The sequence below is a fragment of the Camellia sinensis genome, chromosome 5 (assembly GCF_055761805.1).
Source record: "Camellia sinensis isolate YWXY chromosome 5, ASM5576180v1, whole genome shotgun sequence".
NCBI lineage: Eukaryota > Viridiplantae > Streptophyta > Magnoliopsida > Ericales > Theaceae > Camellia > Camellia sinensis.
The window spans coordinates 204,476,851-204,548,939 of NC_138965.1; the positions used below are offsets into that span (position 1 = coordinate 204,476,851).

Here is a 72,089-nt window from a genome sequence, read left to right on the forward strand (position 1 = left end):
ACAATCAGCGTTCTATCACCCTCTCCCACACTTTCATTATATGACACATTAGCTTGATTCTTCTATAGTTGTTGCAATTCTGGACATCTCCTTTATTCTTATAGATTGGCACTAAAATACTCTTCCTCCACTCATCTGACATGTTCCTAGTCAATAAAATTTTGCTAAACAACCTAGTCAACCAAGCAACCCATTTTTTACCCAAACACTTCCAAGCTTCAATAAGGATATCATCTAGTCCTAAAGCCTTATTTGATTTCATCTTCTTAAGTGCAATCTCCACTTCAAAGTTCTTAATGCTGCGATAGAACCTATAGTCTTGGTTTATCGTATTATTGGGTATTTCTTCCCCTATTGCCATACCTCCATATTCCTCATTTAATAATTTCTCAAAATAATTATTCCATCTTTCCTTAATCTCTTCATCATTCACCAATACCTTAGAATCCTCACTCTTGATGCACTTAATTTGATTAAAATCTCTTGTTTTCCTCTCTCATATCTTAGCTAGTTTGTATACCCTCTTCTCTCCATCCTTACTATCTAGTCTAGTGTATAGGTCATTATAAGCTTTCAACTTAGCCTTTCACTACTTTCTTCACCTCTTTATTAGCCAATCTATAGCTCTTAAGATTTTTCTCAGTTCTATCATTTTGTCACTTTTTAAAGCACTCTTTTTTTGTCTTAACTACCGCTTGAACCTCTTCCCTCCACCACCAAGTTTTCTTAGAGTTGGGTCCTGTTCCTTTCGACTCTCCTAACACTTCCCTTGAGATTATAATATCATTAAAAATTGTTAATTGATTTGATAATTTATTAATAAAATGGGCGATTTATTATAAAATTAGAAGCCTCAAGGGTGAAATGTAATTTCCAGAATCATAGAAAGCAATTCATATTTTAATTAAATCTCAAAGGATATATTTATAATTTACCCTCATTATTATATATAAAGTACGAGTTTTGATACATACCTTCAAAAAATTCAACCTCCATGACTCCAACACAATTATGCGAGAGAGAGAAAAAAAAATATATATATATATATACCTTGTCCACGTCAATTAGAAGTTATGGAGTCATCCATTTTCAAAGTTTTAAGCATTAATCTATAAAGTAACCATATTATTGCCTATTTTGGCCAAGTTTGGCTACAAAGAAAAAAGTGCACTTATTTCATCTTTTTATCTTTTTTGAGTCACATCAATCAACATCTTCTCTCTACTTTTTCTACACATAATACAAAAAAAGTCAAAAAGTACACTTATTTAGTCTTCCCAAACTAGGCCTTTTTGTGGGCGAGGTTTGATTCACCATCCGGTCTACATAAGGTTCAAATGTGTGGGCAAACATGGATATTAATGATGTCCATTCTTTTCTATGCTTTTGTCTTTCCTAATTACAAATGAGAAAAAAAAGTATGGTTCAAACGTTTAAAAAGGATAAAATAAAATAAAATTATGATGCTTATTGCTTCCTTATTTGATTATAAAAAAGAAAAAGGAAAAAAAAAAAAAAGGGATTGGCAACTACCCTCTTTTAAGGGTTTTCTTGTGGCACGTTTTAGGGCTGAATAAGGAATTCGTAAAATTCGTAATTTGATTCGATTTAGTCCAATTCGTTAAGTTTGGATTAGTTTTGTGAATCCGTAATTTGGTTTCGAATTGAAAAATAAAACATTCGTAATCCACGAATCAGTTTCGAATTGAACTCTACGGTTTTAGATTAGAACTGATCCAGACCGTATATAAATAGTTTATATTTATATTATACACCCTCCCGTATAGTATCTTTTTTTATTGTTTTTATTTGTTAGTTTTTAGTTTTAATTTATAATGGTCTAAATACTTATGCTGGAACCAGTTTTCTTATAGTTGTTTAAATTTTAAAATAGTATATCGCGATTATGGAAAGATATTTTGCTATTGTGGAATTAATATGATACTATGTTTATGTTTTTATAAAACTAAAATATTCCATATTTTTTTTATTTAATTATGTGGATCCGTGATCATAAACCGATCCAATCCGTATTTAATTAGATTGGTTTGGATTGATTTTACGATTTAAAATGATTGAATTAGTCCTAATTTTACCCTAATCTAGACCAATCCAGGTCATGTTCATCCCTAACAAGTTTGGCTGTCATTTTATTATGTTAGGCGTTGTTACATACCCAATATCCCTAATCACTCCACCCCAAACACACTAAAAACTGAGAATCAAAAAAATTTAATGAACGTGAACATTTGATTGTAATTATTCCGCTAATATATCTTACAGATTGCAAATAAAAAAATAAAAAATAAATTGAAAATAAAATTTATTTTGTATAACATGTAACTCTTGTAATATAATAGTACCGTAATAACACTAATGTTTAATACTCTAAGGCCCCGTTTGTTTGGGGTTTAAATAGATGGGAGGGGATTAGGATGGAGGTGTGGTTATTTAGCGTTGTGTTTGTTTGTAGAGTTTGAGAGGGGATTAGGATGGAGGAGATGATATAGATGGAGGTTGGAAGGGGGATTGCGATGGAGGAGGTGGAGATGGTATTAGAAAATAGTGAGGAGATTAGAAATTTTTTTATTTTTTATATATTGGGAATTTTTTTAAAAAAATTAATGTTTAACTTTTTATATTTTTTTATTTGTTTTATTATTTTATATAAAAATAATTTAACAATTCCTACACTAACAACTATCATCAAAACAAACATAATTTTATTTAATCCTCTCACTAACAATCCCCTCACTATTAATCCCTTCACTAAAAATCTCCTTCATTCTACATCTAAAAACAAACGGGGATTCAAACATGAGATGTATCACATTTTTATTGGTGTGAGACAATACCCCAAGAGTAAATAATAATTTTAAAATGCAAAAACATGATTCTATATGTTAGGTTGAATTTTTTTTTTTTTTTGAATGATCGAGAACTGTAACCAGTCCAACTTGTCATCTGCACTAAATCTAATTTTTTCTTGTTTGCACATCGGCATAATGAGTTTGTTAGCAAGGAAACTAGTTTTTGTCATTTTTATTACTTGTACATAGAAGCATGCTTCAATGTCGACTAGTTTATCATCCTCTTTTAAAGGTTTTCTAATGGTAAGTCTGGCCACTTCTTTTTTTTTGTGGCTTTGTTAGATAGATACCCCAAAATTTCAAAATTCCCATTTGATTACTTCACTTAACAAATATAGAATAATAAAGAGAGAGAGAGGGGGGGGGGGGGAATGAGAGAAGGAATTACCATTTCATGTTGTCATTGTGAGGAAAATAAATAAATGATTGAACAAATAAAGTCAAAAAGAGAAATTTTTCCCGTCACTAGCACAAAAAGGAACCTTTTGATGTGCTGTTCTGTTTTGTAGCTCAAATTTCTTTGGGCCTGAGTAGCTCGATTGCTCAAAGTGACGTCATTTTGGGTAGTTTTTTTTCTTTTTTTTCCTCTACAGATGAAAAAGAAGAAGAAGAAGAAGAAGAAGAAGAAAGAGAAGAAGAAGAAGGAAGAGGAGGAGAGAAGAAGGAGTTGTGTGAGAGAGAGAGCATATCAACGTCATCATCAACAACAACAACAACAAACAACACCACAACATCATCAACACGTTTTGGCATCAACAACACATCATCATCAACAACAAACAACACCACATCCTCTGTTTTTTTTTTTTCCAGATAATTCAGAACAGAGAGAGAGAGAGAGAGAGAGATGGATCTATACACACACACAAAGAGAAAGACAGATACACAAATCTGTATATACACACACAGATCTATCTGTGTATACATAGATATGTTGATGTTGGCGCCGGTGATGGCGGTGATGCCTCTCTCTCCTCTCTGTTCCCTCTTCCTCTCTCTTCTCTCTCTTTCTCTTCTTCTTTCTTCTCACTTTTCCTCCCTCTGTTTCAAAATATAAGAGAGAAAAAAAAATGTCCAAAACAACGTCGTTTTGGGCAGTCGAGCCACTCGGGCCAAAGAACTTTCGAACTATGAAGGATTATTCTTTGATGTGTGATGGAAAAATGAAAATTAAGGATGTCATGAGATTGTTGGCTATATAATTTGTAAAAGCCAATCACAATTCAACATGTGGCATGAAAAGGGCAATTTAGGGAGTTAATACAAATTACCGACCAAAGTCAGATACGTGTCAGCCCGTATTGATAATAATGGATCTGCGTAGCACTGAAACAATCGAGGAATAGAAGGTGATGTGGCTTAACGGTTACTCACAAAGTTCAAATTCAAAATCAGGAGGGAAGCCTAACTGCAACAGTGGTGTAGTGGGACTGATTGTAAAAGAGCATGTTCAGCAATCATGGAAGGACGTTTCGATGGTTAGAAGTCCACTTCGACGATTATCTTTGAAAAGTATAAATAGTAGAGAAGGCCCCAGAATGAGGGATCTAGACTCAGATCAAAAATCAGTTTATTTACTTCGTTTTTCCTTTTAGTTTTTATAGTTCTTTATATTTCAGCACTTCAATTCCTGTACTGCACTTTATTCCTATGAGTAGTTTCAAATAGTTTGTTGTTGTAAACCTCTACGAGACTAGGTCAAATCATTGTAAGTTTTTCATTTTACTTAATGAAATTCAGATTCTGAAATTATTCTTCACTTGTTGTTATTTACTAAATTCTCCTAAAACAAGCCACCAGTAAAAATCTTCTTCATTGAGGCTGAGAGAACTAAAATACAATCGTCTGATAATTAGTTGGCAATTAATATTCTGTAAGGACTGATTGATCCTTTCTGACATGCTTAAAGTTACATTATTAACCTTCGAAAGCCGAAAAAGCCAACATATATTTTTGGTACGCCCAGTGGGACTCGTTAAAATGGCCAGACGTAGGAGACAAGGAGAAAATGAACGCCTGAAAGAAGGTATGGAGGGAGAGGTAGAAGTACTTGATCCAGAGAAAAATGTGATAACACATCCTATAGAAGCACCTATCTCATTAGAACCTATGGTCGAACAGACCAACAATTCAGAACATGTACCACATGTTCAAAATATTAGACGAGGTCATGGAATTGGACCATCTACTGTCCCATTTACTCAGCCAATGAATCCTTGGGGAGGCTTGGTAGATGCCATGGGACAGCAATTAATGAACACAATAGAAAGATGGGCAATATCCTTTATGGATTGAATGAATTCCCATCAACCAACTAGTACAAGCCATATGGAGGAAAATTCGAATATTCCTCAACAAAGATTGGCTAGAGACAAACAGCCTATGCAAAGTAATGGACATACTAATGGTCAGACTAGTAATCAAAATTATGAAAGACCATCACCTATACCCCAGTCATGGTATGAGCCTCTTTCAAGGCTTATAGTAAATCAAAATGCCTCATTACCTAACAGTGAAACCATACAAATTGGTGGATTTGGGCCAACACAAGAAAATGGCATGAAAGTGTTTCCAAATCCCATGTTCGAAGCCATACCTGGCACAAGGAGGTTCACTAATCCCCTATTCAAATTCACACCCGGGGGGTTGGAAGGGTTTTCTGCAGCTGGGAGAGAAACAACACATGCTCCTCCTATTGCAACACCATTTGCAGGTCCTTTCGCAGGACAAACTCAAAGAGGTCAACCATACCCTCAACAGCAGCCAATACCACAGGACAACGAGTCCCAAATATACCTCCCTATGGACCAATAGACCATAGGGATATTACAATAGACCAGCAGTTTAATTCATAAGGATATTAATTCATAAGGATATTACAATAGACCAGTAGTTTACAATAGACCAGCAGTTTAAAAAGACCAGCAGTTTAAAAAGGTACATATCTCGAGTCGAACTTCATAGGAAATATTCTTTTGATTTAATAAAGACATATGATATTTTTGATCATTTACTTGCAACAAATTTCCTAAAGTTACCAAAGGGAGTTAAAATTCCTTTCCCATAAGAACTTAAAGGGAAAATGTATTGTAAATATCACAATTCTTGGTCTCATTCAACTAAAAACTGTATTGTTTTTTGGAGACAGGATCTAAGAATAGATTCGAAAGGGGAGTTTAAAGTTCCCAACCAAAGCAGAGAAAGCTATGGGGATAGACAACCAAACTACTTTCAAGAAAGATATCAGAAGTTCACCAACAGATGGACAGAGCTTTCCAGACCAAAAGAAGGACTCTAGTGAGGAGGCACTGGAGAGAGTCATCTGACTGCATGGTAGATTTGGAATACCCGAGATTATGTACCTTATTTGAATACCCGAGATATGTACCTTATTTGAATACCCAAGATAGTAAACTTATGCTTTACTGACTGCATGGTAGCTTTAGAACTTCTGCATAACAACTCACTATTATGTGCCACCGAGGAACCTTATATAATACATTACTGTGTACCGTATGCCTACATGATAGACTTATTTGGGAAACTACTATATTGACCATGATGCTTACTGCTTGATATGAACAATTACGTACCTGTGCACCTACATGTAAACTTATTTGGAGAATGCCACATTGCATATGACCTGTAGCACTTTGATATGAACAATTATGATGCATGACTCTGATGTGACTTTGAGAATTGATGAACTTAGACTAATTGTGAAACTACTGACTATGCACCTAAGCGAATGGAGTATGAACTATAGAACCAAATGTGCTTCGTTTGAAAATGATGAGGATAGAACTTTTACCTGATCTAATCTGATAGAAATATGGTTTTGATGAGACCTTTGTTTAGCTAAGAGAACTTCTGTTTGATGACTCACGCTTTGAACTTTTGTTTGATATGACTGGGTGGAACTTTCATCAGATGTGATCCGATAGGACTTTTATTTGATGTGATCTGAGGAGACCTTTACCTAAATGGAGAACTATTATCTGATTTGATTGCATTATGGTGGATTATGAATTACTTATGACCGAATGATCGGATTGTGTTATTACGGGAACTAATCGACTGAGAACTTGAATCAATCTTGAACACTTAGGAAGAATGTGAACCATCAACAGCAGACTATGTGATTATAAATAGCTTTTAACCATGTGCCTGTAACCGATTGGGAACACACGTGAATGAGATTATGGAATTTGGTAATTTGTGCCCTGGGAATATGAGAATATTGTATGTATGACATGTGATTAATTGTTCTAGTATTACTGTTACGACCATGAACTTGCTTGAATAAGGGAATGATTGCTTTTGTGTGACGGTACTTCGAAATTGATGATGTGGGACTTGTTGACAGCGGACTAGCTTAATTGTAAACCTTGACTACATAGAATTATATGAAAACAGTATGTTCTATGAATGACTACTTCTGTAATAACGTATAGTACAATGGAATTGTGGGAATTGAGGCTGATAAACAGTATGCGAATGACTACATCAGAATTTTATTTGCTGTTGTGGGACTGATATATGAATTTGCCTGGTATACTTGACAACTTTCGAATGACTTCGAATAATGATGGTGAATTACTAAATCGAAAACCGAATTGAACGATGACCGTTTGAATGACACAAAATTGAATAAATCAAGTCTCTGTAACAAGTTGCATGACGGGGGAAATTACTTGTGAAAATGGAAATAGTGTGAATCTACCACATCTGATCAGTATTTGATATGAGTAATGTGAGTAGTAACCTTATAAAGATATGTTCAAATTATTTTTACTTTCAAAAATGTTATTGCTATCAAAATAGATATGTGATTGATTGAATGAATGTCCATTTTTCTGAAATATATTTGTGGCACCCTTTGTTCATGTGGCCCTTGTCCGGGGCTAATAATTCCGAGACCTATGTTCACGTGGCCCTTGCCTGGGAGTAATAATACCATGGCTACTTGTGCAAGTTATTGACCTTTATGGTCGTCGGTACCAACTAAACATGTGGGTCTTAGGACCAAGTTGTTATGATAGCTAATGGGTGTACCACGTATGATCTTGTACAAAATTCGAATATGAGAATGATAGTGAAATGAACATGTACATAAATCTATTTTTGATCTGAAATCGGTATGTGCATAAGACTCTGTTTTGATATGAACTCTAACCTCTGTATATGATTTATGATTCTGTTTCTAGTACGGAGATAATGTCGAGATTGGATTTTAAACATATTTACAAATATGGTTATGCTTCTGTTCTATAAAGAGTTGAAGTTACATTACGATAAACATCATTCCTTTTTATCTAAGATAACTCAAGTTTGAAGGACCAAACTTCTTAAGGTGGGGAGACTGTAATAACCCCGATCCGTAATTAGTTACTAAACTGTGATCAAAGACGTTAATCAAGTGATTAAAAATAATTATATGTTAATTGTGTAATTTTGCATGCAATTTGATTTTCTATCTGTTGTGAATTATGTATTAATCTGAAAATAGAAAGCCTTACCGATGTCCGAAACCTGAATTGATTACATGGATGTGTCATTTGGAATTTATAGAATCATTTGGCAGTTTTTATTAAAAATTGATTCAGTTCAGTAAAAATCGCATGTGATTAAATTGAGCCTTGATGGGAACTATTTTGGATTAATTGAATTTTGAGCTAACCTAGATAAATTAAGGTTACTTGTGTTTGATTTAAATGATGCATGATTGGTACCTAATCTAATCCTATTAATGATCCAAGATGTGATTAAGAGTATGGTGTGCTAAGGCCTTGGTGATGTTAAGTGTAGGGGATCACAACCTTTATGTATGTTGGAGCCTTGTATGCATAACCACGTAGGCATTTTGAGGAGAAGTGTGTATATTCAGCTGAGTGGGGAAGTGTTGTATCATCTCTTTTTGCTCATTTGGTCCCTTGTGTTGAGAGAGTTTGGCTAGAGAGAGAGAGAGAACTCAAGAGTTTGATGAGAATGAAGGAAACTAGGAAGATTCATCTCACATCTCTGAAATCAAAGCTCTAGGTAAGAGTCTTGAGCATATTTTCTGCAGCCAACTTCCATGCATTATTACTTCAACACATCTTTGAACCAATTTCATGAATTAGCAAGAGAAGTGGGACTTTGGGCTTGTAGATGACTTGTATGTGCAAACTTGGAGATTAACTTGGAGATTAACCTTTAGTTCCAATTGGTTCCATCATTTTGAAGTCATTGTAAGCATGTGAGTTCATATCTTGCATCATGTTTTGGAAATTCATGGATTCTTATCAACCATTTGCATGTTTTGAAGAAATCAAGAAAATAGTTTGAAAATCTTTCGTGCATGAGCTTTTGAGTTCAAATTTGCTAAATCCATGAGTCTTGAGCTAAAAGTTTGTAAATGATCATATATTTGTGTTTTAGAAAAGTTTTCCAAGTGTTTTGGTCAAGCTACGTATGAGTGTAGCCATTGAAATTGCATTTGAAGCTCAAAACTCTGTTTTTGGAAACCCAGAATTTCACAGTCCGCTCGAGCGAGAAAACATGCGCTCGAGCGGAGAATGCGAGCCCTCAGTATTTTTGCAGGCATGAGCGTTCCGCTCGAGCGACCACTTGGACGCTCGAGCGAACCCTTTACATATTGCTGATCCGCTCGAGCGTGGAAGTTGTAGCTCGAGCGTAGATTGAGACCAACCAGTACTTTTTCCAAGTTTGTAGACCGCTCGAGCGAAGGAAGTCTCGCTCGAGCGACCCCTCGTATGTTTGCATGTCCGCTCGAGCGAGGAAAGCTACGCTCGAGCAGAGACCTTGTTTTCAGAAATTTTACCAAGTGTTTCAACTCATATTTTGGCATTCTCATTGCATCTTTAGCATAAAAGAGTTAAGCATTATAAAAGGAAGGGAAAGGAAAAACAAGGGGTGCATGCCTTTCTTCGAAGCAGCCCTAGTAACTTTAGGAGGAGAAGAAGAGACAGAAGGAGCATTCTCTGTGGTAGCAGGAGCTGTGGTAACAGGAGCAGTAGAATGAGTGATGAGCCCACTCCCTTTAGGCTGGGCCTGAGAAGGCAAACTTAGACCCACTAATAGATCTTCAGAGGGAATGGCTAAGTATACCTCCATATTTGCTGACCACCAGTTCTGGTACTTCTTTAGTGCAGTGCCTTGTGGGATAAAGGGAATGAACTGAAATTCGATTAAGTCTTGAATTAATTTGGAGGTTGCCTCCTCTAACGTTGATCTTTGCACCTTCAGCTCTCTAGTGACAAGATTGGAGTTAGTTTGACTACAAAGAGTAATAGGGATCCCTTGGGTAAGCCCAAATTGCTTGGCAAATTGAGCAGGGAGCAGGGTAGTAGGATTCTGCTATGAATTTGTAGGCTCTAGGGTTTAAAGTGCCAATGAAAAGCTTTCTTGGAGTTAAAATAGAAGCTCATACATCCCCGTGCTGGGGCTGGGAACAGTTTCTACCAGCCAAGAAAGTCCTCAACTAGACTGGGCCAATATTGGTTTCGAAGGGACAGAAGAAGGTGTGAGAAGGAGGGGAAGTTGGGAGTTGATGAAAGAAAGTAAAATAATTGGCGAAAGTAAAATAATTGGCAAAAGTAGAGAGATAAAGTGAAACTCTGGCATATTTTATTTCATAAGAAGTAGGGTTTGACAGTAAAAATCCAGAGCTGTAATATCCAGAGTGGCCCCCTTTGATTGGCATATAAAGGTTTTTCACAAAATTGAGAGCATGCTCTATATACATCGCCCAGAGTATATGGAGCTAAAACTATTTTCTTCCCCAAAGCCAGAGCCTTAGAAGGGGGGGCAAACTCAGGTATAATCCTCTGAGAAGAAGTACAAAACAGGAATTTACAAAGCCAATGCAAAAGAAAAGAGAAGAACTCTCTATCTGACACAAGCCTTCCATTGGGTTTTTAGAGTGTGCACAATCGCTGAAAGATGAGTTCAAAGGAGGGATGAAAAAAGACACATTAAGATTGGGATAGTCAGGACCAAAAGGAGTGCCAATGGGAGATAACCCTAAAAGATGACATATATCCAGAATGGTAGGGGCCATCATATTGCATCGAAATTGAAAAAAATTAAAAGAAGAATTCCAAAAACATAATGCAGCAGGTATGAGGAAAGGGTCTTCAGGAATAGAAAACCTGGCTAATCGAAGGGCATCAAGAAGGCAGAGCTCCTAAAGGACAAATGTCCTAGCAGGGACAACTCGATCATACCATTCTTTCCATTCAGGTCTTATTGTGGGCCAACAACGGTGGGGTCAGTTCAACCTCCAGCTTCCCCAGTCAAGGCCCTCCTCGTAGAGTAAGCAATGACCCTCCAGACGAGGGTATAAGGCAGGGAGCTGAGCAGGGGCCTCTCTGAAAATAAGTCCAAGTACATACTCTCCTTGAACATAAAAGCGAGGAATAAGAATGAGTCCATCAATAGTACACCATTCACCATCTTTGTATTTTTCACATTTTTCATTGATGAGTCTCCTTAAAGCTACAGAAGGACTCGCACGCTCAATGGCTTGCACTTTCAGAGAAGCCATTACTGAAGCAGTGAAAAAGGAAGGTGGATGAGAAGCGAAAAGTTGCAGACAAGATCAAAAGAAAGAGAAAGGAAATTTTGGGCAAGTGGGCAAGTAGATAAGTGAAATACGAAGGAAAGGGGTTTTTAAAACTTTTCTGTCCAAAAGTTACCCGAACAAGTTGAGTAAGTCAAGTGGATCCGAAATGATTATTTTATGGTTTGGGTCCTTGTGAAATTAAAACCCTTATTTTAAAATATGGAGGGTCCCAAATTTAAAATGAAGAGAGTTTCTGGAGGGAAACATATGTTGAATATCCAAGTGTAGTTGGCTTAGAAGTCTCTATAGGTCTTTAAAATAAGAGGATGGCTTCAAAGCCTGATTGTCAAACAGTTTCAGGAGCAAGCAATTGACTTTGAAACAAGAATCATGTCCCAAATTCAAAAGTAATTGGGATTAATTTGGTTCGAAAGACTTAAAAGTATGCTTTTAGGTTTTCAATGAAGGATGAAGTCCTTAGAAGGAGCCTTTTGTAGGAACATGGTTCATGCTTAATATTTTGAACTTCGAGGTAAACAAACATTACAAAACCAGTATTTGGTCAAGTAGCGAAAAAACTCAAAAGAAGCTCACTCTTTACGAGTAAGCGAGGTAAGGAAAGTTCTATACTTCGAACCACATAGATTGTGTTTCGAAGCAAAGTTGGTTAATTCGAAGCTGTTAGTTAAACAAGAACAGACTATGTTAACCATACAATTGGAACGTAAAGCAAAGGTTGCCTTTCTTAAGAGAAAATTCCACACTTTGGAAGTTTTTGAGTTAGGCTTCAGAGCAAAATTGGTTGATTCAAAACTTCTTTGAACATAATAAGGAGTTAAGTCACAACAACCATATAATTAATCATACAATTATCATGACAGATGAATTTTGAAAAGCCCAGTTTTATTGATAAGAAATATTCACATTGGGAAGACTCATTTGGCTGCATTCTCAATTTCGTAAAAAGAAGGGATGGACAAAGTTATAAGATCATGAAACTTTAGTCCAACAAAACTCAATAAACATATACTCTTTTATTAACCTATCTTCTATCCTATCCAAGTTCGGTTTATCTAATTGATGAGCCCTCAATTGGAAGAAGAGTTGTTGGGCTTTCATTTCAAATTCTATTTGCTTAAGAGCCTTCTTTGTCTCATTCATCTTCTCTTCCTCATGTGATTCGCCCATAATGGCGTCTTCTCTATACTCTAAGTCTTGGTTTTTGAAGTTCTCATATTATTCGAGGAGATTCTCTGCCTTGTACTGAATTTGGATTCGAGCAGCAACAGTTTTATTCAATACTTCATTGGTAATAGAAGCATTGATGTGCCAACTGAGTAGGAGGGGAAGTTGGTATAGGAAAGCATAGAGCTCTGCATGGGCAATAGGGTTGAGGAGATGGCTGCAAGAAATAATGTCACAAGTCCATAACGGGTTCTTGTGATGAATATCATCTCACAGGACTTCAAAGGACAAATGGGAGAAAACGACAAGCAGGGTCTAAGCCCTATATTGCTAGTAAGCAATTGGAGGAACAGGAACTTGATAAGGGGCGAAATGTTGACTCTCGAAGAGAGTAAGCCTCAATTCCTCAATCCAATTTGGATTGGAGGGTAGCAAAGGAGCAGTGGGAGCCTTTTTGAATGAAGATGGGAATTCTGGTTTGTTCACACACTCAAGCCAATCAGAGGAGCAAAGTTTTGCTTTTTTGGCTAGGAGTGTAGGACTGACTCCTAAGGCTTCATCAGGGTATGGAGCCATTCGCACCATTCGAGACAACAAAGTAGAAGGGTACCACGCTAAAAACAAGTTGTTCTCAAGGCTGTGTAGATGGTTAAAATGAATGTATGTGTATGCTACAGAGCTGTGCATGGAATGCAAGAGGGCATCAAATTTAGGAAATCGTTGATGAATGCGATCCTTCGTCTGAGGTTGAGTAGGAGAAGGCCAAGCTCCCAAGCCAGAAGCTTTAGAAGAAGAAGAGGAGGTAGCAACCTTATCCCGCGCAAAAGGTTTTGTGGCAGAAGAAGAGTTTCCAATATCTATTGTTGCAAAATCTTGGTCTAGAGAATTGTGAACAGTAAGTTCTTAGTCCAAAGGTCAATGATTTACAAAAGCTTCCATGACTTGAATAAATGGAGGTGAATAGGTGTGGCTAATAAATGTATGAAAGTTCTTTCAAGGACGAACATCATTATCTAACAACTCTTCGTATGCTTGATCTATGTAAGAAAAGGTTTGCTTGGCCATGAGAATTGTGTCAACCTTTTCGAATGCTCAGATAGTGGGAAATGTTCAAGGCATAGAAGAGAATTTAATGCAGTACAAACACTGCAATGATGGACGTCGGTTGTATTTCTAAGAAGATGTAAAGCCCATGCACGTCCTAGGACGTGGGTGAAGTGCCTTGATCCACTAATATCACCAAGTATTGGGTATATTAGTGCGGGGGGTAATGTTGGCTGTGTAATTTGTAAAAGCCAATCACAATTCAACACATGGCATGAAGAGGGCAATTTAGGGAGTTAATACAAGTTGCTAACCAAAGTCAGATACGTGTTAACCCGTATTGATAATAATGGATCTGCGTAGCAGTGAAACAATCGAGGGATACAAGGTGATGTGACTTAACGGTTACTCACAAAGTTCAAATTCAAAATCAGGAGGGAAGCCTAACTGCAAGAATGGCGTAGTGGGACTGACTGTGAGAGAGCATGTTCAGCAATCATGAGAGAACATTTCGACGGTTAGAAACCCACTTCGACGGTTATCATTGAAAATATAAATAGCAGGGAAGACCCCAAAATGAGGAATCCAAACTCAGATCAAAAAACCAGTTTATTTATTTTGTTTTTCCTTCTAGTTTTTACAGTTCTTTACATTTCTACACTTCAATTTCTGTACTGCACTTCATTCCTAGGAATAGTTTCAAATAGCTTGTTGTTGTAAACCTCTACGAGACTAGGTCAGATCATTGTAAGTTTTTCATTTTACTTAATGAAATTCAGATTCTGAAATTATTCTCCACTTGTTATTTACCAAATTCTCCTAAAACAAGCCACCAGCAAAAGTCTTCTTCATTGAGGTTAAGAGAACTAAAATATAATTGTCTGATAATTGGTTGGCAATTAATATTCTATAAGGACTAATTGATCCTTACTAGCACGCTTAAAATTATATTATTAACTTTCAAAAGTTAAAAAAAGCCAACAGAGATAATGATAGCAATTCTAAAAAAAACATTATTTCAAAAGTGAAGTATATGATGCAAATTTAAAATTAATAAAATATAAATCACATCGGGGATAGTTGTGATTCATAAATACATACTTTTTAATTTAAATATATATTTTTTTAAGCATGTAGAATTATTTTGTTTTCCATAGGAATAAAGTGTGGAAAATTATGGGTTTGTTCAAATAGTCAACTTCTGTTGGATAAAATTCTAATGGGGAGAGCAGAGCCAAAATAATTTTGGCCGACCAAGAAAGATAACATGGCTCAAAGTGCTTCAATGTGACAGGCTCAATTTCCCTGTCTGTCCAACAAGTATATTTTTTTTTTATAATTTCTTATTACTACATACAAAGTTAATAAACATCACACATGTCTATTAAAACAAGTTGTGTTACTTTTATATTAATAGTAAAAAAAATTGACAAATTTTTGTATTTATATACAACGTTACTCTAATAAAATCCAACCAAACTTGCTTAGAGTTGCTTGAGGGCTAACGTGGCATCTCATATTAATAAATTTGGTTTTGAATAGTTTTCAATCGAATGTGAATTTATTTTATAAGTACATACATTTAAAAGTTGGTTTACTCTATCAATTCGATGATTTTTTTATTTTTTTTGACATTTTACCTACATAATACGATAATATTAATACAGGAAATAGAACCCACTCTTTATAGCGTCAAACTCTAAACTTTACCAAGGTAAGAAATGTTAGAACGATCACATTAAAGAGGGGCAATGTTTCATGTGGTCAATTTTTTGGTGTTTTTAATATTTTTATATTAAGTGTTCGTCACATGTATTTTTGATAGCATCAAAGACAGAGTAATGTTAAATTACAAATTCAGACAAAAAAATTTCAAAAATTTTATTCAAATTTATTTTGAGTATGAATTTCACTAAAATAAGAATATGCTTTTTAAAAAAATTTCTGTGTCTAAGTTTTTGGTCTTTAATTTTATTGTTAAGAATTCTTACAAATACTAATTTTAAGTGGTATTGAAGTTTGGTATGGTTTAATATTTAGCTAAAAATAACTTTTCGAATCGCACTTTTACTATGTAATAATTAATTAGTTACATTAAATATACAAGCGCGTACCTTACCTTATCTGTAGAGGATGAAGGATTAATGAGCTCAGCTCACTATGAAGATGAAGGAAGAAGGAATGTGATAAATGCATTTTATACCTGTCGGCAATCACCAACTTTGGCAACAGAAAAAACACTTTCAATTCTATTTTCTCTCTTCCTTCATCTACTACACACTTAGATTAGATATGATGTCTAGGGTGTTTGCAGTTCTATTGTCGACAGGAATCTCCAATCTGTTATCCATCTATCGTATTGATGGATGCATATTGAGCGGATAGATACAAATTGGTTTGGTGGTTTAAATTTTTACAAATTTTGAACATAATACAACAACTTATCAATATTTTGTTTGGAATAATAATCCAACTCAATATAGTTAAACGATTATCAAGTAAATTGTCAAATACCAATAATAAATACATACAAGAAAATCATGCATTATCAAAACTATTTCATTACTTTTTTATTCAAAAACTATTTAATTTGATTTTTTTTTAAATGACAAGATTTAACATTATATTTTCTACATAAAAATATTAAATATCAACACTTGTCATTTGATAAAAAGATTTCCAAATTGAAAACACAACAGAATATCTAAACTTTTTTTTAATTAAAAACACAAACAGAATATTTAAACAAATTGAAAACATAAAATCTTACAAATTACTAAGAGTGCTCGCGGTATGGCGGTTCGGTTGCAGTTAAAGGAACCTCAAATCCACCATCCCTCCAAAACTAGGTAGATTAAAAAAAAATCAATTCACAATCGTTTCCTTATTATCACGCATCCGTCCAAAAATATAAAGGATCAGTTTTATTCGATAAGTATGTACAAATCAAAATATTCACTGAACACTTCTAATGATGTCCAATCAAAGACTCTTTTGACTTGAAACTTAGGATAAAAACAGAAAATAATACATACAGTTGCAATAGTGGTGTTATCTTTCATGTGTCACCTTCCACTTTCATGGTGGGTTTTGCTTTTTTTATCCTGGTTTTTGACTTGATATACAAATTCATTGTGCTCCACTAATTTTCTTCATCCTTACGTTTATGGGAAGTCACCAAAAAGATGTAACATTTGCATCAAACTCCTTTGAATCATAGCCTCTTTATTAAAATCCAACAAGCTACCATAATTTCTTGAAAGAATCTAAAAATATAGGGTAAATTACATTCATCTTTTCTTTTTAGTTATATATATATATATATATATATATATATATATAATTTTAGTATAATTGTATTGAACTTTTATTAGTAAGTTTAAAGGAATTAAAATTAATACAAGTGGTGCAATACATAAAAATAAACAAATAAAATATACATTTATGTGTAAGAGAGATTATATCATTTTTTTTTTTTCCAATTCAAATGACTAATGAATTATTGATGAAAAATGGAGAGATAAGTACTACATGAATTAAAATATTAATGAAACCCAATATAATTATGTCAAAAATCTCAAAGGGTTAGTCAAGACATGGGGTGTGCTCTCTCCAAGATTTCAAGTTTAAAATCTTTTAGGTGCAAATAATTTTTTGGGGCCAGTCCATACAAAATTTTGCAATGATTTTAGTTGGGACCCCTACAAGTGACAGTGAGATTGATTTCTTGAATTAGTTGAGCCAGTAGCCTGGATAACGAGTTGTAAAAAAACAAAAAGAATTTTTTTTTTTTTTTTCAAACTTAAAAAGAGGTCTATGTAATTATGTAAAAGATGTATCATAGTATGTTTCTAGGTGAATTAAAGTTCTAGATTTCCCAAGTTGATAAGCATTATAATGTGAATACATTTTTTTAAAATCTATTTTATATATAAATAGATGTCATGGATTGAGTTGTAATAATGTCAGAGAATTAAAGTGAGAAAAACCTCCAAAAGTAAGGAAGAAAAAAAAATCCCAAGCAACAGTGTGAAAAAAAAATCTTCATGAGAGATTAAACATTTTTTTTTTTGATTAAAAAAAGTTAAAATAATAAGCTTTTTAACTGTTTTTTTTACTTTATTTATAGCAAATTCATGAAAAACTGAATTTTCCCTCAATACTTTCAAAAATTCTATTGTGTACAAAGGCTCCATAATAATAAAAAGTAATATGATAATTTCTCACGAAAAAATAAGTTCCAAAAGACTTTAAAATAATAATTTTTTTTAAAAATAATCAAATACATCAACTTCTTAAATTTAAAAAAAAAATAAAAATTTAAAAAAATTGTCAAATCCCACCTGAAAGCGAAAAAAGCCTTGCAGTGGCAATTGATATAGAACAGTAGATAGCAATAATATAAAATAATTTTGGTACACATACAACATGGGTTGTCCGTCCAAAAATTTCAACACCATTGTACATTTCCACTTTCTCTCCAAACCCTGTAGTAGCAGTCTCGTGTGTTGAACGTTGTTGTTGTTGTTTTATTTTTTTTCCTGAATTTTTAGGGAAGAAGTTGAGGATAAGGAGCTGTTTGGCAAGTAGTTATTTTATTTAAAAAAATTATTTAAAAAGTCAAAAGTTCAAAAAAATTGATCTCGTATAAAATTATCAAAAAAAAAAAAATTCCCGTTCACTCTACTTTTTGTATTTATATACATGTATATAAAACTCCTTTCTAAACATATTTAATTTTTTCAGCTCGTATTCTAACTAAAAAATAAAAAATAAATAAAAAATCACTAAAAAAAATCACAATCCAAACCAACCATAAGTTAGGTAATCCTCCTCCATAAGATATATATATATATATATATTTTTGTGGGTGCCTTTTGACTTGGTGACATGACATGTGTATCTTTCTAACTTCCAACAACCTACACATCCAAAAAGTTGTATAAAACATGCATGTATAAATGGAGAAGTAGCTCTGCATTGTGGAATATTGCACATTATTACACCAATCCCTTAAGTTAAACAAAAAAAAGTGTGCAATAAAAAAATGGCCGGCAATGCCCTTCTTCATCATCTGCTAGTGATTCTACTTTCTTTCTCTCTCCTCATGTCCTTGAATGCTGCTGTCACAACAACACCAAGTAACTCTTCAACACTTCCTTAATCAGGTACTTTGAAGTGCTTAATTTGCCATGTTCTTGTGTTCTTATTTTGGCTAATTGCAGGGGCTAGTCATCTTTTGCATCAAAGTCAAGATTTTCTAGCTTCTGAGAACACCAACCAGGTAAAATTACATGCATGCATACATTTGAATTTTTGTTATCTGTAAAATAAACTCTTGATTTTAAATCCAAGGTGATGAAATATAGCTAATGCAAATTGAGAAGTGTTGTGTTCAACTCTCTTTGATGTTTCTTGAACTTAATTGATGCATGTGATTAGCGAATAATTTAAAGATATGGAATTACTTTACAAGAATGAGTCTAAAAAGTAATCTTTATTGAGAAGATTGCTCATTCTAAAAAGTAGAAAAAAGTTAGAATCCAAAATTTTAACCATAAAAGTTGTTCAAAAAGTGTAAGGATGGATAATTCGTTTGTTTCAAGGGATTGAGGAGTGGGGTTGGACTTCACGTCTAATAAATTTACTAATCCATTGTTGGATTAGTTTAATGAATGTCAGACTAATAATCAAATACACATCATTTTTAACTAAATAGTTCAAAGACTATTTATTTAGAACTAATAATTTATTGTATTGCAATCCGTTCTTATCTAGTTCATCCAAAGAAACACCCCACTAATGTTTTGTGAGTGCCGCCTCTAAGAAAATCTAATCTAAATACTTTTTTTGAGAATTAATTCTAATGTCTAGTCTTACTATAATATATATATAAAAAGAAAGAAATACTATATGTGGAAATTTTTTTTGTTATTGTTTAGTATCACTGCATACATAGATATTTAATTATTAACTGTTTCTTATTTAGAAATAATTGTTAAAAAAAATAATATTGACAAATAATATCTTGTCATTATCTAATCATACAAAAGGGTAAAAAAAATATGATGATATATAAGAGCCCTAATATCATATATAGCTAACATGTTGGATTTCAATTTTTACTTTTTGTGGGAACAGATGAACAGGGAGGAAATTGTAGAAGAAGATAAGACTAGCAGGATGGATTTGGAAGTCCATGACTATAATCCTGGAGCTAATACTCACCACACTCCTAAGCTGCCACCTGGCATGTTCTAAGTTGTTGGTTTTCCTCTGTCGTGATGAAGTTGTAAACTTATGAAGTGGCTAGTATATTGCAATAAGGTGGAATAAAATGATTATTTCATCAGAATGTTTATTGTCACGTTTTAATTCACTGATTATGTTTGAATCTAAGATTTAAATTAACGTTTTGTATTGGTTGACTTGTACTTTATATTGCTTGGTGCAATTTTATATTTTGTTGGCATTCAAAAAATGTGGAGCCTCTTTGTAGAGGTTGTTCTCCCTCATAACTTGTGAGTGTATTAGGAGTCTAGATGGTTTACAGTGAATATTTTTAGAATAATTTAAAATTACATTATTTCAAATAATTAAAATTTAATTCTACAAAAATTAATAGTACAATAGCAATTTTACTTTCTAATGTATCAAAAAAATTATTCTAAAATTACTTTGAGGATTCGAACTTCTTATTAAAGGGTAAGATGAGTACAATCTTTAACACTCTCAAATAGCGGAGTTTAATTTGATTGAGTTTAAGCATATCACGATTACAAAAAGAATCATCATGCTGGTTCTATTTTTTAAAATTATTTTTTCAAAAAGTGATTTGAAAACTCTATTTTGAAAAATGATCTTTATTTGGTTTTCAAAAAAATGTACAATTGCAAATTCATGTTTCCCTCTAATTTAAGAAGATAGACAATTTTTCATATCAAAAAATACTCTCACGTTAGTTTTCAAAAAACTTTTTCCGGTCTTCAAAATAACCATACAAAACTTCAAAATTTTCAAAAAAATGAGTTTAAAAAACAGGAACCAAACACAATGATCTTTCCGTGACCCATAGAACATTGCTAAATTTCAAGATTTTTTTTTTTAAATTATAATTATTGTACTGCAAAATAATGGACCTTTTCAAAAGACTGCTACATACTTTTTATTATTTATTTTTGTTAATCTTGTTATGGAACAATGTAATGTCAATAATGAAAATCAATTTTCTTTTCTTCTTTTTTATTTATTTTTTATAAATAGTTCGAACTGGGGCATGCTATTTATTTTAGAGCTCTAATAGAACTTTAGGAATTGTGAGTTCTAATATTTTTGTCTTATTTATTTATTTATTTTCATTATTAAATATATAAAACTCTATTTAAAATTTTATTTTTAGAGGAGGTATCATTTCCCTTTCTCAGGGTGACACAGTCAAGTGTTTCATAAAGATGAGAAGGATAAGCAGACAGAGACTTGTAAGTGGTGGAAGTAAAGTGGACCTGAGAGGTGTCAATCACATATTACGCAATCACTACCTATGATCTCCATCACTTTTTCTTTTCTTTTTTTCTTTTTTTCTTTTTCTTTTTCTTTTTCTTTTTTCCTTTAAATTTTGGTGCTGTTTTCTGTTTTTCCACTTCTATAATTAAATAAATGACAAAAAGTTTTGTTTTAAAAATTATTTGTCCGAAAAGTTTTCTAAAACACCCATTTTTTAGAAGAACAAAATAAAATAATTTTTAAATTATATTTTGCACAAAATTGAAGATAATATGAGAAAAGATGGGTGTATTTTAACATTTAATAATTTTTCTATCCGAAAAGATGAAAAACAAAAACAATAAAATTCAAAAATGATATGAATCAAGTTTTTAGATGGACTTTTTGAAATGTTGTAAAACAAGATGGTATGATTTAATTTACACAAGATGCATGGTAGTCATAGAGCTAAAAGAAAGTTAGGGCAATTTATATAAAGCAAAGAGAAGTTAGCACAAAAAAATGCACAATTAAAATTGAAAGAAACTGAATACCAGGAAGGAAAAAAATATATATATATCATTTTTGGGGTTTAAATATAGTTTTCACTTTATTTACAACCTTCAATATTGGAATGTGTATAATTACAAGAAGACTTCTATTGAATGGTTGTCATTCATTTTGACTCTTGTAAGCCATATTGAGAAGTGCCTCCTATCCAAAGGACCTTTTACCAAAAAAAAAAAAAAAAAAAAAAAAAAAAAAGAAGAAGAAGAAGAAGAAGAAGAAGAAGAAGAAGAAGAAGAAGAAAAAAAAGGAGGAGGTTAATGTATTAAAGTTGGATGATTTAAAATTTTAAAGTATCAACAAGAAACTCATGTTGTACATGAAAAACTCATTTGACTTTTGAAGCAAAAATTAACTAATATAATATATATATATATATATATATTAACAGTTAAAAACATCAACAAAAAGATCATGAATTATAGAGTCAATTTTCACAGTATTACAACTTACCTTAACACCAAAAAATAATGTTTCATTATTTTAATAAATTTATGAAACAAGTCCAAACAACTTGGAGTTGATTTTAAACAAGTCCAAATAATGTTTCTTTCTTTTTTCTTTTTTTTCTTTTTTTTTTTTTTAGGAGTTGATTTTAAAAGAATTTTAATCTTTTTGAACTAAACAATTTAATTTTTTTACCGTACGTATAAACTTTTTTTTTTTAAATTTTTTTTTTTGAACTGTGCATATAACTTATTGAATCAAATAACGAGCAAGGACTAAATGAATTTTAGATATGACCCTAAAATTAAAAACAGAAGTAGAATTTCATTTTACAGACCAGTAGAATCTTTACGTGGTGTTCTAGATCTAGTAGATGATTTCTAGGGCTCGGGAATCCGAAGCATTTCTTGTTGATTTCAGGAGGGGGCACACGGGGATACGAACCTGAAAACAATCACAGTTTTAAAGCCGAAGTCTATTTTGAACTTCCAGGTGCTTTCAGTTTTTCCTATTACTTTGTTTAAAGATTTTGCATTCCAACTCCATCATCATCTAATAATTTATCCATTTGTCATATATATTTGTTCTTGGTTAAAAAGTTGATTTTTTGTATTTATTTTTTATTAATCACTGATCAAGTTTCATCATTTGGGTGTTTAAACCCTTGAAAGAATTTCACTGACCCCAGTTCTGATTCCAATCTCAAAAGAAATGGGGAAAAAAAGAAGAGAAGAAAAGAATCATAATGCATTAGAAAGCAACCCTGTTTTCAAAATTCAGTAAAGATTCGGCCTTGCCCTTGATGTGGGATTGGACCACTCACTTTTTGCTTATATTGATGTGTTGTATAATGGGTGTTTCACGAGGTATTAGTTAGAAATGCAGTGCTATTACAGATGTGATTGATCTTCACAGAATCACCATGTTGTGGAATTTGTTCAAACTTTAGGTTGAATTTGATGGTGGAAATGGCATTGTTGTGTTGGGTCCACAGTCTTATTTTATCTCGGCTAGTTGAAGTGCTTCACTAATTTTATACTTATAAATAGATGAAGGGGGTGCCTCTTTTCTGAAGAGAGTTGTATTGTTTCTATTCATAGTGAAAACTACAACAGCCATAAAAGTAGACCTATTCTGGGGTGAACCATGTAAATTCTAATGGTCTTGTGTGTGTTTGATTTCTTCGATTCGTTTATCTTTCTTGTTTGCTACTTTGTGTCTCACCGGTCCTAGTTAGGAAGAGTTAATTCGTATCATGTTGAATTAGCGTAAGATCACTTTTGATGTGAAACTAAGGAGAAAGATGGTTAATCTGAATGAGTGTGATTAGTATCTAAAATCGAATGACTTCATCCTCGAATATAAGTTTCGTTTTACAAACATTCTGTTCAAATAAATGAGAAGCCATTAATCGGCATGGGTAACTCAGTGGTTAATGGCTAACTCTGGAATGAACTGTAGACTCAGGTGTCTTGGTTTAAATTCTTGTTAGTTGTTATGCCTGGTCCTACCTTGTGCCTTGAGGTTGCATGAGTGTATCTAGGGTTTATTCAACCCATACACAGGATGTGTGGGGTAAGGTTCCTTGTTGACAAAAAAAGAGACCAAGAAATTAAGTGCATTAATTGAATGTGAAAACAGTCTTCTTTTGTTTAATTCCTTGTAGTTTTATTGACATTCATCTTAATAATTTTTGTTGATGGAGATGGAAGCTTGTGATATCCTTTTATTACTTTCTTTCTCCACTAACGTTAGTTAGTTTGATAAAAAGGTGCAGCAAACATTCACATGCAAGAAAGTTTTCTTTTTTTGCCCCTCACTTCCGGCATTATCTTAGAACTTTGTTAAATTTGAGATGGCTGTGAGCAATGAAAGCTTGATTTCAGCGCACTTCTAGCATGCAACGAAAACTGACAATGCTTTTGTGTTGAACGTACCAAAGAAATTTCAATTCCTAAATCAATAGTGAACTTCTCTGTATTCAAATATTTCTTGATGCTTTTGGATTATTAATTTAGAGGTTCTATTTGAGTGTGGATGGGTAAAGCTCAACACTGTCAAAGTATCACCTTATCCATGCTTGGGTTGTTGCTTCCCCAAGCTGGGCCTGTAGTCCCCTCCATTGGGAGTTAGGATGTTGATGGGTTACTGCTTCACTAAGCCGGGCTTGAGAAGTTTGTTTTCACATCTAAACGTGACATTTTTTGGAGCATTGTGGTAGATGTGGAATCCTTCTTTTGGTATTCGTTGTAGAGATGGAATCCTTCTTTTGGTATTAGTCCTTTGGAAGCATTAGGAAGGTGTTGGAAGAATCTACAAGTATATGTACTTTCATATGAGGACGGGACTCAGGTGAGATTCTAGCACCAAAGATGGAAGCTGCTTTAAAAAAGTCTTTCCCGAATTTATTCCAGACAACTGTGGATAAGGAGGCATCGGTGGAAAAGTATTGTACCATTGCTTGTAGCGAAGGTAATTGGGATGTTAGTTTTCAGAGTGAGCCCTAGAAACTCTGTACTGGCTAGCTTCTTGAGTTTGGGGGGTTGATGTTGGTGAGGGTCTCTGGAAAGGGTGGTTTGAGGTTAGACTTCGTTCAAGGTTTGTTGATTCGTGAAATAAGGGTTTGCCTTGGAAATGAATCTGGATTGCTAAGATTCCTTTTGGGTGGTATTTATTTGGGATGGTTGGCAGCTCATGAAAGATTCTTACAATTGACAATCTTAGGAGGACGGAAGCTTGGAATGCTTTTCTATTTTGTTTGATGTGGTGTATTTGGAGGGAGAGGATTTGGTGATCTTTCAAAGGAGGGAGGAGTGATTCAAAAGGGGAGGGGGGGTGACATTTATTTTTTGTAAGTAATAAATATAAGATTAAAGTACTGAAGAATAAACATAGGCCATGTCACGCATCTCCAACGAGAAAACACACACCTAGCCTAAGGAATGATAAAAAAAAACCTGCAGCAGGCAATGCACAAATACACCTAAAGCCTCTCTCACAACCCAAGGGACAAGCCATAAAATCACACAAACATGCCAAAGTAAACAACAAAAGGCCAACCCACACATAGGTAAACACCCTAGCAAGCACCACACAATCCCAAGTAAAAGAAACAAATGCCACTGCTCACCAAAGAATTGTCACAGGCCAGGCTTGGACAACTGCATTCTTTGGGTTATTAGTAGCATAGGCCCTACCCACCCCATGTCCACCCTTACTGTGGGCAATCAAAAGTCACGTGGTGCCAAGAGACCTTTAAAAGGCTTTAATCCACATCTAGCAATGTGCTTCAACCAAGCATGGTGACCATCCATTTTCAACCTCATGACAGTTGCAGCACTACTACGCACCGGATTGAGTACCAACCAGCATGCTTTACTCACTACACCCTCTCTCAACTTGCGGCTGAGGTGCCAGTGCCAAACCCGTCACAGTGGAGGTTCAACAAATTTGTTATTCAGCCAAAACTAGCACAAATTCTTCACAACCATCCAACATCGCCTAACCCTCCCTTCACCAAACACGCCATACTGGAATATGATGGTACTACTCTCCATTGAGCAATCCATCACCATAGAGGACTAGGAAGACAGGAGCAATAAATATAAGATTAAAGTACTGAAGAATAAACATAGGCCATGTCACGCATCTCCAACAAGAAAACACACACCTAGCCTAAGGAATGATAAAAAAAAACCCCAGCAGCAGGCAATGCACAAATACACGCAAAGCCTCTCTCACAACCCAAGGGACAAGCCATAAAATCACACAAACAAGCCAAAGTAAACAACAAAAGGCCATCCCACACATAGGTAAACACCCTAGCAAGCACCACTCAATCCCAAGTAAAAGAAACAAATGCCACTGGTCACCAAAGAATTGTCACAGGCCAGGCTTGGACAACTGCATTCTTTGGGTTATTAGTAGCGTAGGCCCTACCCACCCCATGTCCACCCTTACTGTGGGCAATCAAAAGTCACGTGGTGCCAAGATACCTTTAAAAGGCTTTAATCCACATCTAGCAATGTGCTTCAACCAAGCATGGTGACCATCCATTTTCAACCTCATGACAGTTGCAGCACTACTATGCACCGGATTGAGTACCAACCAGCTTGCTTTACACACTACACCCTCTCTCAACTTGCGGCTGAGGTGCCAGTGCCAAACCCGTCACAGTGGAGGTTCAACAAATTTGTTTTTCAGCCAAAACTAGCACAAATTCCTCACTACCATCCACCATCACCTAACCCTCCCTTCACCAAACACGCCATACTGGAATATGATGGTACTACTCTCCATTGAGCAATCCATCACCATAGAGGACTAGGAAGACAGGAGCAAAGTGAATGTTCAACAGACTTAGGCTACGGTTTTCTCCTAAGAAGCACATGGACATGGACATGGACATGGACACGGACACGGACACGGACACGGACACGGACACGAACATGAGCATGGGACATTGTGATTTCAAAAAAATGAGGACACAAACACGGTAATAAAAAATATTTTTATGTATTATATATATTTTATTTGCTATGTGAATTAATATTATATCCACTAATAATCAAAATTAATAATAATAAATAAATAAAAACTAAAACTAGTTCAAATATTAAAAAAAAAAAGATTTTAATAATTAATAGATCATTCATAAAAAGACGAAAGTAATAAGTATTCAATATCTAAAGCACCAAAGAAGAGGGGACAAAAACTAGTTGGGGTGTCCCCGGCATGTCTCCCAAAAACATAATTAAATAAATTAAGGAGCACGTCAGTTTGGGTGTTCGACATGGCTACGACACTTGTCTTGAAGTGTCCGTGCTTCAAAGGTTTCCCCAATGCCCTTCTAGACTTGTTCTTGCTAATTGCTGCAACTTATAAAGTAACCAAGCCCCACTGAGGTTCTTTTGCTGTAGTAAGTGTTAAATTGAAATGATCAAGTGTTAAAAATAAATAAATAAATAAATAAATTGAAAAAAACACTGGATTTGCGAAAATTAACTTCTAGTGATGCCTCCTCTATTGTATAGTGTCACTTGTTGCTCAGTTTCTTCATGCAGCTCAATATGCTGTGTCCTGGACTGAATCCTGTCAACAACAGGCCATAAGAAGGGGCTGGTGTACTATTTTATCGGATATTAGTAAATTTTGTCCAAATTATTCAAGGGAATATTTCCACATGATTCTATTTTGTCTTTCTGAATAATATGTAGGGTCTTGGACAAAGATGTGCCTGATATACCGTTTGAGGAAGTTTGGGATTTTGTGTCTTGATGAAGAATGCCAACATATCTAGCACTTCTAATATAAGCCACATATTTTGTGGCCTTGAATTCTATAATCTTTTTAGCATAATACATATATTCAGTTCTTGACTGGAAGGTTTAGATCTTTAGCCAATAAAGTTCTCAGGTACACTCAGAATATTAGGTGATAAAGAGTGAATTATTGTCTGTGATCCATGCATGAGATGTTCATTGGGGGTTTGTTTGGGCAGAGAAAGGAATGAAACCATGCTATTTTGGTTTACTGCTATTAAAATTTCAAATAATAACAGCAGGGGCTTTATGTACTTTGGTATCAACAGTAATAACCATGACTATCATTTGAACATGAATTTTTCTTTTTTCTTTTCAATAGTTTTATTAGTGAGGAAATACCACTTGTACTAACAGCTGGTGGTGAAACGGTTGCTTCATTCTTGTCCTTTTCGTTTTTGTAAAACAAAATTTTACCAAGATAATTAGGAGATAGAAAATTACCAACAAAAGCAAAAAAAATTAGAGATAGAAATCAATACATGACATATTGCTCACGTCACTTTCAACGTTCAATTATGTTGGATCCATGAGAATTACAATGATAAAAATTGCAATTATTCTTTATAGTGACTATTTCCTTTTTGATTCGCTTTTTCTGATTCCAGAGGCCATATTCTTCTCATCTTCTTTCCATTGCTTTTGGATATGTAAGATCTCTCTAATGGGTCCCTTGAAGAATAATAATTGATGAGAAGGCAACTTTGTTTAAAATGACTTTTGATTCACTGGACCTTCTTCGGCTACTACTACTGACCTAAAAATACCAGGGGGTCGTTTGGCATCATCCTAGAATCTCCTTTACTTGTTATGGAACATATTAAAGCGTGAAAGGAGCTTCAAGTACATCAAGATGGTTAAAGAGAAAGGTACATCAATAACTCTCCTTTCTTTTCTTTTCTTGGTTTTCAAACATTCGGGCCACATAGTGACATATATCATAATTATATTCCCCTGATCTTAATTTTAGTTTTTAAGTCTATGCTTGCCAATAAGGAATAACACTGTTGGGGATGATGAACATGCAAAATGATAAAACTTCTTCATGTGAGATTGGACCCACTGCTTTTCGGATTTATCTTGCAGATCTTTTTTAAGTCAAAATTACATTAGTACAAAGATGATGGTAAACTTATAACAGCCTTATATAAGCACATGAATAAACTTCCTTCGGCAACGGATTATAAGTTAACTTTTTTTCACCTTATTTTAGTTTTCAGTGAACTTTTTTTGAAATGTGAATTTTTTTAACCTTTTAGGTCCTTCTAGACATGATAACCTTGAAAATAAAAAATAAAATAAAATATCACAAAAGATGAAAATTGGTCAAATTTTGTCACCCAAAAAAAAAAAAAACATTAAAAAAATGGCTTTTTTTTTTCTTTGCTATACCTTTTTCATTTTTTTTATAGATTCATCTAGTCTAGACAGGCCTATAAAGTAATGTATTTTGACTGAAAGTTGCAGTGCAACTTAGGATTCTACACTTGTATTGATTTGTTGTATTGATTTGATTAACGGGTATGCCAAATCATGCACACAACTGACTTGATTCTTAAACTAATAACAGTAGATATACTATACACTTGCATGAAGGCATTCATGAAATCTATCTTTTGTTTATTTTTTATACTAATATAATATCTTACTCTCTTATATCTTATTTGATTTAATACCTAGTGTCTGATATTTTTCACTTTCGAATCCTAATTTTTATTATTTTTTAATCAAAGCAGCAGACCAGCTGAATGCATGGCATGGCACTGAGACGGTAATTCTTTGGAGATCAATCATTGGATTTTTATTCCAAGCAATCAAACTCTTGCCCGCAATCCAAGAAATCCAAAGATCAATCTGATTTAATTGACTTTTATGATTTGTTGGTCGCCATTGTGGCCTTCCCTTTTCTTTTCTTTTTTTCTTTTCTTTTTTAATCTTTGGTGAAATTTTCTTTCTTCAGTTCCTCATGGATGTGGATTACAGACTTATTAAAAGGCTGACCCTTTGGAATATGTTTTGTTGCAGAACTTTTATGCAGAGTAGGTCCTGTGGATTGCTTTCATTTCATATCAGAAGAAAGCACAGTGCCATTAAACTATGTGGACCTTTTTTTTTCTTGTCATGCCCTAAAATTCATTGTGTGCTCAAGAGAAAAGCTTCAACAATTATTTGTATTTGCTTTTGTATTATTGTACCACTGTGCTTCCATAGGATGCCAGATCATTCTGAGTATGTGATTCATGTAATCTACTGCAATGTGATGTGTAATCTTGTTTATGTTATAAAATTCAACTTCACATCCCTTCATTTGAAATCAATCTATTCAAACGGAGCGTTAGTGTCTATTTACAACTCATAGTATCATCATCCTAATTTTCCCTGTTTTCAGACATATGATGAGGTTGGTTGGTGTAGCTTATGGATTTGTTTATGAGTGTTTTTTGGGAAAATCTGTGCTAGATTATTTAGTTACAATTATGTTTACAACTTATGAGACAAAAATAAATCAAATAAATTGTAAAAAAATGATTATTGAAAGTTGAGGGGGAGGTATTTTTAATTTTTGCTTTCTAATTATTAGTTTCAACTTGCTAGAAGTTGAACCAAACATTCTCGACATTTCTAATGCAATTACTAAGAATGTTTTGGATATTATTTTTTTATTTTAATAATGCTAATACAGTTTACATTAATAAACATATGAGTAGTCCGGATCAACCCCCCGCCGATAGGTAATTGCTAGGAAGCATAAGCAACAAGTAGTCATTAGTCATTACATTGACTCTGACATTAATTTTGGATAAATGGCCAATTTGGATCACTTGTACCATTTTTTAAAAATAATTTCTTGATAGCATAAACAGGGCAACTTTGTCCTAAAATCTAATGATAGATTCTTTGATTCTTCTATCCCTACATAGAACAAAAAGAATCTGCCAATCCCACCACACCCTTCTCAAAAAAGAAAATAAAAAAAGGAAAAGAAAAATTTAAAGAAAGAAAAACTCATGTGGTTATCCCTTTCAATCACTAAAAAGAAATATCAATTAAAGCAATCCCATCATTTTTTTTTTCTTCTCTCTTCAAAGCTTCTTAGAGATTTAGAAAAGTTGCAACCATTATTCATTATGGTGGGGCTACCTAATTCAGCAGGGAATCAAGCAGGAGAGAGAGAGAAAGAGAGAGGAAAAAAAAAACATCAAGATAAAAACAAACCATACACTTTTCCTCTTTTCTCTCCTTTTAAGACTCAAAATTGAACTATTTTGCTTTCTCTGTTTTTGCTGCACCATGGATTCTCTTCACCTCTTTCAAGTCAAAGAAGAAGAGAAAAAAAAAATGGAAAAACTGGGAAGAAAAAGAAACTTAATTCAATTATGTGATCACAAAATCAGACACAAAATAAACGTAAATAGGCAAAATTTTACAGGATTTGTTAGTGGGGTTTACTTTTAAAATATCTTATCCGTTCACATACATTCTATGTCTAATTTCAAGAATGATTTCTGTACTAATAGACTTATTTGACTTAATGTGGAAATGGAAAATGAGAGAAAAGAACACCATAGAATACACTTGAATAGACAAAAATTTACAGGGTTTCTTACTTAGGTCCTCTTTTGAAAAACATTATCCATTTAAATACATTTTGTATCTGATTCTGTGACCGATTTCTGTATTTATAGACTAATTCAAAATGATGTAGAAATGTGAAAAGAGGGAAAAGAAGAGCCACAGCTCATGGGCATATATTCCCTCCACCCAGCATAACCCCACATATGTTTCCAGATATGGAGTGAGAACATAGGACATGCCATGCCAACAACTCCCCAATTATAAAGAGAAACTACAGCTGCCACATACTCAAACCAGAGCTCAGAGGATCAAAAAAAAAATCCACTACTACTCTATTTGTCATTTCATTTTATCCATTGTTTTTGCAAAAAAGGAAAACATTAAAAACAGAACCATGGGTCATCAACAACAACAACATGTGCAAAATCAAGACACAAGCTTGGTTCTATCCAGTGATGCAAAGCCTAGGCTAAAATGGACTCCAGAGCTTCATCGGCGATTCGTCGATGCTGTCACTCAGTTTGGAGGAGCAGACAGTTATGATCACTTTCATTCTTTTCATACATTGTAATGTTCATATATATATATATATAGATTCTAATGCCATTGATGCTTGTATATGTACAGAAGCAACACCTAAAGCCTTGATGAGGATGATGAGCATTCCTGGACTCACCTTGTACCACCTAAAGAGCCACTTACAGGCAATTTTCTTTTCTTTTTTTAATTTTTTTTTTATATATATATATTTTATTTTGCAATGAGCTTAGCAATCTTTGTTAATCATACCATAGATTAAAGAATTGAAGTGTTTTCTTGTTGCAGAAATATAGGTTGGGGAAAAGTCAACATTCGGAGACCTATCAAGAAATTAATCAACAAGGTGAGTATAATGGATTTTAGTTGTTTTTTTTCTTCTTAAATGAAAGTTCATGAAAGTTTTGATCGGCATTGATCAACAGTATAGGAAACTTAGCAGTTCATCTAAGGCCCACCAAAAAATTCCTTGTTGCGGCCTCGTTTTAATGTTCAAAAAACCTTATTGACTATGGATTTCTTTTATGCAGACTATGAAGCGGATCCAGGAAGAGATGTTGATTTCAATGGGGAAGCTGGAGATGAAACCCCTAATCAAATTAATGAGTAATAATACATAGTTACACAAATTGGATGAATTAAAAATGGAAATTATAGCAAAAAAGGGCATTATACTGATTAAGTGTTGTGTTTTGAGCAGTAGTTTACAGATAGCTCAGGCTCTACAAGTGCAAATGGAGGTGCAGAGAAAACTTCATGAACAAATTGAGGTCAAATTAAATCAAATTCTATTTCTTGAAAATTCTTGGTTACTAAAAGGTGAATTGATTCCATTCCAATGAAGAAATTGTTTTTTGTTTTTGTGTTTTCAGGTACAGAGACATTTGCAGCTGAGAATCGAAGCACAAGGAAAGTATTTACAATCGGTGTTAAAGAAAGCCCAAGAAACACTTGCCGAGTACAATGCATCATCAGTTGGAGTGGAAATAGCAAAAGCCGAATTATCCCAATTAGTCTCAATGGTTGACAATGGCTGCCAGAGTTCATTGTCGTCCGTGTTAACGGACATTGGAGGCCCAAGCCCAAAAGATGCAGAAAAGAATCATCTGGTGGAAGGGACCACTGGATGTTCATCGTCAGAGAGCTCGGGGCGAATGCAAGAAAAGTGTAATGACAACTCTGTTGTACTATCACTCATGGATTTAAGTCCGAGGCCTAATCAATCAAGTGGACGAAAGAGGAGAGGGAGCACCATTTCTGATGGGAATTGTGATGAAAAACAATCGAAATCGGATGAGAAATTGAACAAGTTTGGATTAAAGGATAGGTTTGATCTGAATATCCAATATTTGGATTGAGTTTGAAGTTCGGAGGCAGAGGAATTTCAGAGGACATGTTTTGTGATTTGAGAGATGGATAGAAGATGGGATTTAAGAAAAATATATATATTTATGTTATATATACTATCTAATGTATTGGTTCTTTAGAGCTTATATTGGTTTGTACAAATTATTATTATGTATATTGTTGTGTAATGGATCATGAATCACTTTCTAAAGTATATCCATGTTGAATGGCAATAATATACTTTTGTACTCTCCTCTCTCTCTCTCTCTCTCTCTCTCTCTCTCTCACACACACACACACACACACAATAGCTCACCCCTGCATTTTGTCTGGAAAACATCTTACTCTTAAACTATGTTTTGATCATCAATTGTGTAATTTTTGAAAATGTAATTTGAAATCTAAAAAGTGTTTAGAACAATCTGGTTGGGTAGAAAATTCTAATCTATGGTCAAATTGGTTGATAGTGTTCTAAACAAAGTGGTTAGTCTTCCCAAACATACAGTAAAGCTCTGTTTGATTACTGCTAAAAAAGTCATCTTAGATTGGTTAAGCAAAAAAGCACAGGTTTGGTTGACAGTGTTCCAAACAAAGTAGTTAATCATTATTTTTTTTTTTAAAAACAATTGATTTTTTTTTTTCTTTTCTAGTCCTTCTAATTTGTAATAATTTAAAATGTAAAAAGAAAAAAAATATCAAAATTCAAATCCCACCGAAGTTTTCCCAATAACAAAAAAATAATTTTTTTAGCAACAACTTTAACTAAAAATGTTTAAAAAACTATCGAAAAATGTAATTACCAAGCCAGCACTAGATGGAGAGTCAATTAGTGATGAAGTTAGACTAGTCTGTGTATGTGTAAATAGAGTAAGCATGTTATGCAGTCATCCAAGGCTAGAAAAAATGTAATAAAACAGACCCCTATGTAGGAATACAATGAAATTTTTATTTGTTTGAAATATAAATTTGTTCAAACATTAGCCAAAAAACTCAACAGTAACCTAAATTTGTTTTAAATATTGTATCAGTCGTCATGTAATAGGATTTTGGACTTCCGGTACCTTTATTTATTAGTATATTGTCAGATATATCACCACTGATACTTAGCAGCAACAAGCACTTCCTCATAATTCTGAGCCGCACTATCCCAACTAAGATCTTGGCTCATCCCACGTCTCTGTATTCCCTCCCAACTCTCCTTGTACTCCCTGTAGGTGACGAAGCAATTCCCCAACGCGTGTATCAGCTGGCCTGTCTCGGCCTTCTCCAAAGTCCACCCGAGCCCAGACTCGTTAAAGGGATCAAATGGCTGCACTGTGTACCTCAGCCCACCAACAGGATAGTCCCATATTTCATAGCATACAGTTGGTTCAGCCCGCATGGTTCGAACCTTGATGGCACTGGCAAAATGTCCGCACCAGCAGTTATCCGATGAGCCATCTTCACCGAGATACCAACCCATCCCCGGACTTTGTCACGGCGTTGGTTCACGAATTGTCTAAGCATTTGTTCCAAGTCCAGTCTTCCCGTGCCCAACATCACAAGTTGCACATCTTGACCGACAATCCTAGGCATTGCTTCTGCAATGAGATCAATGCCTTTTTGATAGCCAAGCCTACCAATGAAGCCAATCAGAGGTACATCATCATGAACAGGCAAACCGAGCTCATTCTGCAAAGCGGCCTTGCACTGTGGCTTGCCCGCATGAAGGGTATCTAGAGAGTAGTTAGTGTAGCCATCGGAAGTGAGGTGAACGTCGAGCTGAGGATTCCAATCTTTCATGTCGATTCCATTCACAATGCCTCTTAGTTTCCAATGGCTTTCGTTTATAATACTGTGAAGACCCCAACCACCTTCAGAAGTTTTTAGCTCCCAAGCATAGCCATGGCTAACTGTGACAACACGATCAGCCATTTTCAGACCGGCAGCAAAGATATTGAAGTGGTCACCGCCAACTGGATCGTACATTTTAAAGTGGTCGCTTTAGTGCTCTGGTAAATCTACATAAGCAAAGTCTTCCACTGTACCACGACCCTGAAATACAGAATATAGATTTTAGTACCTATACTCACATGAAATATAAATTTTTAATCAATCAAACACATTTGTCGAGTTTGTCAAACACCAATAAATTTAAGCATATACTATTAGAAAAGGAACCTGGTGTGCTATGTTGTGGATCACAAGAATGGACCGTGCATATTTCATTAAGCCATTGTCACGATATTTTGCCTTTAGATAGACTGGTAACAATGCAGTGTGCCAATCATTTGCAATGAAAGCAAGATTTCCATCTCCATAGCCAACACCACCACACGGAATGTGCCAAGGAACCTGACAGCATCTAGCTTCTCAGTTAGATCTGGGTAATGTGGATTGAAGTCATCGAGAATGTATTATGATCTCACCAATTGAGGAATCTTTTCTCTAATGATGTCAAGACAACATGTCTATGCTAATATTAAATTGCAAAGTACATGATTTTATTTCAATAGTCGCTAAAATCACCAAAACAAGCCAGTATGAAATCGTGTACTCAAGCTGCTGTTTCTGTTTTGTAGTTCAATCATTATTTTTTCTTCTCCCTCATTAATTTAAATTGTCTCTGCAGTAACTAAATCATTTGATCAACTACTTACATTCCTCAATTTACATTTACATGAACAACTAGAACTCTGATACTGGCATTTTCAAACTCAGCATAAGTTTTGGAAATATATATCTGATAGCAGACATAAAATTTCCAAGTCATACTTTACATGCAGCCAAGTCCAGAGTCATACCTCAACAGCTGCCTTGCAAAACAATACCATACGCTTTAAGATTTCCTGCTCCAGATACAAAATAACAAATTAACAGCTAGAAAACCATTTCATAACATGAGTATATCACCCCTTCATATGCATACCAAGTTTAAGTAAGATACATGCCTAGTGGTATCACTAAAATTTCAGACATATCATGGTGACTATAAAAAACTCATATCAGGAATGTTTGGTGCAGCTTATGGAGCTACTTATATCTTCTTCTTTTTTGTTTTAAAAATTTGTGCCAAGAGTGTTTGGTGCAACTTTTTCTTATAGCTTATGAGGCATAAATAGCTTGAATAATCAGAAAAAAACTAATTTTGAGAAGCAAGGGAAGAGATGCTATTAGCTTCTAATTTTTTATTATCAGTTTTCAGCTTGCTAGAAGTAGTACCAACAGGCCCATCATATGTCAAGATAAGTTATCTTACCACCCGATCTCCACCATATATGTTGCTCTCGAAGTTGCGGAACATGTAGCTGTCCACAAAAACAAAATCCACACCATCTATATACACTTGAAAGTAACTTACATCAACATCCTGCATAGTTGAGTATTGTTTCGCATTGAAATAAGAACAAAACTGAGTGACGCAATTCAAAAAAAAAAAAAAAAAAAAAAAAAGACAACTAGACATAGGAATCATAGATGGTGCTCCATACCTGCCCATCCACCTTATACTTCTTGTATACCCCTGTATTTTGGAGTTCAGAATAGTCACCATACTTTGGTGCCACAACCTATAAGGCTATAACAGATTTAAAAAAAAAAAAAAAAATTCCACATCATCCACGTTGTTTTATGACTTTGAGAGGTGATCTTAGACTACTATGGTGAGAAGAATAATTAAATTGTCAGGATAAATAATTGGTACTAAGAAAGGGACCACTTAAGTATCCTAAATTTGTAGAACTACACTACAAAAAAAGAAAAAATAAAGCAGGTCAACGGACTTCTTTAAAACCATTGAATTTGAAGATCTCAGTATTGAGCTATTAAATCATCATATGAAGAACATAGTTACCATAACTCTGTGCCCACGCCTTGCCAAAGCCTTTGGTAAAGCCCCGGCAACATCTCCAAGCCCACCTATGAAAAACCATGAAAAATATTCCTCAGAATTAGGATCACTGCGGTGAAATGCAATAATGAACACAAGGACCATCAAAAGGGAAAAACTAGGCTTTTTGTCAAAACTCCTTATAGATGAAATTGCACATTTGCCATCAAACAAAAGCATGCTTGAAGGGTTTAGAGGTGGAATGAAGGAAATTTACCTGTTTTAGACCAAGGAGCACATTCGGCAGCTACAAGTATGATGTTCATGACATTAGCCCCAGCTAGAGGAGTGGGTGTTGTATCTTCGTCCCCAGGATCATGACCTTCATCACTTCCAACTTCTAAACTTTCTTCTGTTAATTCCTGAATCCTTTCCTCTATTGAATCATCAATTTCAGAAGCTTTTGAAAAGGAAGATGGTAATGTATTGGGCTGATCTATCACTGAACCATTTTCTTCAAATTCCTTGGGAAAAAGCATCGCCAAATTATCCTTTTCAACTGTGAATTCTGCTACACGATTCTTTTCTCCTTCATAATAACCTCTAATAGCAGCAATAGAAAGGACATCAGGTGCCTCATCAGCAGTTGAATGGGCATAGCTCCCAGAAAAGACATGCCCATTATGTTTATCATTAATACAGCTTGAATTGGAGTTTGTGTATGGAAATGAGTTGCTCTTCTCGACGTCAGAAGTCACTTGATTTTCTGAGTGAGTGATGCTACTCTTCATAGAAGAAACAAGCTTCTTCCTTTCCGTGATCTGCTCCACAAATAAGCATGAAAGACAAAAAAATAAAAATAAAAATCAATAAAGCAATAAACTAAATACATGAGGAACTGATAATCAAAGAGGTAAAAGAGCTGAACACACACACACAAACACACATTACCCACATATATACATATAGCCCTCCAGGCTCCAGAAGAAAGCAGATCTATTAATCTACTTGCTGAGAGCAGAGCCAACCAAACAGTGTAATTGTTAATAATTTGCTTCAGGACTGCTACATTGAATTTTTCTTTGATTAGTTTCAGTCAATAACTAGAATTTGATTTTTTTTCCAGTCAATAAGTCCTATTCTTTAGGATATTGTTAGTGTTATCAGAAATCTTGGTTTGTTACCATAATTTTTGGGATTCATTATCTTTTCAGTTTAGATATTCTTACTATAAATGTAATGCACCAGTATGAATGAATATTATCACTCTTTGCTGCATCATATCAGCTTTTATCATTTCCTGTTTTTTATTCTTTCATTTCATTCAATTTCTATTCTTCATTTTTTCTGTTTTTCTTCTCTTCTCAAAAACTAACATTTGGTATCAGAGCTTCATTCTTACGGGACCTGTGAGTATCCATGGAAGCAAAAACTGATTTTCCTAATTTTTCTCAAGCTGCTCCACATATTTTTGATGGAGAAAATTACCAACTTTGGGCTGTTAGAATGGAACCTTATTTGGAGGCTTTGGATCTATGGGAAGCCGTCGAAGAAGATTACGAAGTTGCTCCGCTGCCAAACAATCCGACGGTAGCTCAGATGAAAAGCCACAAAGAGAAGAAGACCAGAAAATCAAAGGCCAAAGCAGCGTTGTTTGCTGGTGTTTCAACAACAATTCTCACGAAGATCATGAATCTCAAATCAGCAAAAGAAATCTGGGAGCATCTGAAGACGGAATATGTAGGAGATGAAAGAATACGAGGAATGCAAGCGCTCAATCTAATAAGGGGATTTGAGCTGCAAAAGATGAAAGATGCTGAGACAATCAAAGAATATTCAGACAGATTGCTTGGCATTGCCAACAAGGTAAGGCTTCTTGGCACTAAATTTGATGATTCAAGAATTGTTGAAAAAATTCTTGTTACGGTGCCTGAAAAATATGAAGCCTCAATAACCACCTTGGAAAATACTAAAGATCTGTCCAAGATCACCATGGCAGAATTATTGAATGCTTTGCAGGCTCAAGAACAAAGGAGACTTATGAGACAAGAGTGTACCGTAGAAGGAGCCTTGTCAGTCAAACACCAACATGAAAGTTCTGGGAGTAGTTCAAGCAGTCGCACTCGAAACAAAGGTGGAAGCTCAAGGAGAAATTTCCCACCTTGTGAACACTGTGGCAAAATGGGTCATTCTCCATTCAAGTGTTGGAAGAGGCCTGATGCAAAGTGTAGCAAGTGCAATCAGCTTGGACATGAAGCTGTGATTTGCAAAAGCAAATCTCAAGAACCAGAGGAAGAAGTCCATGTAGCTGATCAAGATGAAGAAGATCAGATGTTTGTGGCAACGTGTTTCTCTACAAAGGTCTCCTCAGAAAGTTGGCTCATTGACAGTGGTTGTACAAACCATATGACCTTTGACAAAACTCTTTTTAAGGAGTTAAAGGCTACTGCAATGACTAAAGTCAGGATAGGGAATGGTGGTTATATCCCTGCAAAAGGAAAAGGAACCATTGCAATGACAACCAGTTCAGGTACAAAAACTATTTCAGATGTTCTTTATGTACCCGATATTGATCAAAATCTGCTGAGTGTTGGCCAGTTAATTGAAAAAGGATTTAAGGTGTCCTTTGAAGACTTGTATTGTCACATCTACGATGCCGTTGGAAAGGAGATTTTACGTGTCAAAATGAAAGGGAAAAGCTTCTTATTTGATCCTACAGAGGAGGAGCACACAGCTTATTCCACCAATGTCAACATCACTGAAGTCTGGCACAAAAGGCTTGGGCATTGTCATCTTCAACGAATGCTCAAGATGAAGAAAGATGAAGTGACAAGAGGATTACCAGTTCTGGTTGATCACTTGCCAAATTGTCATGCTTGTCAATTTGGTAAACAAAGTAGGAAACCATTTCCTAAATCATCCTGGAGAGCAACACAGAAGCTGCAACTAGTTCATACAGATGTGGGAGGACCTCAAAGAACACCATCTCTTCAAGGTAGCCGGTATTACATTCTTTTCATTGATGATTTTACAAGAATGTGTTGGATTTATTTCCTAAAGTTCAAGTCTGAAGTTGCTGGAGTATTCTGGAAGTTTAAAAAATTGGTGGAAAATTCAAGCGGTTGCAAAATTCAAATCTTAAGGTCTGATAATGGAAAAGAGTACACTTCTGCAGAATTTAACCTGTTTTGTGATGAAGCTGGCATAGAACATCAGCTCACTGCTCCTTACACTCCACAGCAAAATGGAGTGAGTGAAAGGAAGAACAGATATGTCATGGAGATTGTTAAAATCCACCTCACCTCACCTACTTCACCCACTTAAACCTACTCCACTAAACCTAACCCACTACACCACTACCACCTTACCTACTCCACTAAACCTTCACCCACTTAAACCTACTCCACTAAACCTAACCCACTACACCACTACCACCTCACCTACTCCACTAAACCTAACCCACTACACCACTACCACCTCCACTTCACCTACTCCTCACCTACTACACACTCACCCTCTCCTATATATAGGAATCATTGTAACCATAACATTAATATCAATCAATAATACAATTCTCTATTTCTCTTTATAGATTAAATTTACTACATGGTATCAGAGCAAGGTTAAGCACTTAGTATTTTTCGCTTCACCGGCGGGCGACAACCTCGCCTTGGCCGCCCGCCGGACCTCAACCTAATCTGCTAGAATTTTCTACACATACCTTGAAATTTCTTCGAGTCCACCACCACTGCCCCTCCTCTCACTGTTGTCCTCCCATACACCACCGTCTCGGTCGTCTTCATCTACAATGTTGCAGTGAAGGATCTCAAGCGTGGTTTTGTTGCATCCAACTCAAAGGATGATCCAGCCAAGGAAGCTGCAAATTTCACCTCCCAGGTTATTATTATGAATCACCCAGGTCAGATTGGTAATGGGTATGCTCCAGTTCTTGACTGCCACACCTCCCACATTGCTGTCAAGTTTGCTGAGATTGATCGTCGATCTGGCAAGGAGATTGAGAAGGAGCCCAAGTTCTTCCGTGAACATGCTCTCCTTCCTTTTACTCTTGGAGTGAGGCAGATGATTTGCTGCTGTAACAAGATGGATGCTACCACTCCTAAGTACTCAAAAGCAAGGTATGATGAAATTGTGCAGGAAGTCTCTTCCTATCTGAAGAAGGTTGGTTACAACCCTGACAAAATTCCTTTTGTCCCCATCTCTGGTTTTGAGGGTGACAACATGATTGAGAGGTCCACCAACCTCGATATGATTACACAGCCCAAGAGGCCATCAGACAAGCCTCCTCTTCTCCACATTCTTGATAACACCAACAGCAACAGTTTGACGCATTTATTAGAGAAAAGGTCCAAAGGCAGCTCCTGTCAAAGCTGATGCTCAGTAGGCTGTACCACCTATTGAAGTGCCAGCACTATCCTTGCACATGGGGGGCACCCACTCATTTCTTTATTGTTTTCTTTTACTCACCCATGTGACCCACGATGCAACCTATACTTTTTCTTTTCTTTACACTCTTGTTCCCCACTTTCTTTATTATATATATATATATATCTCTTTTTATTATATTATATTAAAAAAAAAAAAATATCTTCATCTCTCCTCCGTTTGATTTCCAACTCCATTATTTTTATTTTTATTTATTTTCTCCAAACCACTTTCCTTATTTCCTCCATCTTTCATTTTTTGATTTCAAATATATTTTTATTATTTTTTCTTTATTTTTCTTTCACATTCTTTTTAATCTTTTTTCCAATTCCCTTCATACCATATAGCTTTGCACACCAAATCATATTTTATTCATCTCAGGGATCAACCCCGATCACAATTTTACACACAAAAAAAAAAAAAAAAAAAAAAAAAAAAAAAAAACCAACAAACAAACAAACCACCACAACACACCCGCACCCACAGTGGGATTTTTCTTTTCTACTCTGCTGCAGGTCTCTTCTTCTTGCTTTTCTCTTGGGTGTCCCTTACCGGCGCTGCCTCCATACTACCCACTCCACCGAGCACGTTCACTCCACCCTGCTCCTCCACTACAGCATATGGTGGACCTCCAAATCGGAACATCACGGTAGCCTTCCGCTTCAGCTCCTTGTTTTCCGCCTTCAGCACACTTATCTCTGCTCGCGCATCCTTATACATGCGCTGGAGCAGAGCCAATTGGCCGTTTAAATGCTGCACCTCATTTGTCCTACTCTGCAGCCGGTGCGACAAGTTTGTGACTGCCGTCATCGTCTCCACACAGGACTTCAAAGTATACTGATTGGCTTCAATGTCAGTTTGCACTGCCATTTTTTGCTCAACAGACCGCATAGGAAAGTTCAACGGAGCAAACCCTGGGGCGCTTGGTTGAGGTTCACTGGCCCCCGCACCAGTTATCTCTCTTGTTGACTCGTTAAGGTCTGGAAAGAGAGTGAGCAGACTACGGGAAGACGAAGCCATTTTCTGGACAACAGAGTGTTACAGAGTGTCTCTCTCAGAAATCTCTCTCAGAAAACAGAGTGTTACAGAGTATCTCTCTCAGAAATCTCTCTCAGACAACAGAGTGTTACAGAGTATCTCTCTCAGAAAACAGAGTGTTACAGAGTATCTCTCTCAGAAATCTCTCTCAGAAAACGAAGAGTTTTTCAGAGTTTTTCTAGCAGGTTTTTGTCTCTGCTTCCAAGCCTCAGCCTCCGCTTCGGTTTATAAAGACTATGACAAAGAGGCCGACACGCGTTCTGTCGATCACGTGCATCGCCGCGTGTCTGGCGCACCTTTTGATGGCACGCCTTTTTATGGATTGGGCACGCCTTTTGATGGCACGCCTTTTGAAAACATGGGCACGCCTTTTGATGGCACGCCTTTTTATGGATTGGGCACGCCTTTTGATGGCACGCCTTTTGAAAGATTGGGCACACCTTTTGAGGGTGCGACTTTATAAGGGTCCGACAAGACTCTGTAAACTGTCCCGACATTGATTCCGGTTAGCTCCTTTATGAGTCCGACAAGACTCTGTAAACTGTCCCGACATTGATTCCGGTTAGTTTCTACAAGGGTCCAGCAAGACTCCGTAAACTGTCACAACATTGTCTGCTACAACGGTCCGACATGACCCCATAAACTGTCTTCTACATCGGTCTGACACCGCCATCCAGTGTCCTCTACACCGTTATGACACCACCATACAGTGTCCTCTACAACGTTATGACACCCCCATACAGTGTCCTCTACAACGTTATGACACCTCCATCCAGTGTCTTCACCAATGGTCTGACACGACCATACAGTGTCACCTATCCTCTTTTATTTTTATGTATTTTCTTGTTTTGTTACTCTCTCCAAACTCAAGTTGGTTAGTTCCTATCCCCCTTGAGTTTGCGGGGGGCTGTTAAAATCCACCTCACCTCACCTACTTCACCCACTTAAACCTACTCCACTAAACCTAACCCACTACACCACTACCACCTTACCTACTCCACTAAACCTTCACCCACTTAAACCTACTCCACTAAACCTAACCCACTACACCACTACCACCTCACCTACTCCACTAAACCTAACCCACTACACCACTACCACCTCCACTTCACCTACTCCTCACCTACTACACACTCACCCTCTCCTATATATAGGAATCATTGTAACCATAACATTAATATCAATCAATAATACAATTCTCTATTTCTCTTTATAGATTAAATTTTCTACAGAGATGGCTAGATGCATGCTGCATGAGAAGGGGTTGTCAAAAAATTTCTGGGCAGAGGCAGCCAATACTGCAATATTTCTGCAAAATCGACTTCCAAGTGTAGCCGTTGAAGACAAAACTCCATTTGAAGCTTGGTATGGGTATGTACCTTCACTAAGTTTTCTTAAAGTATTTGGTTGTTTGTGTTTTGTCCATGTTCCACAGGTTAAGAGAGACAAGCTTGACAAAAAAGCAATTCCAGGTATCTTTGTTGGCTATAGCACAATTTCTAAAGCCTACAAAGTATATCATCCTCAAACAAGAAAAATGGTGATAACTAGAGATGTTCACTTCAATGAGGATGAGCAATGGGACTGGGAAAATTCACAAGAAACTAACAGACCTTCAGAAGAATTTAGAAGCAATTCTTTTGAGGAGGAGGCAACAGACCAGTGGGAAAATAAATTGGTAGATGATCCATCAGTTAGAGGAACAAGATCACTTTCAGACATCTATCAAAGATGTAATGTAGCATTATGTGAACCTGCTGATCATGAAGAAGCTCTTAAAGACCCGAAGTGGAAGAAAGCAATGGAGGAGGAGATGTCAATGATTCACAAAAACAAAACCTGGGAATTAGTCAACAAACCAGAAGGCAGAAGGATCATTGGAGTAAAGTGGGTGTACCGAACGAAGCTAAATGCTGATAACTCCATCAACAAACACAAAGCAAGGCTCGTCGTCAAGGGCTATGCTCAAATTTTTGGTGTTGATTATTCTGAAACGTTTGCTCCTGTTGCTAGACTAGACACTATCAGGTTGTTGTTAGCCTTATCAGCACAAAAAGGCTGGAAAGTGTTTCAACTAGATGTCAAATCAGCTTTTCTAAATGGTGTTCTACAAGAAGAAATTTATGTGGAACAACCAGAGGGTTTTGTTGTGCAAGGTGAAGAGGATAAGGTCTATTTGCTCAAAAAGGCTCTTTACGGCCTAAAGCAAGCTCCAAAAGCTTGGTACAGCAGGATTGATGAACATTTGCTAAGCTTAGGCTTCACAAAAAGCTTATCTGAAGCTACTCTTTATGTTAAACAAAAGGGTAGTTATGTTCTTATTGTATCTCTTTATGTTGATGACCTTTTGGTAACAGGAGATAATGCACAGATGATTGAGGAGTTCAAACAAGAAATGATGCAGGTCTTTGAGATGACAGATCTTGGTCTTATGACTTACTTTCTTGGCTTGGAGGTCCAGCAAAGCCAAAATGAAGTTTTCATCTGTCAGAAGAAGTATGCAAAGGAAATTTTGAAGAAATTTCAGATGGAGGAGTGCAAAGCAATAAACACACCAATGGGTCAAAAAGAGAAGTTGAGCAAAGAAGATGGTGCTAGTAAAGTTGATGAAGGCTATTACAGAAGTTTGATTGGTTGCTTGATGTATCTTACAGCAACAAGACCTGATATTCTATTTGTTGTAAGTCTCTTATCTCGTTTTATGCATTGTGCTAGTGAAGTGCATTTAAGAGCAGCAAAAAGAGTCTTAAGGTTTATTAAGGGCAGTCTTGATTGTGGTGTCAAGTTTGAGAAGAGTCTGAACTTCAAGTTGAGTGGTTTTTCAGATAGTGATTGGGGTGGTTCTGTTGATGACATGAAAAGTACCTCAGGATACTGTTTCAACCTAGGCTCAGGTGTTTTTTCATGGTGTTCAAAGAAACAAGAGATTGTAGCGCAATCCACTGCAGAAGCAGAGTTTATTGCAGCAACTGCAGCAGCAAACCAAGCTCTGTGGCTAAGGAAAGTTCTATCTGATTTACACATGGTGCAAAATGAAGGTACTGAAATTTTTGTTGATAATCAAGCAGCAATTGCAATTTCACGAAATCCAGTATTTCACGGAAAAACAAAACACTTCAACATCAAGCTCTACTTCTTGAGGGAAGTGCAACAAACTGGAAAAGTGAAACTTGCCTACTGCAAGTCTGAAGATCAGCTGGCAGATTTGTTCACAAAGCCACTTCCAGTTGGCAAGTTCGAGTTACTAAGGAAGATGATTGGAATTTGCAACGCCTAAAGCAAGGAGGAGTGTTAATAATTTGCTTCAGGACTGCTACATTGAATTTTTCTTTGATTAGTTTCAGTCAATAACTAGAATTTGATTTTTTTTCCAGTCAATAAGTCCTATTCTTTAGGATATTGTTAGTGTTATCAGAAATCTTGGTTTGTTACCATAATTTTTGGGATTCATTATCTTTTCAGTTTAGATATTCTTACTATAAATGTAATGCACCAGTATGAATGAATATTATCACTCTTTGCTGCATCATATCAGCTTTTATCATTTCCTGTTTTTTATTCTTTCATTTCATTCAATTTCTATTCTTCATTTTTTCTGTTTTTCTTCTCTTCTCAAAAACTAACAGTAATATGAGACAGAAATCAAGCTTAGGTTAAAAAACAATCTGCATGACATCTGTTCCAGATCCAGTGCAACATTAGCGCCTTAAATTCTTGAGCCATCAATAGTGACAGATATTCTTGTTAGCAACTATTGCTTCTTATATATTCAAAGTGAAAGGAGAGAAAATAGAGGCAGCTGTCCAGCTATAACGTGGCCATATTATGGTTGAATGGTATAACTATATTAACACCACAAGTATACCGCACAAACATCAGATAGTAGAATGGTATAATTATATTAACACAAGTATACTGCACAATCTTGCTCCAAATTTTGATCAATTCATTTTCCAATCTTCCTTTACAGTTGACAACAAACACTGTCACCCTTATTCACTTCATGGCTGAAATTTTCAATGTATACTCTTATTTGTTTGCACTCCTGGTCACTTAAGCTACATTGTGTAAAATTTTAGCCTACCTTATCCAGTAGAATAGAAATAACTAATTGACTCAATGTCTAACATTACAAGGCCTCGCTTCATGGCTGAAAATTTCGCTGAATCCTTATTTATTTGCACTCCTAGTTCACAACACTAAGAATTGTGTAAAATTTTAGCCCAGCTTATCCTATAATTTTGAGATGTAGAAGTATCTAATTGACACAATGTCTAACATTTGGACAATCTAAGCAAGAAATTTTGACAGAACAGAAGCACAAACAGAATAGAATTTCAAGAAAATTACCTGTTCAAGTAGACTTTTCTGCATAGTTAGAATCTTCTTGGTCTTCCCAACCATGTCCTGAAATGCTTCCTCAAAGTCATCACCAGCCTCTCCTCCTACCATGCCCTGGGCACTTGCCCTCATACACCTAATGTTTCCACTAGTGGCAAATAAACCAGTAATTGTGCTATCTTTCACAACTTTAGGAGACCCAAAATTTGAACCAGTTGGAACAGAATCAAGAGAGCACTTCACTGAAGAAGCAGAATATGCAAATTCAGAATGAGAAACAATCCCACCCCATGACATTGGAGAGCCCATTGAAGCCATTGCTATGCCTAGTTGATAAAACTGTAGTTCAAGCAAAACCCAATACACAGAAATTTGAAAATCAAAGAAAACCCAGTTGACCAAATTGAGTTAGAGCGAAGAGAAAAGGCTTAGTTAAAGAAAACCCAGATGAAGAAGATTGAAATCCAGACTACCTAATTCATGAAACTGAGATTGAAGCAAGACCCAGTACAGGAATTTGAGAATCAAAGCAAACCCAGTTGACCAAATTGAGAGAGAGTGAAGAGAAGATGCAGGCTGTTGTGGTGGTGATGGTTTTAAGAGGATGGAGAGTCCATGGAAGAAGCGTAGAATTTATATATGGAGGGGTTTGGTAATGGGGCTCCCAACAAATGAAGGAAATCATCAGATTTTGGAGGTGCAGGTTTGCTCAAAATCTGGAGGAGTAACTGAAGCCAGAAATTTGAAATTTGGACTCATTTGAGAAAGAGAGAGTTTTTGTTTGTATTAAGCAGAGATTCCCACCGTGCCATGAACGAGAGCACACCATTTTTGGGCTTCAAAAACACGTGAAGAAAGGGACGAGGAGGAGCTACCCTACCTTCATTTGGACAAAAATCTTAGAATGCTCAGCTCGCTCCTTTTGATCATGTGATTATTATGTGAGTGCAAAATTCTAACGGATTCGACAAATTTCAGTTGTGGTTTATATATATATATATATATATATATATGTACTAGCGTGTTCAATTTAAATAATTAATAATAAAAATGAAGAATAAAAAATTTAATATCATAGTATATATATTGTTTAAGTGATAAATATGTTATTAATAAAAACTTATTTATGCTATGTATAATAATTTTTTATTTTAGCATATATAAAGTTATCACGTGACATGAGGAGAAAAATGTTTCATTAAACCAATTTAGACCTTCATTTAATAATAAGGGAATTTATTCAATAATTCCGAAACACTATGTAGTCATACTTTAAACCAATCACTAATTACTTAATCCCATATTGTTCCTTCATTCCCAACATAAATCATGGGGTTGTACCCCTCTCTACCAATCAAAATTTTATGGAACACCACGTGTCCATACTTCGAGAAATACTGAATAATCACCCTAATAACAGTATAGATATATAATGAAAAAAAAAGGGCAAAAAAATATGAAAATTTTTATATGCATCTTAGTTACTGTACGAGTACGGAATAATCTTCTCGTATAATCTTGTTAATCAAGTTTGCACTCCTCTAAACGTCATCGCTTTACTACCTGAAAATACAAATGTGAGCTAGCCGGCGGGTGTGTGCCGGAAACCCTTCCCATGCCTACGTCAACAAGTAAAAATTTACAATAAGCTCTGTGTATATGAGAATAAGAATTGTAATACCTGTACATAGATCCTGTCATGAGCTTTTATAGATTCCCACCTGGCACAAATCCTAGTAGGACTTCAACTCTCCTTAGCAGAGTCTTGCTATGAATCACACTCCCAAGGATAATATCCATCTTGATAACACCCTACTCACTACCAACCAAGTGAGATGGCTCAAGCCTTCTACCTTGGCTGGGTAGTACACTCAACCGAGCTAGCATGGCCCTGCCCTACGCTAGACAGAACCAAGATGGTATCCGACCGAGATAAACCCCAATTCGGTATGCTACAAATTATACCCTAATCCGAGCTGCTGATTACATCTAATTCATCTGTTCCAAAGCTCGGCCTAATATCTGTACACCTTAAGACCGAGCTACTAAAGCTCTTAGCTCAGCTGGAAGCATGCCCCAACGAACTGAGTCTACTTAGCTCGGCCTAATTCTTAAAACAAATGGACTTAGCTCAACCCAAATTATGCATATAAATTACCCTCTCAATTGCCCCTTAATTCCATCTGCTAAGCATGATTGAGATTATTATCTTCAAGCCGCACTAAAATATCACCCGAAGTACAGCACTTCGGCTAGCCGAGCTAAAAAACCCACTCGGTAGTACAACCCGCTTTCCCATGCTGCTGATACCACGTCCTTACGGGGACATGTGGCTCCCCACGATTGCCTTTATCGCTGTGACAGCCGTCAATCATAACTCTAAAATTTGAACAGTCCCGTCGTTTTACCTCCATTTCACATTTATCCCCTTAGTATTCAAACGTCTATTGTTATTGTTCATCTTCTAACCAAAAAAGCAAAACAGCTTTCTAAGAGCAAAAAAGACTCAAATTCTGCCTCTGCCTCTATTCAAGCTTTAGTACTTTCCCTACTGCCGCAGGAACGTCGTGTTGCTGCTCAACGTTTACATCCAAAAACTCGTAAGTTTCATGTTCCTTCCAAACACTTTGCCTGACTTTTTTCAGGTGCTTGATTCTCTTAACTTTATAAATCCATTATATTGTTATTGCAAGAGTATGCATAGTTTTTGTTTATGCGCTAAAAATGAGTTTAGGATCAACTTCCCAGAAACCCCACACCTTAGGAAGAACTCTAGCTTATCTGTAACTGGAATCATATAAACTTTGAATCCAGAATTAGCAATGAAACTGAGCTATAACAGGTTTGTGCTTACTTAGATGTGCCTCACCGAACTACGGAAGCATTTGCCTAATCATGACCGAGCTATAGCTTAGCTCACTTCATGAACTGAGATAAAAAATCTCGCTCTCCACCAAGACCAAGTAAAAACTTTGAGTCAGTTTTTAGCCGAGCTACTTCTCTCAAGACCGAGCAAAATTTTATACTAATGCCTTAGCCCGGTCACTTGTTGGCCATAACACATTTTATGTTCTTCACTGTGTGGACTCATGACTAGGTTTACTCAGGCACACCAATTGTAGACACCCCATTTTTGACCGCCCTTAAGACTTGGGCACCACTGATGGTTTACTTGGTGGAGAAAGGTGTGCAGGGCAAATGTTCAATTTCTTCGGCAAGGAGAGAGGCAAATCTTTCAAAACACTTTGTTTAGGGGTTTGGAGTTGAAGAAGAGAGGAAAGGAAAGGAGAAAACTAGTTTGGGAGAAGTTCGGCATGGATCCGGGTAGAATCGAGTTGAGCAGCCCTCGCTGAATCGGGCTCATCTGTCTGTACACTTGGATTTAATCTATGAGGCCACCACCGTTGGAAAGAAGACTTCCGGGGCTTCATTTTTCATTCAAGAATCTCTTAAATCCGAGTCCGGAGGGCGGAGATATGATTGGTTGAAGTTGGGCATCATCCCGGTTGGACCGAAACTGAGCAGCCTTCACCAAAATAAGCATAACTTTTTGTACAGTTGGAATTTTGATGCAAGGCTGGTGCCATTGGAAAGCTTACTTCCGGGGATTCAATTTGGACACAAGATTGATCTAAAAAGGAGTTCATATGAAGAATTTATGCCCGTTTAAAGTTGGACCTGCAGAGTAGATTTTTCCTGCCGACCGACCAAATATATGGCCGACCGGCCAAATAGATGGCCGACCGGCCAGAACAGATGGCCGACCGGCCAAATAGATTGCCGACCGGCAGATTAAAGTAGCCGACTGACCTTTTTTGCTAGCCGACGACCTTCCGGAGCATTCTACAGATTGAATGGATTCCAGCTGTGCCAGCTGGAATGCACAGACTCGATCCCCCATGCACATGTGTGGTTGTTTTGCACCTTGTGAGTCTTTGAACCCCCCTAACCTTCTAGACGCTTGAACCCTTTGGCCAAGCTTCTTGGAGAAGCTTGGCCAGCTGTTTTAGCTTCCTCTAGAAGCCTTGCACCCCCCCTTGAACCCCTTTGACCCCTTTCCCTTTACTTAGCTTGTAAGTTAAGTGCTTCCCTTGCCTTATATAAGCACCATTCCTCTCCCTTTGTCTAGGTTAAATGGTTTGAAGAAAAAAAACCAGAGATATACCATGTATATCTGATATACATACATACAACCCTCGATCTCACTCCATATCTCTCTCATTCAATCATCAAATACCCTTGTTCTTGGGCCATTTCTTCACCAATCCATAGCACCACACCCCTACACTTCATTCCAGCACATTGGAGGTCATTTGCAGAGGCTAGGAGCACCCAAACTTCAACCAAAAGCTGCTGGTTCATTGGTCTACAAAGGTGAGTCATCTTCTTCCCTTTTCTAGCCTATTCTTGCATCATATCTAAGCCATAGTTGCTTGTATATTTGAGCTCCGGCCAAAAATGAAAGTAGCCTTTTTTTGAGCTGTATTTCATCTTTCACTAAGGGTCTTACCCTGTTTGAGCCCCCCATCTTGCACTTGCTTCAATATCTACTTGTATGTCAATATTCTCGCATGCTTCACTAGCCTATCATTTTTCTATTTTTGGACCATGGTCAGAACTGAAAGTGGCCTTATTTTGACCTTCTTAACATGTTTTATTAAGGGTCTTTGCTTGTTTGGTGAATGCTTTGTATACCTCATGTTATAACCACTTTGGAGCCTCATTTTGCATTGCATTTCTAGCATGTTTGTATACTGATTTTGGGGCTGCCATGAACTGTAAATGTGCATATTTTTGGTCCTCTTGAATGTTGTAGAAGGGCATTTTTCAGTTTGGGCTTTGCATATACCACTTGCTTCTTTGGCCACCTTTTGGCCCATTTTCTTGCATCAGAGCTTAGCCATATCTATGTTTATTTCTGGGATTTTTACAGTTCTGTAAAGTGGCTTATTTTGGGCCTCTCTTCAATGTTGTTGAAGGGCCCTAACATGCTTGGGGTCAGCAGCTGTGAGTTGCTTCATAATCTCATGTTTAGGGCCGTTTTTGTATGCCATTTTAGCCCTATCTTTGCTTGCTGTTTGGCCATGTCATAAACTGTAAAAATGCTTGTCTCAGGGCTGTCTTGCTTCTGTCTTCATGCTCCATGTCCATATTGTGCATGCTTTGTATAGCTGTAAGCCATTTCATGTGCCTAATCTTGCACTTGGGGATTTATTCCATGCGTTGAGTGTCGTTTCGTTATGTTTCGGGGCTGTTTTGCATCACCTATCGCCTCTGAAATTTGCATGCAAATTGTCCATGTTTGTGCCTTTCAAATGCGTCGAAAAGTTGCTTCATTACGCTTAAGTCTTGGACCATGTATCTATGCATGTTTGCATGTCATTTGCCTCCATGCACTTAGCATTTTGGCCACTGTTTTCTAGAGCTGCCTAATTCATGTTTAAGACCATCCTTTGCTTATTTGCATGCTCACCTTGCATGTTTGCTTGTATCGGCATGTTGCATCCTTAGCTCGTATGCCTAAGTTGCATTGCATCTTGCATGCATCACCTTGCCTCTTGAGATGAGTATGATAGAGGTTAGGCCCCCTTGTGTGTTTATTTGGTTTGCATGCATTTTGAAATTGAAGTTGCACACTTGATTCTTTGGGCCATCATGCATGGAAATGCGTGATTGGTGGTCCGAGAATCGGGGCACATCCTCCTTTGAGTCATTAACATGATAAGGAATGTGATAGGTGCATAAATTGCTTAAATTGCATTGCCATGCAAGATTTTGCCCTCTGCTGCTGTGAGTTGCAGGTTCTGCAGGAATTTATTGCCGGCCGGCAGTATTTAGTGCCGACCGGCAGTCAATTGATGGCCGGTGGATCTATTTTGTGCCGGTGACTAAATGCTACTGCCGGTGGAAATTCCACTCAGCCGGTGGCACTCCCCAGTGTCCAGGGATGCAGTTCTGAGGTTTTGACAGCCTCCAGAGGAGTGAAGGAAGGAAAACAGAGGCGGCCTATGCATGGCGGCACGTTTCCCGAGGCGTATTTCCTGTTTTCTTAGCTTAAGTTATTTTGCTTAGTTGATTAGGCAATTTGTAATATTAATTAGCTTGCGTAGTTAATTAATTTGTAATATTTATTTGGTCCCTTCGAGTGAGGGCAAATCTGTAATAAGTGTGTGTGCGTGGTGTGTATGTCTTCCAACCTCCACTTCTTTCTTCCCTTTTATTTACCTGCTTATGATGGTAGATTAGGGCACATTTATTTTAGCATACCTTATGCTATGCATGCGTGCATTCATGCATTTGTTGACATGCACCGGGCTCGGTACACCATACAAACTACATTGTACTTTTCAATTCCAAATTGAATACATGTTACTTGTAGCATTTCATATGCCGTTTTAGGGATAGCCGAGCCTGTTTAGATTGCATCTTTGCATGTGTTGCATTAGCCATTTTTAACATGAACTAGGATCATGCATATGGTTACTAACTAGTTTCTGTTTTGGCTCGGAGTACTAGGTAAGCTTTTATGCTTTAGCATATCGCATGCGTGTGAATGTTGCCATGACAGTATGATTACCATGAGGCTAGCTGCTTATGTGATATAACTGCTTGAATGCCTGTGGATGGAGGTTGAATTACCTAAATTGGAATAATGCATTAAAAACTGTGAGTTTTAAGCCCACTAGATAGTGGCAAAATCATCTTTTCTAAAAGCCCACTTGAGGGTAGCAAAATCTGCATTTTAGCCTACTTGCGAGTAGCAAACCATTTTCAAAACAAACATGAAATGTTTTGTTCCAATTTGGGCGATTTGGTCTATACTTGTTTGCTGCGCACATAACATACTAATTCTAGGCTAACAATTGGTTTAAGAACACATAAAGTTTTCAAAAACGGATATCACGGTTAGTAGAGGCCGGTCTTCGGATCGGGCGAAAGGGGGTGCTCATAGCTGGCCTTCCCCGATCGTACCCAAGCTCCCGAGCCGAGACAACTCCGGTGATGACGGACATGTGGCCTTCGGCACCGAGTCAGGGTTTCCTAAATTCTCCCATAAAAAATATTTAGGTGGCGACTCTGTATCTGGCAAAATAGTCCATGTTTGGCACTACTTTTTCAAAAATCTGTTTCTCAAAACGATTTGCCAGATTTGGACTCTTTGGTTCAGATTAAGAACCGTGACACAAATCGAGTCCGAACTGTAGCATGAGGCCCTCCGCGGGCGCGTCTACACCAATCACTACCAAGCCGGGTTAAGGTGCCGAGCAGATACTTGTAAACCAAAGCTACCTAAAATAGGCAAATACCGATTCCTTGTGATTTTGCCCGGCACTATAACTAAATTCTGAAGGGATTACCATATCCTTGAAGACGTTCAATTTGAACTAGCCAAGCCGAACACCACACCCTAGGGTAGATCGGGCTTTGTTCCATTCACACTGTTGTGTAGAGGGTGGACTCAGGTTCCCAGTCCAACCCCTAATTTGTGAATTTCGAAAGCAAACTAGGCTATGCCCTACACAATTATCCATCAACAGGTATAGAATAATAAACGGCATAGTCGAACTAAATCGCAGCCTTGGACTCAACCTTAGACTGGCTGAGCTATTTCACCAATATTCGTTCGGTTAGAATGATGACGGTTGGGTATATTACCTTAGAATAAGAAGAGGACGAGAGAAAATTGTCAAGAGTACACCTCATAAAGACCTGAATGATGATGATTTTCTCTAGGTGTCCGAAAATTTCAAAGATCACGAAGCCCAGATACTAGGCTATAATATCAACTGGAACAAGGGAACAACTGGCAAGGACAGCTCGGTTTTATCTTCTTTGTCATCAAAACAACCACCGTACTAACTCTGGTGCTCTTTGTCCCATATGCAGATTTGAACCACCTGAAATCAACCTACGCATACGCAAATCAAGCCGCACTCCGAGCCGTGCTACGCTACCGACATCGAGATTGAACCGAGCTACACGACGTACAACCGACCTACTGCTACAGAGATAAGAGAAAAACCAGAGTAATTGACTTCCTTCTAAAGTCTTCCCCTGAGCCGGACCCCACTCTTCCCCAAATTAATCTAATTCCCCTCACTGATGAACAAGAAATGGCAAAAAGGAAGGCCATGCGAGCTCTTATCACCGAGCAGACCTCCGGCAAAATTCAAACCAAGCTAACGCCCCCCAGTCAACAGCTCGAGACAGTAGTCGCCCTTTCAACCACCAGGGCCACCACGTCTCGACAGAGCAAACATGCGCGTACCTCATCGACCGAATAACCCCATTTGGTAGATGAGGAAGAGACCGTGCTCCCTGAGACCGAGCTATCGAACCTAGAGACTATTCGATCTGGCCGAGCAGGTCCTTCCTCTCCGCCTGTATAGGCACCATCCGTTTCCTACAAAAACTACGCTATGTCTACCAAAGACTTAGTGGTGCTAAAAAAAAACCACATACTTGCTTTCAACCTTTCCAAGAGTGTGTGTTTGCCAATAGACATGGAACACCACGATCATCTAACCAAGCTCAAAGCCATTCGCTCAGCGACTAAGTCAATGGTGCTTGTAAGTAGTCCTCCAATTATTCATATTCATATCATCCCGTCTGATTGCTCGGTTTATCTTGACCACTTATTCTCCACTCGCAGGCTCTGCAAAAAAACCACGTTGTCCACAAACGTGTACTAGAACTACGAAAAATAGCCCAGTCGGCCGTGGCTAATGCAAATGTCAAGACAGCCGAACTGAAAGAGGCCAAGGCCAAGCTAACCGAGCTGGAATCTAAGAATGCAAGACTGGCCGAGCTGGTCAACATGGTAGAGGCTAACAAGCAAAAAGCTCTAACCAAGAAAAAAGATTGCTATCTGTGAGGGTTGGCTAAGTTAGTGAAGAAAAAGAATACCGAGTTTGAAGAGTTGAGAAAGAAGGTGGGGGACGTAGAGGACTGAGATTTTAAGGAAGGTGAGGAAACCTATGTCCAGCAATGTGAAGCAGCCAAAGACATATTCTTTAAATGTGTATGTAAACATCCCATTTTTGACCGTCCTCAAGACTTGTACGTCACCGCTCGAACACTCGGGGATTACTCATGTTTGTATTTCGTTTTGAGTTCCCGGAGGTCTCGGCTACGCGCCTTGCCTTAGGATCTCTCAACTCGACTGTTCTGTGTTTGGTTTTGCACCAAACACTTGTGTTTTTGCTTCTGAGGGTAGAAAGTAGCTTGTTAGCTACCCCTGACACCCACCGGCCTTGGTTTGAGGCCACCGGCCATGTTTTGAGGCTACCGGCCATTGGTGAATTATACCATTGGTCGGTCGGCACTCAGTATGGCTGGCCGGCCATCTGTTTGGCCGGTGACCTCCTTTTCTGGCCGGTAGCACCTTTTTACCTTTTCAGGCATGGTGCATGCCAGCTGTGCTAGCTGGAATGCACCAAACCTGCCCCGGGGCATACATGTGGCTGTTTTGCCCTTTTTGCACCCTTTTGGTCAAAGCTTCTTGAGGAAGCTTGACCCTTTGTCAAAGCTTCCTCAAGAAGCTTGCCAGCTGTCCTAGCTTCCTCAGGAAGCCTTGCCCCCTTTGCCCCTTTGACCCCTTTTTTTGTTTAGCTTCTTTGAGAAGCTTCAAACCTTTGTTTTGTCTATATATATAGCCCCCCTCCTCCATTGTTGGGGGTTGAACGAAAAAAACCAGAGCTTATACATATATTCTGATATACATCACTCTCTCTATATATATTTCCCTCTCTCTCCTCTTTTGTGTGTGTTTTGTGGCCTAAAAGTGTGTTTTGACCTTAGTTTTGCACTAAGACACACACTATTACACCACACTTCGACCTTGAGAGGCTTAGAGGGTTTGTTCTTGAGTTTTTGGACTGGTTTTGATCATAGGAAGGTGGTTGATCTTGCTGTTCCTCAAGGGTTCTTCAAGGGTAACATTCTTACTTTAGATTCCCCAATCTTGCACTAGATTTTTGCCTACCTTGCTTGCTATTTTAGACTTTGCATATAACATAGAAAATTCTTGTTTTTATCTGCCCTAAATAGTTTCTTAAGGGTGTTTTAAGTTTTGGGTTGTTTGATCCCTCTTAAGGCTTGTTTGGCCTTTGTTTTGTGCCATTTTGGTTGAGCTCCGGGACCATTGTGTTTGGGCCTCATCACCACTGAAATCTTGAGGGATTTCAGAGGTGACGATGGTTCCTTGAGATCCTAGGAAGGAGAAGGCCACCCCCCCTCTCCTTGTTGTCCTTGAAAATGGCTATTTTTGCCTCTTGAGGGAGCATCTAGTTTAAGTGTGTGTTGACCATGCCTTGACTGATATTTATGCTTATTTTGCCATGAAATAGCATTGTGTTGAGTTGGTTTGGACACACCTTGCATGCTTTGCATACATGTCTTGTAATGCCATCATTTAGCCTTAACATGCATCTAGGCTTTGACCCTTGTTCAAGCTATTTTTGCCTCTTGAGGGAGCATCTAGTTTAAGTGTGTGTTGATCATGCCTTGACTGATATTTATGCTTATTTTGCCATGAAATAGCATTGTGTTGAGTTGGTTTGGACACACCTTGCATGCTTTGCATACATGTCTTGTAATGCCATCATTTAGCCTTAACATGCATCTAGGCTTTGACCCTTGTTCAAGCATGTTTTAGGCCCTGCTTTGTGAAGCTTTTGTACTTGTTTTTCCATGCTTAAGGTCTGCCTTTAGTTGTTTTGGTCGACCATGGCATGCATTGCATAGCCCCTTTACATTGTTTAGCTTGTAGGCTTTAAATGTGTGAAGTGTTAAGCATGCATTGTTTGATTTATTTCAGTGGTTTGACACCACTTATAGCATCATTTCAGTCCTCATGACATGCTTGCATGCTTGCCTTTGATGCCTCTTTGATGCCTTATGAGGTTGTGCCTTATGCTCCATGTTTGGTCATTGTGCATGCCCTTGAATTTAAGTCATTTAGATGCCATCTAAGTGGTCTTTAGGCTTTGTTTTAATATGCTAAAACTCTGTTTTTGGTCATTTAATTCATTCCATGTTTGGTTTTGCTAAGGGTAGTTCAATACCTCCTTAGCTTGCCTTGAGTTTTGGACCTCTAATTGCATGCTTATGCTTGTCTTGTTGGCTTGGTTTGGCACCATTTTAACATGATTTTCAGAGCTTATGTTGCATGTCATTAGTCCATGTTTTTGTGCTTACAAGTTGTCTTCATATGCTTAAGTGTTGGACTATATTTGCATGCATGCGTGTGTGTGTGTTGGACCTCACTTCCATAGTATTGGCCACTAATTTTGGCAAGCTTGCAAGCTACCTATGTTAGTTTAAGCCCACCCCTTTGCATGTTGTTGTATGCCCACCTTGTATGTTGTTGCATATTTGTGTGTTGTTGCATGATTGGAGTTGTATGATTGAATGAAGTCACATGCTTGCTTGCATGCTCGAACACCCACATTGTGCCTTGCATACTTGTTAGTTGCATTGTCTCATGCCCTATGTCTTGCATGACCATTGTATGCCTTGTATGCTTCTTAGCATTGTCCATGTTGCATACTAGTCGACATGCTTACGATTGCATTGCATTGGCATGCATGCTTCGCCTCTTGAATTGCTTGTGATAGAGGTTGAGTTCAATTTGCTTGATTATGTGCATTGCATTCCATATCAACATGCACACTTGATTCTTTGGGCCATCATGCATGGAAATGCGTGATTGGTGGCCCGAGAATCGAGGCCCATCCTCCTTTGAGTCATAAATATGATAAGGAGTGTGGTTGGTGCATACATTGCTTGAAATGCATTGCCATGCCAAGTTCTGTCCTCTGCTGCTGTCAAACCAGTTTTTGCAGGAAGATTTGGCCGGCCGACCATCTTAAGTGCCGACCGGCCATCCATAAGTGGCCGATGGATTAATTTATGGTCGATGACCATTCCCCATGGCCGGTGACTATTCCTCACGGCCGGTGGCTCCACAGCACTCAGAGAAACAACCCTGGGACTTGTGCAGTCTTCAGAGAAGCAGAACAGTCAAAGCAGAGGTAGCTTGTGCATGGCAGTGACATCCGAGCGGAATCGAGCACGCATCGCATTGGACCCTCTTCCCGAGGCTGTTTATTGCTTAAATTAGATTAATTAATTTGCTTAATTAATTAGGTGGTCTGTAATATTTAATTAGCTTATTAGTTAGTTAAATTGTATTATTCTTTCGGTCCCTCCGAGTGAGGGCTAACTTGTAATAAGTGTGGGTGCGTGTGTGCATGTCTTCCAATCCCCCACTTCTTTCTCCCTTTTACTTACCTGCTTTTGATGGTTAGTATTAGGGCATATTTAAATTAGCATACCTTATGCTATGCATGCGTGCATCCATACATTTGTCTTGCATGCACCGGGCTCGGCGCATCATACTAACTGCATTGTATTTCAATTCCAAGTTGAATACGTGTTAGTTGTAGCATCATCATATGTCATCCATAGATTAGCCGAGCCTATTGTAGCTGTATCTTGCATGTGTTGTATTAGCCATCTTAACATGAACTAGGATCATGCATATGATTACTAACTAGTTTCTGTTTTGGCTTAGAGTACTCAGTGAGCATTTATGTTTTAGTATCCTTGCATGCGTGTGAGTGTTGCCATGACAGCATGCTTACCATGAGGCTACTTGCTTATGTGATATAACTGCTCGAATGCCTGTGGGTGGAGGTTGAATTCCCTAAATTGGAATAATGTATTAAAACTGTGAGTTTTAAGCCCACTAGATAGTGGCAAAACCATCTTTTCTACAGCCCACTTGAGGGTGGCAAAACTTGCATTTTAGCCTACTTGCGAGTAGCAAACCATTTTCAAAACAAACATGCAATGTTTTGTTCCAATTTAGGCGATTTGGTCTTTACTTGTTTGCTGTGCGCATAACATATTAATTCTAAGCTAATAATCGGAATAGAAACTCATAATGCTTTCAAAACAAGATATCACGGTTAGTAGAGGCCGATCTTTGATCGGGCGAGAGGGGGTGCTCATAGCTGACCTTCCCCAATCGTACCCAAGTTTCCGAGTCGAGGCAACTTTGGTGATGACGGACACGTGGCCTTTGGCACCGAGTCAGGGTTTCCTAAATTTTTCAAAATAAAATATTTAGGTGGCGACTCTGTATCTGGCAAAGCAGTCCATGTTTGGCACTTCTTTTCTACAAATCTATTTTTTCTCAAAACGATTTGCCGGATTTGGACTCTTTGGTTCAAATTAAGAACCGTGACAATTTGAGAGTCCTAAACTGTAGCGAGCCCAAAACGAACAGAACGGGACTCGTCCTCCCGGGGCGTTCGAAAACGTCTACAGTGTATAACGTCCCCAAAATAATAACATAAATACATCCACAAACGTATATATAAATGATAGCATAAATCAAGTAAATAGTTTTTTCATTACATGAAATTAAAGATACAAAAGAGTTTAACAAAATAAATTCCCTGTCGGCTTACATCTTTTCAAGCCTTGACTTGGTTACAAAAAAAGTGAGCTTCGCTCATTACATATTAAGCCTTAGCTTTAACAAAAATAAACAATCAAAATAAGAAGCTCTTGCTCCCAAAGAAAACCTCTCCCATGCTATTGCCTTGGTAGAGGCATTCCATCGTTATCTGAAAATATTATCCCCAAATAGGGTGAGCTACAGCTCAATAGAAATCATCTAACACAGTATATGAAATTTAGCAAAGGTATAAGTATTAGTGCATATACAATGCTTGTGATAAAACTTGCCACAACTTTATATTCTCATAAGATATCAATTTCAACTCTTAATCCATTTACTTTCAATTCATGTTCCATTTACTTATCTGTCTCTATTCATGAGTCAATTTCATTATTTCTTCACAAACGAACTGAGACTACAACTCAATAATTTTCAAATCAAACAACACATAAGCATAAACACTTCAAACTTCCATTTCACGGATATTTCGTCCGCAGGCTGTCGTCAAACGGGACCTATGTAAACGAAGGCTATACAAGCACTACAATTGCCATATTTCGTCCGCAGGCTACGCACTCATTTATAATTTCGGGACTTTCACCCAGGACACTCCGGCCAACTTAATTATAATGGAGTCCATCCCCTTTCTCCTCTCAAACAAACATCCATACATATGCAACATATTTAAACATATAAATTAAACATGAAGCACATCCCATTTTTGCTCACAAACGAACATACATATACAATGTATATAAATATAGCCATATTCAATGATAACCAATCATGGACTAGTTTCAGTTTAAATAATCCACATGCAATTTCTACAACAAGCAAAGCTATCCTCCACCAATAGCCCAATACAATTATGTCTAGGCAGATATTCAATCTCAAACAGATAGTTTATTCAAAACTTCCAAAATAATGAGGTAATACATAAACAATCCCGCCATTCTTACCAACAGCCTTTCAATTTCACATATTCAATGTCAATTCCAATTATTTGTACAAAATAATAGTTTGATCCAATTAGGGAAATTTCTTTTTTTCCAAATATTAGCCAAATGCCAAAATCATCAAATTAGACATAACCCAACATTATTTTCAAACCCCACAAACATTTATTTCACCTCTATCCAAAACCCCTCTTTCTATTCTTTACCCAAACCCTAGGTTTGCCTTAAACACCCCCAATCACCCCTATTGTTATACAAGATATAAATAGCTAAGCTAAATAACATATGAAGGTGTAGAAAAGATCCCTACCTCAAAGGAAGAAGATGAGCCAAACAAGAGTGAAACTCCAAGAACACCGAAACCCACTTCTATTGGGATCAAAATGTAGATCTCGAGATGCTTTACCTTTTTCTCAAAGGCACTAGGGTGAAAGGATTGATGGATCTAGATGAAATCTAAGAGAGAAGGTGAATTGTAGAGAGAGAAGCTCAAGAACAAGCTTTTTGAAAAGTTTTAGAGCATGGAAATGTCATCTTCTCGGACTGAAATACACACAGTCCGCTCGAGCATAGAAAGCCCCACTTGAGCATCAGACACAAGGTTCGGCTCAATCATGAAAAGTGGCGCTCGAGCATAGAATGCACAATTCCAGAAGTTTTGCAGACGAAGGTCCCCGCTTGAGTGCGAGACTGGACGCTCGAGCGTCTAATGCACTTTTCCAGTATTTTCAAAACTGCAAAATATATTGAAGGTTGACGGATCCCGCTCGAGCGCGAGAATGGCCGCTCGATGGGAGGAGAAAATTTGTGAAGCCTGCTCGAGCGCAAGAATGCCCGATCGAGAGGAGGAGCCAAAATCTAGGCAATAAAGGCTTGGAAAAACAAACAACCAACCTGTCTCAAACACACAATTACAACTCGATAACCAAAATAAATGGGAAGACAAGGGAAAAAGATAAGAATAACTATTTAAACCATACCAACCCCAAGTCCAAAATGCAATAGGTAACGGGTCAAAACCAGAATCGCTATAACCTCCCCTCCTTAAAGAATTTCGTCCTCGAAATTATAAATCAAGTTCAAGTTCAAGTTCAAATTCAAAATTTATTTTAGACCATCCATAACAATGCTATTCTCTCAAATCCAATACCATGACCCACCCTCCGGTCATCTATCTTCATTGACTCGATACACAAGTCCCAAATTAAAATGAAATTTACAGTTTCTCAAAACATTTACAATGTTAAACCAAATCCACATTTTCGAAATTTATCTAGCATATACAATGCTTCCAAAAATGATACAACACTCAATATTTCACATTCTCAAGACATATGCAATGTTTATATATAGAATCCATGTTTCCAAAATGGTCATAACATATACAATGTCTTCATAACTCAAAACATATACAATGTTCATATTTTTCATCATCGTAATCAAAATTTCAATACAAAATCAAACATCAACAAATAAGTCTGGATATTTTCCACGAACTTCCAATTCACGTTCCCAAGTTGCTTCCGCAACTCCATGATGTTTCCACAAAACCTTAACTAAGGGAATCGTATTGCCTCACGAAACTTGATCCCGTCTATCCAAGACTCTCACCGGTCTCTCCTCATACGAGGCATTCTCATCTACCTCCAAGTCGGTCCAATCCAACACGTGCGATGGATCTGGTTCATACTTCCGAAACATACTAATATGAAATACATCATGCACTCCGGAACATTGTGGCGGCAACGCCAACCAGTAAGCAACCTCCCCGACCCGCTCAAGGGTCTGAAAAGGACCAATAAACCAAGAGGATAACTTCCCACTCTTACCAAATCTTATCAAACCCCGCCTAGGTGATATTTTTTAGGAACACATAGTCTTCCACCTCAAAAGACAAGGGTCTCCTCTTATGGTCGACATAATTCTTCTAGCAATTCTGAGCTGTAACCAACCTCTTACGAATAAGTGTCACTTTCTCCGTCGTTTCCCGAACCAACTCTGGACCCAATAAAGGTGCATCACCCACCTCAGCCCAACATACTAGAGATCTACAAGGTCAACCATATAAGGCCTCAAACGGTGCCATGCCAATACTCGATTGGAAGCTGTTGTTATAGGCAAACTCCACTAAGGGCAGGTGCCTCTCCCACGACCCCTTGAAGTCAAGAACACAACCTCGAAGCATATCCTCAGGGATCTGGATAATACGCTTGAACTACCCGTTAGTCTGAGGATGATACACGGTATTAAAGGTCAATCTAGTGCCTAAGGCACTCTGCAAGCTCTGCTATAACCAAGCTGTGAAACGCGGATCTCTATCCGAAATGATCATTATAGGGACCACGTGCAACCTCACTATGTCCCAAATGTACAAGTCGGCAAGATGGTCTACCGAATCACTCACGCGCATAGGTATAAAGTGCGCGGACTTAGTCAACTAGTCAACTACCACCCAAATGGCATCACTACCCCGTTAAGTTCTCGGAAGGCCCACAACAAAATTCATCGTGACATGTTCCCATTTTCACTCAGCTATAGGCAAGGGTTGCAACAAACCCGCTGGCCTCTGATGCTCGGCCTTCACTTGGTGACAAGTAAGGCATTTCGATACGAACACGGTTACATCATTCTTCATACCCCTCCACCAAAACTGGCGACTCAAATCCTGATACATTTTTGTGCCTCCCAAATGCACTGCAAGGCGTGAATGGTGAAATTTTCGGAGCACTTCCTCTTTGCAAGACTCCGGTAGGAACAAATGGTCACAGTATCTCACACTCTAGTCAGGATACACATTCAAACCATTTTCTACCTTCTCATTGGAAATCCTCTCTCGGAGGGATTCTACCTCAAGATCACTCATCTGAGCCTCTAACACTCAGGTCACAAGTGTAGGTTGGATAATTACCGCAAACAAGGATGCAGACTCAACAAATTCGCCAAGATTCAAGTCGAACTCACCAAAAGTACCCAACATTTCCCACTCCCAGGTGGCAATACAGGCCACACTGCTAATAGACTTTCTGCTCAAAGCCTCGGCCATTACATTGGCCTTCCTGAGATGATAATGCAACTCAAAATCATAATCCTCTATGAACTCCATCCACCTTCTTTGCCTCAAATTCAAACCCTTCTGTGTAAATATATACTTCAGACTCTTATGGTCAGAGAACACCTCAAATTTTTCGCCATATAGATAATGCCTCTAAAGTTTCAAGGCAAATATCACCGCTGCTAGTTCTAGATCATGAGTGGGATAGTTCCTCTCGTGTGTTTTCAGCTGCCGTGAGCCACAGGCTAGTAACCTTCCCCTCTTGCATCAAAACGCAACCTAAACCTTCCCTTAAGGCATCACAATAAACTGAGTAACCCAAACCCCTCTTCGGGATGATCAAAAATGGAGCAATGGTGAGTCTAACTTTAAGTTCTTAGAACGACTTCTCACAAGTCTCATTCCATACAAATTTGACTCCCTTCCTCGTCAGCCTAGTTAAAGGTGAAGCTAGTTTAAAGAAATCCTTCACAAATCTCCAATAATATCCGGCCAACTCCAAAAAACGATGGATCTCAAAGGCATTCTTAGAATATGCCCACTCTTGTACTGCCTCTGTGTTGAATGAATCTACAGTCACCCCTTCCTCGGATATTACATGGCTTAAGAATCTAATCTCTTTCAGCTAGAACTCACATTTCCCAAACTTAGCATACAACTTATGGCCTCTAAGTAATTTGAGCACCACTCGCAAGTGTTCCTCCTCGAAGGGCAAATAGATCACGATGTCGTCCACAAAGACGACTACAAAACGGTTAAGGAACTCACGGGAGATCCGGTTCATCAAATCCATAAACACAGCCAGTACATTGGTCAGCCCAAAAGGCATCACTAGGAACTCATAATGGCCATTCCACGTACGGAATGCTGTCTTCGGGATATCTTCTTCTCTTACCCTCAACTGGTGATAACCCGATCTCAGGTCTATCTTAGAAAAGTAATAAGACCCCTTCAACTGGTCATGCAGATCATCTATACGAGGCATTAGGTACTTATTCTTAATAGTCACCCGGTTCAACTTTCGGTAATCGATACAAAGTTGCAAGGCTCCATCTTTCTTTTTAGCAAAGAGGGCCGGTGCACCCCAAGGTGAAGTACTAGGGTATGAAACCCTTATCTAACAACTCTTAGAGTTAAACCTTTAACTCACTCAACTCAAGAGGTGCAAACAGATACGATGTCATAGAAATCGGTGTCGTGCTAGGCACTAAGTTAATAGAGAACTCAATCTCTCGGTGAGGTGGTAAACTAGTAAGGTCCTCGGGAAAAACATCGGGGTATTCACAAACTACCCTCTGCAACTCGACCCAGATTTCATCACACTCACTACTCTGAAAGCTAGTAAGAAGAAAGCTAAGTTTACTTCACCCACACGGATCATACACCGGTGATAAAACTATATCCACCCCGGTCTCCCAAGAAATAGAAGCAATCACTGCTTAAGGTACATACATTAACCCTCTGATAGTAATAATCTATACCAGCCCGGTATGGCGATAACCAGTCTATACCCAAGATGACGTCAAAACTAGACATATCAAGCAATACAAATGCAAAGAGAAGACGACGACCAGCAACCTCGATGTCACAACCCCGACACCCCTATTTCAAGATAACCTCACCGCCAATAGGGGACTCTACACAAATAAGAGATGCTAACTATGCCAACTCCAACCCCAAAATCGATGCAAATGTAGACGAGATAAATGAATGGGATGTACCCGTATTAATCAATACATTAGCAACAGAATTACAAAACAAGAAGGTACCTCTCACTACAGAAGGAGAAGGTACATGATCCGACGCCGTGACAGTATACACCCGCCCAATAGGTCTCTGCTCAACTTGCTCACCCTTCGGCGCATACGCCTGATGCACTAACTAAGCCGAAAAGGCTCCTTGATTGGCCCTCAAGGCCTATGCAGACTGTGTTGGCTGGTGACTCTGAGTTTGCCTCGAACCAGACGCACCAGATGTGCGACCCAACTGTGGACAAGAACTGTTCAGGTGCCCTGCCTGACCACACTGATGGCAAGTGGACGGTTGTCCTTTACCCTGACTCTGGCCCTGAGAACGAGCCGAAGGTGAAACTGCTCGCTACCCTCCTCCTCTCTGCGGGCAAGCTAGAGACTTATGACCCAACTGGCCACATTTGAAGCAAGTCACATCCCCTCGACCACCTCTCCTAGAACCCGAACTCGTCATTGGAAAGGTAGACCTTGACTACACTCCCTGGGACTGCTGAGAGTTAGAACCCCTCTGCCTCTTACCGTCCCCCTGACTATCCTGACTCCCCCTAGAGCCCCTTATCCTCTACTCTTCAACCTGCATAATAGTCTCGAGATGGGCCGCCGCCTCCATAAGGGGCCCATAGTCTCTAATTATGGACCCGACTACTTGGAACATGAGTCTGGTCCTCAACCTCTTCTCAAACTTTAAACACCGACACTCCTCAGTCGCCACAAGCTCGGAAGTGAACCTAGACAAGCTAGTAAAGGTGTCTTCGAACTCTGCCACAGGTGTGTTCAACTACACCAGCTTAGAAAACTGGTCTCTCAACTTCTCCTTAACAGTGGGAGGCAAGAATTTCTCCCAGAAGGTGCTGACAAAAGCCTCCCAAGTCACCCCAATGCGCCCACGCGCATACTTCCACCACTGACCCGCATCCCCTTTTAGCTGGAAAGACGCCAAGGTCACCCTCAACTGGTCGTCCTCGATGCCAAGCATCTCGAACGTCTTCACTATCTGTTCAAGCCACTCATCGACCTTCAGTGGCTCCTTTGGGTCACCTAAAAACTCACCTGGTTTAGACTGGAAAAACTCTCTTGTCAGAAACAAAGGCCCCGCCTCAGTTGCTTGGGCCTGGACTTGATTCTCAGCCCTTAGAATCTCCATGGATTCCCTCAATGCTTCGGCCATTTTGCGGGCTAAAACGCCCATAGCGTGTTGATCTACTGGCTCGGCCACGTTGGCCTAACCAACTCCCTCTTCCTGCGCCAGAATATCATCTGATATACGCACCTCATGCCTCCTAGGCCTATCACACCTATCGCCACGTCCACGTCTTGACATCCTAATGAAGGTAACAAAAGATTAACACATTTACAAATGTGTCGAAATTAACCCACTCGCGTCCTAATACATTGGAAAACATTAATTCACTCCATAGAAGCACATAATCATGTAAGCATATACGAACTTCATCTCCGGATAACAACCGTCCAATGGCGTTGCTAGAGTTCCAATTAGAAATAGCAGTGATCAAGTGCCCTTCTAACAAGACTCCTAAAAACCCGTAAACCCAATCAACATCCAAGAAATTCAATCCCATGCCCAAATAATCACATAAGCATGTTGTCATACAAGCACATACTGTCCACACTTAAGTCTCTAGCGAGCGACACAAACGCATTGTGGTACTAACCACTCCCCATGTACCTAAAGTATTCAAGCCCGGTATGCTCTAATACCAAGTTATAACGTCCCCAAAATAATAACATAAATATATCCACAAACATATACATAAATGATAGCATAAATCAAGAAAATAGTCTTTTTATTACATGAAGTTAAAGATACAAAAGAGTTTAGCAAAATAAATGCCCTATTGGCTTACATCTTTCCAAGCCTTGACTTGGTTACAACAAAAGTGAGCTTCGCTCATTACATCTTAAGCCCTTGGCTTTAACAAAAACAGACAATCAAAATAAGAAGCTCTTGCTCCCAAAGAAAACCTCTCCCACGTTATTGCCTTGGTAGAGGCATTCCATCGTTACCTGAAAATATTATCCCCAAATAGGGTGAGCCATAGCTCAGTAAAAATCATCTAACACAGTATATGAAATTTAGCAAAGGTATAAGTATTAGTGCTTATACAATGCTTGTGATAAAACTTGCCACAACTTTATATGCTCATAAGATATCAATTTCTACTCTTAATCCATTTACTTTCAATTCATGTTCCATTCACTTATATGTCTCCACTCATGAGTCAATTTCGTTATTTCTTAACAACCGAACTAAGACTACAACTCAATAATTTTCAAATCAGACAACACATAAGCATAAACACTTCAAACTTCCATTTCACGGATATTTCATCCGCGGGCTACCCTTAAACGGAACCCATGTAAACGTAGGCTATACAAGCACTACAATTGTTATTTTACGGATATTTCATCTGCGAGCTAGGCACCCATTTTATAATTTCGGGACTTTCACCTAGGACACTCCAGCCAACTTAATTATAATAGAGTTCATCCCCTTTCTCCTCCCAAACAAACATCCATATATATGCAATGTATTTAAACATATAAATCAAACATGAAGCACATCTCCTTTCCGCTCCCAAACGAACATACATATACAATGTATATAAACATAGCCATATTCAATGACAACTAATCGTGGACTAGTTTCAGTTCACCTAATCCACATGCAATTTCTACAACAAGCAAAGCCATCCTTCACCAATAGCCTAATACAATTATCTCTAGACAGATATTCAATCTCAAACAGATAGTTTATTCAAAACTTCCAAAATAATGAGTTAATACATAACCAATCCCGCCATTCTTGCCAACACCCTTTCTATTTCACATATTCAATGTCAATTCCAATTATTTGTACAAAATAATAGTTTGATCCAACTAGGACAATTTCCCTCTTTTTTCCAAATATTAGCCAAATGCCAAAATCATCAAATTAAACATAACCCAACATTATTTTCAACCCCACAAACATTTATTTCACCTCCATCCAAAACCCCTCTTTCCATTCTTTACCCAAACCCTAGGTTTGCCTTAAACACACCAAATCACCCCATTGTTATACAAGATATAAATAACTAAGCTAAATTAAATTTGAAGGTGTAGAACAGATCCCTATCTCAAAGGAAGAAGATGAGCCAAACAATAGTGAAACTCCAAGAACACCGAAACCCACTTCTATTCGGATCAAAATGTAGATCTCGAGATGTTTTACCTTTTTCTCAAAGGCACTTGGGTGAAAAGATCGATGGATCTAGATGAAATATAAGAGAGAAGGTGAATTGTAGAGAGAAAAACTCAAGAACAAGCTTTTTGGAAAGTTTTAAAGAGAGAGAAAAAAGAAAAAGTGATTCAAAATGTTATCTTCTCGGGCTGAAATACACGCAGTCTACTCGACCATGGAAATCCCCGCTCGAGCGTCAGACACAAGGTTCCGCTCGAGCATGAAAAGTGGCGCTCGAGTGTGGAATGCACAATTCCAGAAGTTTTGCAGACGAAGGTCCCCGCTCGAGCGTTCGATGCACTTTCCCAGTATTTTCAGAACTGCAAAATATACTGAAGGTTGACGAATCCCGCTCAAGCGCTAGAATGGCCGCTTGAGCGAAGGAGATAATTTGTAAAGTTCGCTCGAGTGCAAGAATGCTCGCTCGAGCGGAGGAGCCAAAATCTAGGCAACAAAGACTTGGAAAAACAAGCAACCATTACGTCCCAAACACACAATTACAACTCGATAACCAAAATAAAAGGGAAAACAAGGGAAAGAGATAAGAATAACTATTTAGACCATACCAACCTGAGTCCAAAATGCAATAGGTAACAGGTCAAAACCAGAATCACTATAATGCGGTTGGAAAGTTGCTGCTAAACAGCTCAGTCAAGGACATGACTCCAAGATCTTCCTGAACCCTCCTCCCCACTTCATACCGAGCTATATGATAGAATATGCAAATGTAGTCCAACAGAAGGTCCTTCAGGAGGGGATGGAGGAGGGGGTCACTGATCCCCTTAAAGCTCCTCCTTCCAACAGTAATCTTGGTCGCTAGTCTTCAGTTTCTACTCAGGTGGACTTGTTGAGCCAAACCTTGCCCAACACGGTTAACAAAGTGCCTATGACCAAGACAACCCAGGGGGCTGATGCCGGAGCCAGCTTGTCTATGAGTGAAGTCCGTGGTGTCCTGGATGCCGACCTTGACGACCTTTTTTGTCTGAATTAGTCAAGCCCCTTTCGCTTAGTTTTCTCATTTCTTAGTTTTTGTTCTGCCAAAATGTAACCGAGTTGTAGGCCCCACCTTTTGCACTTAATTTCCAATGAATGAAATAAACTTTTTCTTTTTTCACATCTTCTTGTTCGGTTACAGCACTTTTCCTCTTTATAGTGTATCATTTTTACTGCAAGCCCAGTCGGCCAAGTTAGCTCGATCTTTCCTTATCTTGCCCACCTTTTTTAGCCAAGATACTTATCCCGACTGAAAAACAACTTGGGAAACTGCAAGACCCTTGTAATCGACATTTTTGCCCTGATCCTTATCTCGGCTAAAAGGTGTTGATCGAACCTGCCCACTTACTTGAGCCTAGATCCTTATCTCGACTGAAGAAAGAACTAAGTGTTGGTCAAATCCTGCCAACCTTCTTGAGCCTAGATCCTTATCTCGACTGAAGAACGAACTAAGTGTTGGTCAAATCCTGTCAACCTTCTTGAGCCTAGATCCTTATCTCGGTTGAAGAAGAAAAAAGTGTTGGTCAATCTTGCCAACCTTCTTGAGTCTAGATCTTTATCTCGACTGAAGAACAAAAAGGGTTGGTCAAATCTGCCAACCTTTTTTAGCCTAGCTCCTTATCTAGGCTGAAGAACGTACTAAATGTTGGTCAAACCTGCCAACCTTCTTGAGCCTAGATCTTTATCTCGGCTGAAGAACATACTAAATGTTGGTCAAACCTACCAACCTTCCTGAATCGTGATCCTTATCTCGGCTTTAGGAAGAAAAAGGTGTTGGTCAAACTTGCTAACCTTCTTAAGCCTAGATTCTTATCTCGGCTGAAAAATAAAAAGTGCTGGTCAAACCTGCCAACCTTCTTGAGCCTAAATCCTTATCTTGGCTAAAGAACGTACTAAATGTTGGCCAAACCTGCCAACCTTCCTAAGTCGTGATCCTTATCTCGACTTTAGGAAGAAAAAAGTGTTGGTCAAACCTATCAACCTTCTTGAGCCTAGATCCTTATCTTGGTTGAAGAATAAAAAATGTTGGTCAAACCTACCAACCTTCTTGAGCCTAGATCATTATCTTGGCTGAAGAACGTACTAAATGTTGGTCAAACCTTCCAACCTTCTTGAGCCTAGATCCTTATCTTGGCTGAAAGAAAAAGAAAGTGTAGGTCAAACCTACCAACCTTTTTAGTTGCCTCCAGTCAAGATATCGACTTTTACAAACAGAGGAAAGAATTTTTTACCAAAAAAAAAAAAAATCTACTTGTTTTATTGAAAAAGAAAAAAATTACAAGTGTTTAAGAAAAAGCTAAAAATAAAATACTCTTAGATTGGACATGTTTCATGGCCACGGAATAGCTCTGTCGTCCACATCTTCTAAGTGATATGCCCATTTTCCAATTAAACCAATCACTCCATATGGTCCTTCCCAATTAGGTCCTAATTTTTCATATCCGGGTATCAAGGTGTTTTCCATAACTTTGCGCAGTACCCAATCTCCGATCTTGAATTGCCTGAGGTGCACCGCTTTGTTGTATTTCCTGGACAATTCATGTTGATACGATGTAATGTGCACTAATGTTCTCTTTCTTCTTTCTTCTGTCAGGTCGAGTTCTAGGGATATGGCCTCGCTATTCAAGTCTGGATCAAAAGTTTCGCTTCTAATGGTGGGGAGGCCAATTTCTAGAAGGATTACCGCCTCCATACCATAAGTCAAGGAAAAAGGTGTTTCGCCAATCAATCACCGAGGTGTAGTTCAGTAAGCCCATAAGACATGGGGAAGTTCCTCAACCCATTTGCTTTTTCCAACCTCTTTTTCAAGCCATCTAAGACTACTTTGTTAGAAGCCTCAGCCTAGCCATTAGCTTGGGGGTACGCCGGTGTGGAGTTGTAGAATTCTATCTTGTATTTTTCTCAAATGCCCCTAAAGATTTTTCCATCAAACTGATTATCGTTGTCAGATATTAGAGCCTTGGGTATTCCAAACGGGATTATAATGTTTTTCCAGACAAACTTCTTGACATCCTTGTCTTTTATGGATGCGAGTGCTTCTACTTCTACCCAT

At 37.7% G+C, this 72,089-nt stretch overlaps 2 protein-coding genes, 2 long non-coding RNA genes and 1 pseudogene across 6 annotated transcripts; 4 read left to right on the top strand and 1 right to left on the bottom strand.

The window, feature by feature from the left end:
* Positions 1 to 18,555: 18,555 nt before the first annotated feature.
* Positions 18,556 to 20,085, top strand: LOC145791153 (uncharacterized). Its single transcript, XR_014330912.1, has 3 exons — positions 18,556 to 18,806; positions 18,891 to 18,949; positions 19,807 to 20,085. It is a non-coding gene; the product is annotated as an uncharacterized LOC145791153 (long non-coding RNA).
* A 2,353-nt stretch (positions 20,086 to 22,438) lies between these two features.
* LOC114275515 (uncharacterized) lies at positions 22,439 to 29,796 on the top strand. The gene is made up of 4 exons (XR_003633750.2): positions 22,439 to 22,653; positions 28,091 to 28,351; positions 29,219 to 29,253; positions 29,508 to 29,796. It is a non-coding gene; the product is annotated as an uncharacterized LOC114275515 (long non-coding RNA).
* Positions 29,797 to 29,925: 129 nt separating this feature from the next.
* On the top strand, positions 29,926 to 33,190 carry LOC114275516 (protein PHR1-LIKE 3). Of its 2 annotated transcripts, none has more exons than XM_028217557.2 (6): positions 29,926 to 31,594; positions 31,686 to 31,762; positions 31,884 to 31,941; positions 32,126 to 32,201; positions 32,296 to 32,365; positions 32,468 to 33,190. In XM_028217557.2, exons 1-6 carry the CDS (start codon positions 31,294 to 31,296, stop codon positions 32,951 to 32,953), a joined length of 1,068 nt encoding a protein of 355 aa, XP_028073358.1. In that variant the 5' UTR covers positions 29,926 to 31,293; the 3' UTR covers positions 32,954 to 33,190. The 2 variants fall into 2 exon arrangements, with proteins under 2 accessions (XP_028073358.1, XP_028073360.1); XM_028217559.2 differs by having other exon boundaries at positions 31,080 to 31,594; positions 32,299 to 32,365.
* A 676-nt stretch (positions 33,191 to 33,866) lies between these two features.
* LOC114275517 (granule-bound starch synthase 2, chloroplastic/amyloplastic-like) lies at positions 33,867 to 47,184 on the bottom strand (annotated as a pseudogene). Its single transcript, XR_014330913.1, has 8 exons — positions 47,046 to 47,184; positions 46,582 to 46,911; positions 37,028 to 37,571; positions 36,775 to 36,839; positions 36,181 to 36,291; positions 35,726 to 35,770; positions 35,103 to 35,276; positions 33,867 to 34,976 (listed from the first exon to the last, which is right to left on the bottom strand). The product of XR_014330913.1 is annotated as a granule-bound starch synthase 2, chloroplastic/amyloplastic-like (transcript).
* On the top strand, positions 38,039 to 41,142 carry LOC145790392 (uncharacterized). Its single transcript, XM_082868122.1, has 3 exons — positions 38,039 to 38,616; positions 38,770 to 40,035; positions 40,489 to 41,142. Exons 1-3 carry the CDS (start codon positions 38,170 to 38,172, stop codon positions 41,140 to 41,142), a joined length of 2,367 nt encoding a protein of 788 aa, XP_082724248.1. The 5' UTR covers positions 38,039 to 38,169.
* Positions 47,185 to 72,089: the final 24,905 nt, after the last annotated feature.

Bases quoted from the DNA above. Each gene is read 5' to 3' on its own strand.
- LOC114275516 (XM_028217557.2), top strand. From the start codon at position 31,294: ATGCCATGCCAACAACTCCCCAATTATAAAGAGAAACTACAGCTGCCA. The intron at 31,595-31,685 runs GTTATGATCACT...GTATATGTACAG, and splicing joins TCAGTTTGGAGGAGCAGACA to AAGCAACACCTAAAGCCTTG. The intron at 32,366-32,467 runs GTCAAATTAAAT...TTGTGTTTTCAG, and splicing joins AACTTCATGAACAAATTGAG to GTACAGAGACATTTGCAGCT.
- LOC145790392 (XM_082868122.1), top strand. From the start codon at position 38,170: ATGGAAGCAAAAACTGATTTTCCTAATTTTTCTCAAGCTGCTCCACAT. The intron at 38,617-38,769 runs GTAAGGCTTCTT...AATGCTTTGCAG, and splicing joins TGCTTGGCATTGCCAACAAG to GCTCAAGAACAAAGGAGACT. The intron at 40,036-40,488 runs GTTAAAATCCAC...AATTTCTTCGAG, and splicing joins ACAGATATGTCATGGAGATT to TCCACCACCACTGCCCCTCC.